The sequence below is a fragment of the Humulus lupulus genome, chromosome 1 (assembly GCF_963169125.1).
Source record: "Humulus lupulus chromosome 1, drHumLupu1.1, whole genome shotgun sequence".
Taxonomy (NCBI): domain Eukaryota; kingdom Viridiplantae; phylum Streptophyta; class Magnoliopsida; order Rosales; family Cannabaceae; genus Humulus; species Humulus lupulus.
In genome coordinates this window covers 270,416,648-270,488,736 of record NC_084793.1, presented here as the reverse complement: position 1 = coordinate 270,488,736, position 72,089 = coordinate 270,416,648, and the positions used below count along the sequence as shown (strand labels likewise).

The window sequence follows — 72,089 nt, the reverse complement described above, 5'->3', positions numbered from 1 at the left end:
TGTGGCTCATTCTCAGCCATGTTCGGAGGAGGAGGTATAGATGGTGTAGCGTCAGTAGCCTGCCCAGTTTCCTTGTTGTTTTTGCCATTAGTGCTTCAACAACCTCGTCTCAAGCTCTCAATGAAAGCACCCAAATGCTGACCCTCATTTTGGTCAACTGACATGGAGTCAAATGCTTGATGTGATAGAAGGTATTGAAGTAGATCTAATGGAAAGAACAGTAAACGACACAACGAAGTTATAGTGGTTCGGCCCCAAGAATTGGTAATTACCTATGTCCACTTAAGCTATTATTGATATTGATTCTCAAAGGAGTGATCAAAGAGCTAGGGTTCTTCGAGTTTCACCAGCCTCAGAGGGATGAATAATACAATCGGAACGTAATAGCTATAATTCTCCTGTAAAGCATAAACTCAAATTAGCCACGAAAAAAAAAGGTCCCCTTCCTTGAGCTATTTTTCTTTATTTATAGGCTCAAGGAAGATTACATAAATTTGTTACAGATATTATTTCCTAATTAATTGGATACTCAGGAATCATGGGAGATAATCTCGGATATGATTATAATTGCACAAGATCTTCTCAAAATATACGGAGTATACGACCAAGCTGGTCGTATATAAAGTCCAAATGTTACGCTAGGGGAATCTCCCTAGTCGATGGTCGAACAGAACCTCTGTCAGGTATCAGCCACGTGTTAAAAATGTTTGCCACATCATCCACGCCTACTCTTTGGATAACATAAGTCCTCCCCGCCTGCTAGTGTATCCTGACCACTACGAGGGTGAACTGCTCAAGAGGTATACCGCTATGGTGGATCATTTCAATGCTCGCCTGGAGAAAGGCTACCTTTCACTCCATGTGATGGGAGACTACATCCATTAGTTTAAGCCTCCAAAGGAGAGGCCTCGTGAACCTCCAATCGGCTAGGCCCAACTGGAAAGTTTGTTCACCAAAAAGCTCGACAATTTTTTTGCTCCACTAGTCGCGGAGCTTTTCCAAGGGGTCAGTTCCACCATGTGTAAGCTGACCGCCCGTAGAATTTCCCAACTGGGAGATGACAATGGAGCCCCCCTCATCTCTTCGTGCCAGCAAGCCACTGTCAAGGTAAACATCCTCTTCCAATATTCGATTCATGTCTTCATTTAGCGCTAGTACTAATTTTGCCTTGTTTTTTAGTCGTCTTTGATGTGCCAGCATCTGGGGAACATCTTGATCGATAAATATTATGAACACCAGCAAGCCAAGGACAAGCTAGCCAAGTTGAATTCGAAGGCCAGCGCCCCTGCCAAGGAGGTGACATAATTCAGGGCGGCTCTCGAGGAGGAGAAGGCCTGTTCTCAATAGCTTGGGGAGGCTTCCACCAAAGCGTTGGAAGAAGCTTAGGCAGCCCAGGAGGAGGCTAGGGCGGCCAAGGAGGAGGATGCAAAAATTTGGGAGGAGGCCACCCAGGCTTGAGAAGAAGCCACTCGTTTTGCAAAGGAGGCCAGGGTAGCCAGGGAGGATGCCCAAATAGCAAACGGAGAGGCTACCAAAGCTAAAAAAAAAAAACAAAAAACAAGCCAAGTCCCTCAAGGAAGCAGTCTCTCAGATCGCAAAGGAGGTCAGCAGCCTTCGAAGAGTGAAGCAAGTTGCAAAGGTCCACAATAGGATTGTGGTCTCCGAGGTTGAGTCCCTCAAAAAAGATATGGATGACATCATCAAAAATGTTTTTTACTTGACGTGTTTCCACAACGAGACATAGATTTGAGCTTCATTAGTGATGCCGATGCCACCTAGGAATTCTTTGAGGAATGCCTTAAGGCTAATTTTCACTTCTACTTCTGGTGGCTGGCCTCCCGAACCTAACCCTGTTGTAGATCTCATCAAGGGGGTTCCTTCTTAGCAAGATTAGACCAGCTTCTTATTTAATTATATTTTATTATTTTCTTTTTGTATAGTAGGCCTACGAGCCATAGTTTTGGGGCACAAACAATTTAAATGTTCAAGCCCCCGAGCAATGTTGTACATATTTACACTTTTCGATGGCTTTTATGATCTACTTGCTTGGCCTTCTTTTCCTTTACTTTCTTACATTTACATACATCATTTGGTATGCATATTGGACTTAAAAAATACAAGATTTATCAATTTCATAATGTAATTTGGTATCATGAAAAAAATTGACTTAGTTTAACCGTTAATTTTATCCGCTTTGTGGACCCAAGTTTTAAAAAAACTCAGGACTTATGAGCCCTTTTCAGTCCTGAGGTACTTAGCTTTGTTTCTCGAGCGTTTGGTCATCAGGAAGTGAGCTAAGTTCTCGGGCTTACTCTTACAATATAGTTAATTTTAAGATAAAGTTAATTTTGAATTAACTGATACTTATTTTGGGATAAATATATTGTCTTAAATATAAATTAAACAAACAAATGAGAAATTTAGGGATAACCCTAATGGTGTGGCTCCACACACAGGGATTTCCTATTCTTGGGATTTGAATTTTGAATTTCAAATAATTTGTTTATTTAATTATTCTTTTTTAAATATGATTTAAATTAAATAATTAAATAGGTTATAAATGATGAATTTTATTTTAAATAAAATAAAGATTAATTAAATTAGTTAATTATATTTATAAAACTGGAAAAAAAAAGCGATACTTTTCAAGAAGTGGTTTTCATTTGACTATCAAACTCCCTCTCTGAAAAGAAAGCGATAGTTTTTCTAAACATGAAAAACTATTCAATACATCTTCTCTCTATCAAACCTCTCTATATCTCATGTGTTGAGTACATCTAGAGAGTCCTAAATCAATCTTTTGAATCATACTTGCCCACACACGTCCTTGTGTGCTTGAAGATTGGTCTGGAAGATCAAGGTGTGAGCTTTCAGAATCTGGATTGGAAGATTGCTGATTTATACAAAAAGATTCATGGATACTTGATAGGCTTCAAGAGGTAATCTCTAATCTATTTGTATGTGGTTTAATATATTTATATATGTATGATCCTAGCTGGTATTAATAATTTTTTTAAAAAATCCATTCAGTTGCGTATCTTTTATTTACACTTTTAATACCAACACGGACTGCAAAGGGTCATGGACTTGTCATATAAGTAAGCTCATTAGGAGGAGCTCGGTGGATGTTAGCGTACCACTATCATTTATCATATCTCTTGACATAATCCATCGAATCATTGTTGATCGTGGGCCAGAAATATCCTTGTCGCAAAATATTTTTGGCAAGTCTTTGCCCACGAGCATGGTCTCTGCAAAAGCCTTCATGCATTTCTCAGAGGATAAGTTTTTCTTCCTATTCAGACACACATCGAAGTAATTGCAGTGAGTATCATCACCTGTATAATTTGGTGCCAAAAATCACATACCAAGGAGCTTTATAGAGTAGCTTTCAAGCCACTTTTAGTCTGGCGATAGTTCTTCAGAGACAAGATATTTTGTTATAGGTGCCATGCAACTGTCTTAAGGCTGGACTATTTCCACTTCCTCAGGCTTTATGATGCATGGAGACGCCAAGTAATCAATTGTGACCACATCAAGCCTCTCCACATCCTTAGTAGTGGCAAGTTTGGCTAGAGCATAGGCGTTGGAGTTTTGTTCAAGTGGAACTTGTCGGATATTGAATTTCTTGAAGCTGTGTAGCATTCCTTGGACTTTGGCCAGGTTAGCAACCATCTTGGTACCACAAGCTTGATACTCTATGAGGACATGGTTCACCACCAGCTGAGAATCATTGTAGATTTCAAGTCTTTCAGCTTTAAGCTCTCGGGCAACTTGTAATCCAGCTAAGAGGGCCTCGTATTCAGCCTCATTATTAAAGGTGTCAAATCCAAATATTAGGGCAATGTGAATCCTATGTCCCTCGACTGATACAAAGATTAGCCCTACTCTGGCCCCGTTCTCATTGGATGATCGATCCACATACAACTTCCATATAGGCCCAACAAACAAGGCTTCCTCAGGCCCTTCGGATATTACAGTGCAATCTGCGATGAATTCAACCAACGCTTGTCTTTTGATGGCAGTCCTCAAGTGGTGTGGTATGTCGAATTGGCTAAGTTCGACTGGCCATTTGAGGAGTCTCTTAGAAGACTCTAGCTTATAGAAGACTTGCCTTAGAGGTTGGTTGGTGAGAACTTTAATGAGGTGTTCCTGGAAATAGGGCCTGACCTACTATGAAGCTATCATCAAACAAAAAGTTAGCTTCTCCATCATATCATATCTAGATTCTACTATGAGGACTCACTTGCTGATATAGTAGACCGGATACTGAGTGCAGCCCTCCTCTTGTATCACTGTTTCACTAATGGCATGCCTTATGACGGCCAGGTAAAGGAGAAATGGTTATCATTCTATCGGGTTTGACAATATTGGAGGATTTTCCAAGTGTGCCTTAAGCTGTCGGAAGTCTTGCTCACATTCTTATGTCCATTCAAACTGCTGACCTCCTCGGAGGGTGTTGAAGAAGGGGATGCACTTATTAGTCGCCTTTGATACAACTTTGCACATGTTTATGCTTCCTAGGGGATGGCATCTGAATCAATGCTTTGATCTTCTCAGGATTCGCTTCTATTCCTCGGGCACTCACAATAATTCCCAGGAATTTCATAGAGGCTACTCCAAATGTGAATTTTTGTGGATTCAACCTCATCTGAATCTGTAGAGGACTCAGAAAGCTTCTACCAAGTCTTTTACATGCTTTGGGGATGTTTTGGACTTTCCCAACATGTCTTCCACACACACCTTCGTGTTCCAACCAAGCTAATTCTTGAACATCTTGTTCACTAGTCTCTGATAGCTGGCCCCTGCATTTTTCAGGCCAAATGACATGATCTTGTAGCAGTAGATGCCTTTATTGTTTGGAAACTACTGTTCTCCTGGTCTACGACATGCATGGAGATCTGGTTGTAACCTGAGTACACATCCATGAATTTCAAGAGTTCATACTTGGAGGTTGCGCCCACTATCTAATCGATTCTTGGCAAGGGAAAATAATCTTTAGGGTAGGTCTTGCTAAGGTCAGTAAAATCAATGCATGTCCTCCAGGTCCCATTACGCTTTGGGACAAGCACCAAATATACTACCCACTTTGGATATTGGGCTTCCTTTAGAAACACGTTCCCAAGAAATTTGTCAACTTCAGCTCTCAGCGCTTTAACCCTTGTCGAGCCAAGCAGTCTTCTTTTTTGTTGAATCAGGGCAACATTTGGATCCACGTTCAAGGCGTGGCAGATGATGTTTGGGTCAATACCCGTCCTGTCCACAAAGGACCAGGCAAAGACATCCTGGTTCTTCATAGAAAGTTCACCACTGCTTCTCGTCCTAGATGGGGTCCTTCTAAGATGGTCCCCACCTTCCATTCACTGAAGTTGGACCTTGAACCATGGGCTGTGGAGAAACAGGTACTTGGCTCTGATTCGAGGGGGGGGTTACTCCTAGGGGAGTCGAAGCAGGGTGAGCACCGCCCCTTCTGTACTGGTGAATGTACCCTAACTTGATGAGATTTTCAATCTCATCGCACAGCTTCCTGCATTCATTGGTATTGTGACCAATGTCATTATGGTATTTGCCAAATTTCCTCCCATCTCCGTTCTCCCTTTCACTTCGGATAGGTTGTGGCCTCTGGTAGTGGACTTGTTGTACCATCACCACATATACATTCTCTCGAGTATCAATTAGCTCAGAGTACTTGGAATACTGGGCTGAATATTTTTCCTCGGAATACTTATTCACTTTCTTGCTCCCTTTGTTCTTGCCCCTGTGTTTACTTCCACTTGGGCCCTCACTAAGCATAATTGATTGGGAGGGAGCAATTACTCCAGTACTGAAAGCAGGCTGAAAAGCATTGAATCCAGTGGGAGCTTCTCTGTACCCAGGGGGCATGACAATGTAGCCGACCAGTGGAATAGTGGGATTGTACTGTGGTGCACTCAATACACTTGTCTGTGCGTAAGTGTAGGGTGAGAAGTGGGAGTTTGGCGTTGTAGTTGTTGAGATGGTAGGACCTGGGATGGAGATGGGTCCTCCAAAAGCACCAATCTAGGCATCTTCCCATTGTATGTATTCTTGGACTTGACGAATAAATTCATCGAGCCGGTGGCATCCGCGTCTTTGCAGGTCATCCCATAATGGAGAACCTAGTCATATACCAGCTTGTAAAGCCATAAGCTATTGACCATCATCGACCCTCTTGGTCCTTGCAACTTCCTCTTTAAAGCACTTGATATACGTTTTGAGGGTCTTAAATTTCCCTTGCTTGATTTTGGCCATGGCGTTGACCTCGAAGTTAACCTTCTGGTAGAGGTGTTCATATAAACTGCAAACTGCAATTTGGAACCTAAATTTCTCTGCATCAAACCGCCAAAAATCGTGACTGTTGAAACTGTTTCTAATGGTTCGATTAAACTGGACCGCTCAACTTTAATGGTTGTGTCATAGTTTCTAACTTTCTAAAACCAATTAAATTGGACAAAACCATGATTCTTTCTAAAAAAATATTTTTTATAAATAAGGGTGCAAAGTTTTGAATCCTTACACTTAAGTTAATATAAAGTCTACCCAACCACCCAAGCCAAGCAATTTAATTATTAAAAACATATTTTTAGTAGTAATTAATAAATGCACAAGTTTCCAAAATTAAGAAAAGATAAATGTAAAGTCTCTCTTTGTATAGAAAGTAAACATTTGAATTTCTTTCTTCTATAAAATGATTAAAAATAAATATACTCATAACAATAATGACACTAAGCTTCTTGTATAATTTTATGGTCATAAAAGTAAAACTAAAATTATTATTATTATTATTATTATTATTATATAAATACAATTTTTTAGTTAATTATTTTATAAAAAAAACAATTTAAATTTTTTATAATTTAGTTATATGGTTATAATCATATCAAACTGCACCAAACTATTTATTTATTGTTTGGTTTTTTATTTTTAATGGTTTGGTTTGGTTTTTCATTTTGAAAAAATTGCATGAGCGATTTGGTTTAAAAATTCTTCTAAACCGTACCAAAATAAACCGTGTACACCCCTACCTTCCGGGCTGCTATGAATTGTTCCGGAGCTTGGAGGACAGTTGTCACTAGGAGTGGATGGAACATGGCTTGTACTTCGTGAATAATTCATTTGTTGCACTTGTCAAGGTTAATGGGAAGAAGTGACATCACGCGTCCTCAAAGACGCAGTGCACGAACATCAATCGGTTGAACTTGGACATATGGTCGGATGGGTCCGTCGTCCCATTGTATGTAGTGATGTCGGCCATTTTGAAGCCTCTGGGCAATGGGGCTTCAACTATGTGCTAGGCACATGGCTCTCCAGCTCTATCGGGAGAGGATCATTATTGGCACTGTGTGCCTGGTATGCCCCATGGTCAGACATTGCTTCTTTCCTCCAAGAATTCAGGTTCTCTCGGAGGTTTGACTAAGGGTATCTTCCGTGGAGCTCCTCAGGCACAACCCTGTTCTTGCGACCATTAAGATTGTCTCGCAAGTCAGGTTGTGTGCAAGTCAGACTCAACATAGTTGTTGTTTATCGAGAAGTTGATATTAGCATCCTCGATCCATAGAGACTCCTCTCTTGTTGGCTCCCTGCCCTGGGTTTCCTTGAGGCCGCTAAGGCGCGAATGGTTTTCTTTCCCGAGGCCTACCATGGTTTGTTGCGGCGCGCCTGGGCAGAATTCCCTAGGCTCCTGGACATTGTGGACCTGAGGCTCTCATCTGACACCGCGAATTGCTTTCGGATAATACACCCTCCTTGGATTGTCGAGAGGCTCGGAAGCTCGTCGAGCTCTCTTCCATTTGTGGGGAGCCTTTGCTCTCTTCCATTTGTGGGGAGCCTTTGCTCTCTCTCCCTCCATATGAGTTGGGTGCACTAGTGGTATTCCATCTTGGTGTACTGGTGGCACTCCAACTGGTTGTTCTTATGCCTTATCAGTGGGTCGTGATGGTGGCACGCCAATTGGCTACACAAGTGACACTTCGACTTGGGGGTCCACTTGTAACCCTTGGGCTGCCAATGTGTCCCTTAAGGCATTCACCACCCCTGCAAGGCTACAATGTTGCTTTTCTGCACCTCCAATTCTCTCTGTTGGGAGGAGATTTGGCTCATAAAAGCCACCATTTCTGGTGGTTGTTCGAGCTGAGATGAGCGTGAAGACTCCCTGTCTCCACCATCTCCATCGTACTCGTTATCCACCACCTCTAGAATGCCCATGAGAGGTGGTCAGACTTGCTCTCCTCCCACTTCAACAGGGAAGTCTTCATCCATGTTTGATCTATTGCGAGTGTTCACCATTGTTGAAACTCTTGTTTTCTTCAAGTTCTCAATGAAAGCACCAAACTGCTGACTAGCTTTTTTGGAACAACTAAAACAAAATAAAACTTAAAGAAAAAGAAATAGAATGTTAGGTTTACGTTGTTCGGGTTATGAAGAACTTGCACAACTCAAGCTCTCTTGTTTTTAGGTAGCATTTGAGCTCACTCTGAAAAAATAGAAATCTGATCCCTTGAAATGTATGCCCTAGCCTTATTTATAGGCAGCTGGGATAATTAAGTTTATTAATTAAAGCTGATTACAATTATCTCTCTTAATGTAGGTTTGTTTTTACATAAATATCCAAGATTGTTATATTCTTAAGTTTGTTGTATTTAATTGTTAGCAACTTAGCATGTATATCGCTTCCCAGTTAGGATATTTACTTAGTTTGTTTGTTAGCTAGGTTCACTTAGTCAAATGTTGTTAGACTTATTTATATATTCTGTTTTATTCGTGTATTATATATACATGTAATCGTTCTCATTATTAAAATAAGATTGATAAAACCTTTTCAATTATTTGTTTTGAACATCAATGTAAATTTGCATAGGTCATTACAGATCTGGGTTTTTTTATAGATGAAATAATATTAATGTAAATTAGATTGATTAAGTATTTGATATTAAGAGGATGATGACACTACTACAAAACTGGACTTTTCTGACACCCAACCACGACAGTCAACTCTATTGACTGTCGTAATTGCTTAACGCGACTTTACATCAATAGTTAAAAATTGTAGGCATAGAAATCAACGCCGACAGTTAACTTGAGACCATTATCGATAGTTAAAAACTGTCGTCGTTGACCCCAACGCCGACAATTAATTTGAGACCAATGCCGATAGTTAAAAACTATCGTCGTTGACTCCAACGGTGATGGTTAATTTGAGACCAATGTCAATAGTTAAAAATTGTCGCTATTGACCCCAACGCCGAGAGTTAATAAAAGCTTAATACCGACAGTTATAAACTGTCGCCAAAATTTAAATAAAGAAAATCTTAAAATTTAATTATTGAATAATATAATTTAAAAAATAAACTAAATTATGTAAATAAATTTTAAAAAATTATGTATTAATTAAAAAAATTTAACAATAGATTTTCTTTTGTTTCTAAATTTTTAATATTACTAATTTTTATATTTATAATAATTTTTATATTAAAATTTAAATTAATTATTATATAAAGAATAATATACTTAAATTTAAATTGTTTAACATATTTATAAAATTATTATTAATTGAAAACAAGTTATTTTATTGTTCGGCTAAATATTGTTCAATAATTTTAAAATTTCTACAAATTTATTAGTTGTAATTTTTTTTTATTATTTTGTATTTTATAAATTGATTATTATGTTGAGATATTAATATTAATTTTTTTAATATATATATTTAAAATATTAATTTTTTTTACAATGTCATCCCTTATTAGACCAATGTTGATATCTATAAGTTGTCGCTATTAGCAAGACATGTCGGCATTGGTAGGGCTGCCCATAAATTACTGTGGGCCGACAACCCAACCCAACCCACACCAAAAATGGGCCGATTTGGGCCGACCCCCTATTAGGCCGAAGTCCATTCGGTGGCATATATGCTAAGCTGAATAACTTCGGCTCGGCCACAAGCCCATACACTGATAGCCCGTTTATAAGGCAACTATTATATATACATATATATATTATATTATTTACTTTTTTTATTATTATACACTGTAAAAATTAAAACCCTACAGAGTAGTATAGTACATATAAAACCTAAATATCTCAATTTCTCTCTCACGGTCTCACCTTCTTCCGCTGCACCCCTCATTCACTCTATCTCAGAGAGTCACTCTAAAATACACCACCATCAAGCATCTACCCCCTCATTCTCTCTCAGTCACTCTTTCTTAGTCTCAACTCTCAAAGCCACCCCATATCTCTGGCAGCTCACAACAGGCCACAGCAGCTCACTCACGGCAACGCCAGCGACGGCACCAGCCACTAGCCACCAGCTCACAGCAGCGTTGGAACCAGCCACCAGCTCCTCACACACGGCAATGATGGCACGGTGTCATTGAGCCTCTCCACTCTCATGTATATATATATACATATTGATCATACAATATATATCTGCTAATATATATCATATAATATATTAAGTAAATATATTTGCTAATACATATATGTAACCAAATGAAAATGAAAAATGAACCATCAACAACTTAAACAACATACAGAAAGAAAGAAAGAAACAAAAGAAAATAAGGACTACATGAACGATTTAATAAAATTACTAGTGCAATGTTTTATATATATGTTGGCAAAGAAGCCTCTCGTGGTGGTATTTATGTATTTATACATAACGAATTATTTGTCTCTCCTTTTTCATTTTATTATTCAATGAACTATTTTTCATGTTGATTGTTAAAGATTCTGTTTTGGAAAAATAAAATAGAGAAAATTACTGAAATTGGTTTTTGACAAGTTGCTTTTGTTTTCTATAACCAAAATCAACACGAGAAAAGTTCAAGAGGTATTCTCATTATTATAACTCTCTATTTATATTTTGTGTGTTGATATACATATGCTCTAATCTCAAAATATATATACGAGTCTATGTTTTCAAATTTAGATGTGATTTCACATATATATATTTACTTATTTGTTTTTGGATTATAAATTATAATTATAAATGTGATTATTTTTTATTCATGGGATTAGTTCACTAACTTTCTTATAAATCTGTTATATTATGCTTAATGTTATAATCAAATTTAGTATCTTGTTTGTTTACTGATTTAGTATTTTAATAACTGTTTGTATTTTTTTTTTAAAATAAATTGAGTAATGTTTGTTTTTCTATCTGTAGACAATCCAATCAAAGAACTCCTCAGCCTCAAAGAACCCACTGTAAGTTTCTGTAACGCCTTAATTTCTCATAGATTATCGAGAACACAGCGTTGAGTCATAATCGTAAATATTGTTCTTTTATTTAATAAAAACTTAAAAATAAATACATGGATCCATAGTTTTATAAAAATAAAATACTTGTCTTTAACATAAAAATGAGCAACATTTAAATAAAACAAACTTTAAAATAAATAAATAATTTGGCCCGCTTGATCTTGCTCGACTATATGGTCCCCAACGAATACATCACGAAGCTTTTAGGTCTCACTTGCCACCGGCCTTTCAATCCTTAATTTCCTGAAATAATAACATCATAAGGAGTGAGCTTCTAAGCCCGGTAAGGAAAATACAAACAAGGGTTAGTCATATAATCAAACATAACATATATTCACCAAAGTCATACAAGCACAACATCTAGATCATATCATATCTTAAGTCATAATTCGAAATCATAATCTAAGCCATAAATCATAAATCATACTCTAAGTCATAAGTCATAGGTCATAAGTCATAGATCATAAATCATAACTATAGGTCATATATCATAATCATAACTAAAAATAACAAATCAGATATAATAAAAAAGATAAGTGCTTATACAGGGGTGGCAATTAAGCCCCGGACAAAAGTCTGTCATACACCGGACATAGGTCCGTCATAAAGTTTTGGCAACCGAGCCTACCGAACATAGTCTGTCATACATCATTGGACACCTTAGGTCCAGACACACTTACCCCTTTATTGTACCTGAAATTTTAGGTCATACAAACATAAACTATATCATACATTACATAAACTAGATCATAATACTAAACTATCTAATTTTCCTTACCAACACTGGGATAATTGAGAACAAATGCGGAACTTGCAACACTCCTAAAACCAGCAATAAAAAATAGTGAGTATTTCTAAAGGACAGAGATGAAAGGAATAGAACTAAACCACTAAGAGGAAACTTGCCGAAAAGACACCTTAAGTTCAAAGAACTTAAAATCCTAACCACAAAACCATAAAAAAAGTTAGAACCTGAATGAAAACAAAAGAAACTAAGGAATCAAAAAGAATGAAACTTAAGAATAAGAGTACCTCAGTTGACCTTATGGATTAGTCTAACTCCAATACCGAAACACTCTAATTTCACTTCCCAAAGTGTTTTATAAAGCTTAAGAATAGAAAAGTTTTTTCCCAACCCAAGTGTTTATCACTCTTATGGTCTCACTAGCACCTTGGAGTCTGATCACAGCTGAAGAGTAAGTGAAAGAGCTGGGTCCTAAGTCCTATTTATAGAGTTCTAGGAATAAAAATCTTCTTTTTGGCTTGAATAAAAATAATGAATTTTATTGAAGATATTTGAATATTTGTCAGTCAAAGGCTTAGGACTTGGTCAAATTGTTCAGAGAGAGGTTTAAGGAGTCAAAGCTTGATTTTTAAAATTAAAAACAAAAATAATAAAAACAAATACAATCTTAACTTCTAACTCCCTAAATCTCGTATCTCTAAACTCACCTGCAGTAAAATCAACATAACTAGAGTTGTAGGACTCCGATTTACACCATCTTTATACCGTTAGAAAGATAATTCAATAATCTACAACTTTCTAGAAATACTATTTTTCAAAATTCATAACATAACCAGGTCAAAAATAGGTCTAAATTTACAATACCCTAAAGTTATGGAAAATCTATTTAATTATCTAAATATCAACCTAATCCATAAATAAATAAAATTGTGACAAATGTCATGCTCCTAACAGATTCTGGTGAAGACTAAGTCTATATTTCCCTTATTTTATCATTAAAATAATAATTCCTTAATAAGCATGCATATGACAAGTGTCATAATCCTATTGGCTCTATCTAAACCTTAGGAATAACCATGCTCATGACAAGTGTCATATTCTTATTGGCTCTATCTAAACCTTAGGTTATAATAATTATCATATTAATAACCAGCAATATTAATCAAACCTTATGTTATAATTAATATTCTTAAACTATAGGTTAAACTTATAAAATTCATAATTATTGATATGAGTTTCCAACTAAGCCCCGCTTTGAACCAAAATCCACGGAATCTAAAATACTACAACTACTACTATCTAGCTAACTTAGTAAAATTCTGGGACGCTACAGTTTCCTTCCCTCTTGAGCATAATATACATACATTTATATATATATGTTGTTTTTGTTTGATTAGAATTGCTTTAATTATGCTTGCTCAAATTTTTTATTTATTAGAATGGGAATTAGACTATTATATTTTAAATCCATAACCTTAAGTGTATGGGCTGGAAACCAGATGTAAGAGGCAGATCTATACAAGTATGCTCTAGACTTGCAACAAATAGTTGATCTGATCTATTAGAAATTTTTCTGTCCTTTCAAGTATAACAAAGCCACACACAACAAGGTTGTTGACTGGTATCATAAAGGTTTTGCTTAGCTGTTATTTTCTTTTTAATTTTGATTGGTTTTATTATGATATTGCTTAGTGAGCTGTTTTTATATGTTGTATGTGGTAAATTATAAATGATAATTGCTCGTATTTTTTTACATGTATAGGAATGATGGATAAGTTTCTTACTCCAACTTCCACCCAATTAGATGAAGTGCTTGATACCACAAACACTACCCCAAACACCACCACAAACACAACTCCTATTGAGCTTAAGTCACCCAAAAAAGAAAGCAATGGTGAACCAACCAAATCTAGGAAAAAGCCAACTAGGAACTCTACTATTTGGGATCACTTTTCAAAAGTGAAGGACGGGAATCCTAAAGACCCTAGATGCACTTGTAATTATTGTGGGAAAGATTATTCTTGTGATAGTAGGAGAGTTGGGACAAGTAGTTTGTGGGTCCATTTAAACAACCAATGCAAGAAGTATCCATATAGGGTAGCTGATAAAAAACAAAAATTGCTTTCATTTCAAAGTGCTAATGATGGAGAGGGAAATTTGTTGGCTATAACATTTAATAAGGAGAGATGTCGAAGAGCCTTCGCTTGGTTTGTTGTGAAGGATGAGCAAGCCTTTAATGTTGTAGAAGGTAAAGGTTTTAGGGAGTTTGTTCAGGAGTTACAACCCAAGTTTCTTGTCTCTAGTAAAATGACTATTACTAGGGATATATACCAGTTATTTTGTGATGAGAAAGTTAAGTTGAAGAAGGAGTTAACCGAGGTTGGGCAAAGATTATGTTTAACAACTGATTGTTGGACATCTTCTACCCAAATGGCTTATATGTGTCTCATTGCACACTATGTTGATAGTGATTGGCATTTGCAAAAAAAATTATAAATTTTTGTCAAATTTCTAATCACAAAGGTGAAACTTTTGGTAAGGTGATAGAAGCTTGTTTGCTTGGTTGGGGAGTAGAAAAGACCTTTGTTGTGACTGTTGATAATGCATCAACTAATGATGTAGCTGTTGGTTATGTAAAGAGGAGGGTTAATGCATGGAATGAGTTTGTTCTTGATGGTGAGTTTATGCATTTGAGGTGTGGTGTTTACATAACAAATCTAATTGTGAATGAGGGGTTGAAAGACATGCATGATTCAATTGCTGCCATTCGCAATTGTGTGAGATATATTTGGTCATCTCCTGCAAGATTGCAAAAATTTAAAGTTTGTGTGGAAATGGAAAGAATTGATTACAAAGGGTGGCTGGTTTTAGATGTCCTTACAAGGTGGAATTCCACTTTTATGATGTTAAATGTGGCTCTTAAATTTGAAAATCCTTTTGCAAGGTATGAGGAGGAAGATGGTAAATTTTTAAGTTTTTTCATAGAAAATGAAAATAGGAAGAAAAGGATTGGACCACCTAGTTCTATAGTGATTGGGAGAGTGCTATGATTTTTGTTAAATTTCTTTCCACTTTTTATGAAGTTGCTCTAAAATTTAGTAGCACCTTTCATGTAACATCCAACAACTTCTACCATGAGATTTGTGAGATTCACACTTAATTGAGTGATTTGGCTGGTAGTAGTGATCCGTTGTTATCGGCTATGGCTGCTAGTATGAAAAAGAAATATGAAAAATATTTGGGCAATTCAGAGAACATCAATCCTTTGTTGTTTTTGGCTGTTGTGCTTGATCCAAGGTATAAGTTGAAGTATTTGAAGTATTGTTTTGAGACTGTTTATGATGCAGAAACATTTGCTAAGATTGTTGTCAAGGTGGAACAAATCCTTCAACGAATGTACATTTGTTATAATGTTGAGGGTGAGAGTGATGGTGATAAGGTTTGTTGCTGATTTTTTTTTTATTTTCATTGGTTTTAATATGTTATTGTTTGTTGAGTTGTTGTTTGTATTTCTTTTTCAGGTTAGCCAAACTGAATCACCACCAAAAAGTGATAGCAAAGAAACTCATAGGAGGAGATTATTGGAAAATTATTTGCAACAACAACAAATGTTTATAACTGAGAAAATGAATGATGTTGACAGATACTTGGCTGAAGAACCAGTCAATCCAATGACTTCCTCATTTGATATCCTACTTTGGTGGAAGGATAATTCTAATATGTATAAGATTGTATCTATGATTGCTAAAGATGTTCTTGCTATCCTTGTGTCTACTGTGGCTTCTGAATCTGCATTTAGTACTAGTGGACATATTTTGGAGTCATTTAGGAGTTCTTTGAGTCCAAAAATGGTGGAGGCACTAGTATGCACTCAAAGTTGGTTGAAGGGGAGTCATGAAGGGATTCAATCAATGGAGTATTTGGATGAAATACAATCTTATGTGTTTCTTAAAGAAGGTAAATAAACTAAATAAATAGACTGATTTGATAATAGTGTTCTTTGTTTTATGCTTATTTATTTTGCAATAAATTATTTAACTTATGTTTTTTTAATGTAGAAGAAAACAAACCCAAGGCCAATGCAACATCAAAGGAGAAGACCAAGACTATTATTGTTAATTGATGGATTCAATTTTTTTTATTTTGGTTGAACTTTTTCGAACTTATGTTATGGATGATTGTAATAACTTTAGGACTTATGTTTGAATGATTGTAATGCTTTGTGTGGTTAGCTTTTAACCACCAAGACTTCATTTTCTTGTTTTTATGTTTTAATTTGATCATCTTTTTTCAAAATTCTGATAAGAATTATTGATTTTGAAAATTAAACTTCATAGGAATTTTAAACTTTTAATATTTAAAAATTATGTATAACCCACCCAAGCCCAACCCATAATGTAAATTGTAGGATTGGGTTATACAATAAAAATATTTTGAATGGGTTATGATTCTCTAAGCTAATGTAATTGGTTTGACTCATTCAAATATCCTCAACCCGGCCAACCCAGCCCATGTGCAACCCTAGGCATTGGTCCAATAAGGCGTGTCGGCTTTACATTTAAAAAATGACTGTTCATTTTAAAAAAAAATTCCCTCGTGCAGAGCCTCTCTCTCTCTCTCTCTCTCGTACGACTGCCAAAGTCGAAGATCTAAGGAAATTTGAGTTAGTATAGACTTTTAAGGACACATCTTGAGCGTCCTAAAGTAGTATTAAGGGCGCAATGCCATATAACTTTTTTTTAGTATTATTAATAATTTGTAATACTAAATTTCTTTTAGTTAAAAATAAGTTATTTAAATAATTTATCCAACTTTTCAATAATTTAATATTAGCTATTAATAAATTATTTATTATATTTGAATATATTTTATATAAATATAAATATTTTTTAATAGAAAACAATAATATATATTATATTTATTAAACTAATAAAAATTAATTACTCAAGTAAAAGCAACACTACTTACTAATTTTTTTTTTAAGAAAATATTTTTAAAAATCAATTTTTTTTTAATTTAAAAACCCTAAAACTTTAACTTACTCTCTTCCTCTCTCTCAATTGTTCTTTCTCACTTTTTTTCTGTGATTGCATGTGTGGCAATGGATTTTTGTTCGGTGGAGTGAGTGCAGTTACCTTAGGCGTGGGTTCGTGGTTGCGGCGGCACCATGCTTGCTAGGTATGCCTCCGTCTCTTTCTCTCCTTCACTTTCTTGCATTTTACAGATAGTTTATTCTTATAAAACTAATAGTGATTCTACTACTACTTGTTTTATTACACTCCCCTTTATGTTAAATATATATATATGTTTATAGTTTCGTGACAAAAAAAATTGAATGTTGTTAGTATTCATGTGTTAATACATTTTTTTGGAATCTACATTTATATTCATTGAACAATAATTAATGCAGAGAATAATCATACAAGTATGAAAGAATTTAAAAAATTTCTATTAAGCATTGATATTGATGAAAGATGCTCTAAACTTGATATAGGGTTCCTGACGGCGGCTTGTTGAAAATGTCAAAACACAAACATAGCTTTTGCATTCTTATATGATATAGCTTTTTGTAAAGATTTAACCTTTAGTTTTAGTTTTGGACTGAATTTTGTTTTAAGCATTAATTTGACTTTTAATTGAGGGGATGTATGTTATATATATATTTATAGTGTGAGAGAAAGTGTGAGAAAGTTCAGTCAGTAATTTCCAAAGTGAAAGTGTTTTGGCCTCTGTTTTTCTCATTGCCTTTTTTTTATCTTAAAATGCATAGTTCTTCTGCTGCGGGAACAATTTTGCTAAGAACTTCTTCTGTGGAAATTGTGAAAGTCCAAAATGGAATCGAACAAATTTTTCTCAAGAATCATCATGGAAGTTTTGCTCGGGTTAGTGATTCATTTTTCTTTTCTTGATTCTTAATTATTAATGGCTGTCTTATTTTTTTAATTTTTGGATTGATTTAGTTTCAACAAGTCGAAATAAATATATATGTCAATTATACAGGGAATTCTAATTCATTATAATTTTCCACACCAACATATTCTTTAACTTCTATAATTTGTAGAAGAAAATGGATTACTCTTTGTTAACCATTTAGTTTGTTTTAGATGCAAAAATTAAGAAATCTCATTTCCAATATATTGTTATCCATCATTTGTTTTTCTATAAGAAATCAGATTAAGAAGTTGTATGTATATACATATACTAATGAATAACAAGTAAAAGAAAACAAAATGAAAAGTTCTACTTTAGGCAATGACACAATTTTACATGTCTTCTAATGGGAATCACATGTGTATCAATGTCTTAGTATATAGTGTTTCTGTTGACCCTCGTTTTGGCCAACGACACGGAGTCAAATAAACGACAGGAAAACAGTACGATACTTGAGAATACAATCTAATGGAAAGTAAAGAACACCAAGTATTATAATGGTTCGGCCCCAGTAATTGGTAATGACCTACGTCCACTTGATACTATTATTAATATTGAGCTTCAAAGGTGTGATCAAAGAACTAGGGATCCTAAGTTTCACAGACCTTAGAAGAAGAAACAATACAGACGATGGATAATAGCAATACAATTCGAAAAAAGATCCAAAGATCCCCCTTGAGCTATTTCTTGTATATTTATAGGCTCAATGAGGGTTACATGAGTCAATTAATCATCTATTTCCTTAATAAACGGATATTCAGGTTATAATGAGGAGATATTCTCGGACATCATTACAACTATACAAATTTATACATAAATAAACGGAGTATACGACCAGGTTGGTCGTGTATAAAACTTGAACTCCGCATATGGAAGTATCTCTGGTCGATAGGCGAGCAGCATCTCTGCCACGTGTCGGCCACGTGTTGAAAATTCTTGCCACGTCATCCACAACTGTTTTTTGGATAATAATTTTCCCCCCAAGTTTATTTATTGCGACCAGCAATAAGTAAACTTAGGAAATTAATCTTTCGTATGCCCCACAAAATCTGTCAGAGTCACTGGTGCGTCCTCGAAAAAGGTGACCTAATCACGTCCAATCATGTCTTTTCAGTTTCCAAGTAATCCTTCTGACAGCTTTTACACTTCCCCATGCCTTGAAAAAGGTAACTCATGATTACCCTTTTTTATCATATCTCAGTTATTATAAATAATCCTCAAATTTACTTTTTCACTTTTTACTCGCCATTTTCTTGCCAAGAACCCTCCAGAATTTTATTTTAGAGCTCAGAAACTTCGAAGATCACCCATCGCTATTCTAAAGATCCTCTGTTTGCACGTCCAAAGTTGCTTCATTTCAGAACCTCCGATCTTCGTCTAGATAAATTTCTTCAACTTTTAAGCCATTTGACATGCCATGCATACTACTGTACGCCTACTTTGAGTTCTGAATTTTTTTGTGTTCTTGGGTAGAAATGCATGAGAATTGTGTTTATACCGATTGATGCTTGATAGGGTAGTGTAATTTTGCTCTATAGGGTAGTGTAATTTTTCTCTGTAGTGTAAATTCGATTTTTAGGCTAGTTGAAAAACTGGGTTTTTCCCGCCCCTTCAAAGTCGAAAAAGCTTTTTTTCCAAAAAAATTTTATTTCCGCTTTTCGTTCTGTTTTCCAAACTGCTCGCATAGAACTTAGTGTTTCTGTTAGAATGATGTTGGTCGTAGACGCGAGCAACGTTATTCCAACTTTCAACATAAGCTCTCAGGCTGTGCGTCTTATCTCCTCCTTTCTCTGTTCGCAGCTTATATTCAAGATCTGTGGGGAGGAGAAAGACCTATCGATGACGACCTATTGGCTCAACTGCTCGAGGACGACGAGCAACCATCATCACTGATACCTGACATTCCATTTTCCCGTGTTACTTCAAACAATTCACCTGCCCTTGCTCAAAATATGGCTCGTGCTAAAACCAAAGCCCAGAAAAAGAAAACCCCCAATCCTTCACATCAGCCTGCTCCTCGGGCTGAAATTCCCTCGACCAGTGGTCGAGGAGAAAATGCTCCTGACCCTAATATCCAAACACACGCTCAGCTCCGACATGCCATTCAACCAGACGTTGAGTGGTATTTAGAACCTGAGAGCCGAGTGATGATCAGGATGATCGCCAACTACATCAGGAAGTATGGTCTCACGGGGGTGACCTTAGTCCGACCTAACCAAGACCAACGGGCGAACCTGCCCGGAGGCACCTTCAGCGCCTGGTCGAGGTTCCACATTGAGGCAGGGGCTACCTTGCCTCTTCATTCATTTTTCCAAGGGGTGGCCAACTATTTCAGAGTTGCCCCTTTTCAAATAACGCCAAATGGATATAGAATGCTCGCAGCACTCTATATCCTGTACAGCCACAAAAAATGGTCTGTGCCAACTCCTCATGAGGTTAACTACTTGTCTGACCTCAAGTCTAACCCCAACCAAGAAGGCACGAGGTTTTTTCATTTCTGTCATCAGGAAACTGGGTGCACCTTCCTGACTGACACCACCCATATATCAAATGTGGGGAGGTAATACCAGGAGTACTTCCTCACGACCGACATGATCATAGACAATCTGGCCTTTGCTCAAGGAGGTAAAACCTTTGTATCACTGGCTGTTGATATTTATTTAGTGTTCCCTTCACTTTTTCTTAAACTTTTAATGCCTTCCAGGCCCATGGTTGCGACCAGACCCAACTCCAGACATGGAGTTGAGATCATCCCTCCTGGCCAGCATGACTGATGTAGAAAAAAGCGTCAAACATCTGGTCACAGAGGCTAACCTTATGCTAGTTGGCCTCTTGGCCCCTCATCAAGACATGAGGGAGTCAACGGCAGGGAGTGCCACTGTCGAGAAGGAACCCGAGCAGCAACCACCAGTGTCACCTCCACAAAGGAGACCAACCGGGGTCACGATTAGGGAACCTACTGGCACACCTCCAGCAGAGAGGCCCTCTGTCCCCTTGGGGAAGGGGAAAAAGAAGGCCACTGAGCCTGTCGAACACTTGGACGAGTCTTCAGACAAGAATGGTACAGTTATTTCACTTTTAGATAGCTTGTCAACTCCCTGTCACCTATTCAACGGGGACGACAATTTTAAATATACTCCAAATTTAGGTCCAGACTTCTTCATGTCAGAGAGTGAGTATAAGACTAGTAGAGTCTATAGTATAGCGACCAGTAATAATAGCTAGGGTATTTGACTTTGCAATCTTTCTTTATTTCTTTTCTTAATGTAATATACTTAGTCATTTATGCTATCTCACTGTTCAACATTTTGCTTCTTTTCCAGACATGGACTCCGTGAACGTGTTCGACATTTACAGCACTCCTGAGACTCCCGCGGCTCCCTCGAGCAAAAAGAAGGCAAGCAAGAGGCACCCTAGGGAAAGTAACAAAACGCCTCAGGCTAAGAAGCCTCGCAATGCAAGCCCCCCGGAGGACGGGCCCTCAGCCAACGCAACTCCACCCTCTCCTCACAAGCAGCAGATTCTCCCTGCTCCAGTCGAATCAACTCCATCTCCAACGGCCCCAACCGACCAGACTCAGCAGGCCGGCCCTGCTTCGACTGGGGGTGACATAACTAGTCGCGCCTTCAGATCAGTGAAGGACAGGGTCATGAAAATTGTAAAGCACGACCACTGCCGAGAGGCGATGGACGTCGACCAGGTCTTAAATCGCACCTTGACCGAGTTCACCAGTGTAAGTCATCTTTTTCTGTGGAGACAACCTTTTTATATTCCTTAGTTAGTCTAACCTTTGCCCTGATCATAGGCAATGCTAACTCTTACTGCTGGCTGCCTTTGCTCGGGTGCTGTTACCAAGCAGGCCAAATCTTTGGAGCAACAGCACGCTGATGAACTCAAAGCTGCCAAAGCGAAATATGCTGAATAGCTTGCAGTGGTGCTCGAGGAGAAGAATAAGCTGGCTAAGGAGTTGAAGGAGAAGAAAAAGTCTCTGGACAAAGCCATCGATCAGAGGGACCAGTTTAAGGAGTCTAACCGCTTCAATTACCGCGCGACTAAACAGGTCGAGGAGGACTTGGCTGCGAGTATGCAGGAGAATAAAACCTTGGAGGGCCGGATTGAGGAGCTTGAGAAAGCCAACGCCAGCAACTTGGAAAGTTATAAGAATGCCACTCTCTGATGCTTCTACGATTTCTGGAAGCACAACCAGGATGCCAACTTCGATTACCTTCCTGAGAATGCAAGAGACGCCGTGCGCGCTCGTTGTGCTGCTCGACTGGCAGAGGAAGAAAGAGCAAGGATTCCTACTTCTCCTGAGATTTCGCTGGCCACTGGGATGGACGGGGCAGACAATGAGGCTGTAGACGTCGTCGATCAGGGCCCTCCTCAAGATCCTCCGGCTCCTTGATCTTTTTCTGTTTTTATTTTCTATCTTTTTTAATTGCACGACCTATGGGTCGTGATGTAAAGACAATACGTTTTTCATTGCTGCATGGGCAGCTACTTCCTTTTAATTAAACAATTACATCCAAGCAATACTGCTCGTGGTGTAAAAGGATTCATTTTTGATATTATAATATGTTTTTATTATAACATCTGTTCGCAGGACCAAACTTAGCATAGTACTTTGGTTTGATTTAACAAAATATAAAATTTTGAAAAATACTCTAAGTACCATAGCATGCTTTCACTTATTTTGCTCATGTGTTTACATACCTTTTAACGACATGCTTTGCTTACTTGTACCTTATATGCCCCCCAAGTGATCGAGGAGCTTTAGGTCCTTGGTCACTTGCCTTGACCAGAACCTGTTCGAACATTACTGTTCGTAGCAATATGACTAGAATTATAATACAGCAAAACAACACACGTAATGAGCAAATACTTGTAATAAATACCATAATGGCAAGAAATGACTGGCTGCGCACAGTCCCTTTTATTTCTCGTAATAAATGGACTAAACATGTCTATACAAGTGATCAATAAGATCTTACACTTATAAGCGATCAATCACATAAAATGACCAACCCTTTTTCAAAACTTGTAAAAACTAAAATTAACACAAGCCAATTCTTTAAGAAGAATTGTTCATTAATAATACTTGCGCAGGTGTTCTCCATTCCAATAGCGAGGAACGAGATCTCCATTTAAGCGTGCAAGTTTATAAGTGCCTGGGTGAAGGACCTCATCAATCTGGTATGGTCCTTCCCAATTAGGTCTATGTACTCCAACAGCCTGGTCGCGGGTGTTTAGAAAAACTCTTCGGAGTACAAGATCTCCAACATTGAATTTTCTTTCTCACACTTTAGAGTTGAAATACCGAGCGACCTTCTACTGGTACGCAGCTACTCGGAGTTGGGCTTTTTCACGCTTCTCATCGATTAAGTCCAGGGATTCCATCAATAGTTGGCTATTAGAGTCTTGGTCATATGTTAATCTGCGGTGTGAGGGTGGATCCAACTCGACAGACAACATAGCTTCATACCCGTATGCAAAGGAAAACGGGGTATGACCTGTTGCTGTTCGGTGGGAAGTTCTGTACGACCAGAGCCCTTCAGGCAATTGTTCCGGCCACGCTCCCTTAGCTTCTTCAAGTCTTTTCTTCAAGGTATCCTTTAGGATTTTATTAACTGCTTCGACCTGCCCATTTGCTTGGGGATGAGCGACTGAAGAAAAGCTTTTGATAATACCATGCCGTTTGCAGAAGTCCGTGAATAGATCACTGTCAAATTGGGTGTCGTTATCCGAGACTATCTTCTTTGGTAATCCATAGCGACAGACGATGTTCTTGACAACAAAGTCAAGCACTTTCTTGGTCGTTATGGTTGCGAGTGGCTCAGCCTCGGCCCATTTGGTGAAGTAATCGACGGCAACCACTGCATACTTTACACCACCTTTCCCTGTAGGTAAGATCCGATTAGATCTATTCCCCAAACTGCGAAGGGCCATGGACTCTGCATTTTCTTTAACTCATTGGGGGCTGTTCGTGGAATTTTGGAAAATCTCTAACACTTGTCACATCTCCGCACGAACTCCATCGAGTCTTCATTCATGGTTGGCCAGAAATATCCTTGCCTTGGGATCTTTTTGACAGACTTTTCCCCCCAGCGTGATCCCCGCAAAAACCTTCGTGCACCTCTTTCATCAACTCTTTGGCTTTCTCCTTTGTAATACATATGAGGAGTGGTAGTGACTATCCCCTTCGCTACAGGATTCCATCAGCCAGGATATACTGAGCAGCTTGCCGCTGAAGGGTCCTGGCCTTGTTTCTGTCCGTTGGTAGCACGCCGCTTGACAGATACTCTACATATGGTGCCATCCACGTATCAACCATTTGGATTGCCAGAGTGGTTTCTGCTGCTTGGATGCTTGGTACTGATAGTCATTCGATTGGAACTATGTTCAAAGTATCAGCATCCTTTGCACTTGCCAATTTTGCCAAAGCGTCTGCGTTGGAATTCTGATTGCGAGGTACCAGCTGGAGACTGTATTTGTCGATCTGGGCTAACAGATCATTTGTTTTGTTCAGATAGGCAACCATCTTCAAGCCTCGCACCTGGTATTCTCCCAGGACCTGATTCACCACTAGCTGAGAATCATTATAGATGTCAAGCACTTTTATGTTCATATCCTTTACTAACCGCAATCCAGTGAGTAGTGCTTCATATTCGGCCTCATTGTTAGAAGCAGTGAAGTCAAATCTGATTGCGCAGTGAAATCGATGCCCTTCCGGCGTTATCAATATCACTCCCACTCCTGCGTGGGATTCATTGGATGAACCATCTGTGAACAATTTCCATGATGGTGCTTGGATTTGACACTCAGGCTCGCTGGGTTCTTCAGTCTGCTCGCCACCCGCGAGCTCTGTGAATTCAGCGATGAAATCAGCCAAGGCTTGTCCTTTTATCACTACTCACGGCAAGTAAGATATGTCAAACTGCCCGAGTTCGACTGCTCACTTTAGCAATCTACCTGCATCCTCTAGCTTTTGTAGGACTTGTCGAAGAGGCTGGTCGGTGAAGACCGTAATTGGATGAGCTTGGAAGTAAGGCCGCAGCTTCCTAGAGGCCAAAACTAAATGATAGGCTAACCTTTCGATGGGGTGATACCTCAACTCTGCTCTGATCATCCTTTTGCTTACACAATAGACAACCTTCTACACACCTTCTTCTTCTCTTACTAGAACAGCACTAGCAGCGTAATCCGTGATTGCCAAGTAGATGAACAAAGTTTCTTTATCGACCGGCTTTGACAGGATGGGTGGTTGCGGCATATGCGTTTTTAGTGCTTGAAAGGCATGTTCGCATTCATCTGTCCATTCAAATTTCTTATTGCCTCTTAGTAGATTGAAAAATGAAACACACTTGTCTGTCGATTTCGAAATGAATCTATTGAGGGCAGTAATCCTCACGGTCAGGCTTTGAACATCTTTAATCTTTACTTGCAATTTCATCTCGATCAGGGCTTTAATCTTCTCGAGATTGGCTTCAATTCCTCTTGAGTTAACTATAATTCCCAAGAACTTCCCTGATCCTACTCCGAATGAGTATTTAAGGGGATTTAACTTCATTCGATATTTATTCAGGACGTTGAAGCATTCTTGCAAATCCCTTATATGTCCTTCTGCTTTCTTTGACTTAACCAGCATGTCGTCGACATAAACCTCCATGTTTGTGCCGATTAGCTCCTTGAACATGTGGTTGACGAGTCTCTGGTAAGTCGCACCAGCGTTTTTCAAACTGAAGGGCATCACCTTGTAACAGTAGAGCTCTGTATCAGTTCAAAAGCTAGTGTGATCCTCATCAGGGGGATGCATACTGATTTGATTATACCCGGAGTATGCATCTATGAATGAGAGGATCTCATGCCCTGCAGTGGCATCGACCAGCTGGTCGATCCTCGGAAGTGGGAAACAGTCTTTGGGGCAGACTTTATTTAGGTCTGTAAAATCCACGCATGTACGCCACTTGCCATTTGGATTGGGCACTAGTATGGGATTAGAGACCCACAATGGATAAAATGCCACCCTAATGAACCCATTCTCCTTCAGCTTCTCGACTTCCTCTTTCAAGGCCTTTGATCTATCTTGTCGAGCAGCCTTCTTTTTTGTTGCACTGGAGGAAAGCTCTTGTCGATGTTCAGGACATGGCTGATGACTGTAGGATCTATCCCGACCATGTCTTTGTGCGACCAGGCCAAGACCTCCTGGTTCCTCCTCAAGAACTCCACCAGTGCTTGTTTTGTTGTTGTCTCCAAGTTTTTACCGACTTTCACAACTCTGGTCGGATTTTCGTCATCGAGTTGGACCTCTTCAAGGTCCTCGATGGGCCCCACTTCTTCTTCAAAATCCCCAAAGCGAGGATCTAAGTCCATATCCTCACTTTGGGCAACGCCCTATTTGGTGAGATTATCACCCGAGCGGGCCTGAACATCAGTCGCCATTTGCAACTCTTTCTCGGTGGCATCTCTCGATACACCCTTCTTTGCCTTGGTGATCGAGGCATTGTAGCACGCCCTCGCTTCCCTCTGGTTTCCCAGCACGCATCCTACCCATGCGTCCGTTGGGAAGTTTATAGCGAGGTGTCGTATAGAGGTGACGGCTTGCAGGTCGACCAGAATTGGTCTCCCTATCACAGCGTTGTACGCCGAAGGACAATCAACTACTATAAAAGTAGTGAGTAATGTCCTGTTAGCAGGTGCAGTGCCTGCTGTGACTGGGAGTCTAATCGACCCTGTTGGGGCGAGCCCTTCTCCAGAAAAACCATAAATGGTTTGGTTGCATGACTCCAGGTCTTTTACGGACAACTTCATCATTTCCAGCGAAGACTTATATAGGATGTTGACCGAACTTCCTGTATCGACCAACACCCTTTTTACCATCATGTTTGCGATCTGTACGTCCACGACCAGCAGATCGGAGTGTGGGAATCGCACGTGCTGGGCATCGTCTTCGTCGTCGTCGGAGAAGGTGATCAGTTCCTCCTCTGTACGAGCCTTTTTTGGTGCTCGATCCTCGACACTCATCATCTCGATGTCCTGGTCGTGGTGTAGGGTTCGAGCATATCGTTCCCTTGCTTTTCCATTATCTCCTGCAAGATGTGGGCCTCCGCAGATGGTGAGTAGGGTACCTGCCACAGGAGCTGGCTGTAAAGGTGGCGAGCGTTGGCGTGCAGGCATTGACTCATTGCCACCTTGAGCCTCTCACTGAGAACCTCCCGCGGCTCGTACATATCTTCTTAAATGTCCTTGTCTTATCAGGAACTCAATTTCGTCCTTCAGCTGGTTACACTCGTTAGTGTTGGGCCCGTAGTTTTTGTGAAAACGACTGAACTTTGTTGCATCTCTCTTGGAGATATATTTTCTTATAGGTGCGGGTCGTTTGTAGGGTACACTTGAGCTAGTCGCCTGGTAGACCTCGGCTCGGCTTTCAACAAGGGCAGTGTAGTTGGTGAATCTCGGTTCATACCGATTACCTTTGGGCCCGCTTTCCACCATTATCACCATTTCCATTCCCGTTGCCTTTTCCGTTGCCATTGGGCTCTGACTCGTTGACAGCTTTGGCGGGTTCTTCCTTGGGCCCCTTGTCTTTTGCTGGAAATTTCCCTTCGTTGGCAATCGCGTCCTTGAGCTTTATGTACCGATCAGCTCGATCTAAGAACTCCCGGGTACTTTTAACCCCATGCTTTATGAGGCTACTCCAGAGGGGTGAATGGCGCCTAACCCCAGCAGTTAGGGCCATCATCTTACCTTCATCGCCCACAGTCTTGGCTCCAGCTGCAACTCGCATGAAGCGTTGAACGTATTCCTTCAAGGGCTCTCCCTCTTTCTGGCGTATCTCGACCAGTTGGTTCGCCTCAGTGGGGTGCACACGACCCGCATAGAACTGTCCGTAAAACTCCTTCACGAACATCTCCCAAGATACTATAGTCGCAGGAGGGAACTTAAAGAACCATTCCTGGGCGGCATCAGAAAGTGTTGCTGGGAAGATTCTGCAGCTAGCGTCTTCAGAGACTTTCTTAATATCCATTTATATCTCAAACTTGTTGACATGAGATACTGGGTCTCCATACCCGTCAAAATTTGGCAGTTTTTGCATCTTGAACTTACTAGGGGTTTTAGCCACAGAAATCCTCTGTACGAAGGGGGTGCCTCTCCTCTGATCGTACTCAATGTGGGATGTTCGCCCCCCGACCAGCTGCTGCACAGCCTGGTTCAGGGCATCAATTTGAGCATGAACAGCTTCTGGGATTACTGGGGCCTCTGGTGCCGGGAGAATGTACTCATCATGCCTTTCTCGGCGGTCGTTAAGTACATCCCTCAAATCATCGTCTCTTTGCCGTTGTTCGTTGGCTCTGAGCTGACTAAAGACGTTATTCTGCCTAGGCTGCACCCTAGAGTTATGACCTGCAGGTCGGTCTTCTCTAGGTAGGGGGCTCCTACCTCCACCTCTCTCTTCATTCCTCCGACCAGCATTACCTCTGCCAGAGTCGGCTTCGTTGTGGCCGTGGCCATCTCTGAATCGTGGCTGGCTATGGTGCGACCGACTATTCCCTCTATTGTCTCCTTGGGCTGGAATTTCCCGAGCGTTAGGGGGAGGCCTGCGCTGGTCGGTGGGTCCCCGTGCATTGTTATGCCATGGGGGGCCCCTGACCGCAAAGCCTGTCTCTGAGTTTCTCCTGTTGGCAGAAGGACGCTGCCCCCTGCTCGGTGGATGCGGCTCTTCATCCCCTGGGCGTCTAGGGCTGCGGGGCAGTTGCCTGGCCCTATATTTCCTCGGGCGCGAGGGATTGCCTCGACCAGCCTGAGATGGAGGTTGCTGCTCAGGTAGGCATGGCAAAATGGGGTGGTGAGGCAGGGCGGGGCGGGGCTGCAACCCGATGGGGCATCTTTGCCCCGGTAAAAACGGGGCAGAATTCAGGGCAGGGTGCCGCCCCGCCCCGCTATGAATTCAAGCGGGGCGAGGCAGCCCCGCCCCCCTCGAATTTTTTTTTTCTATACTGAAACCTAATTCTCTCATGCTACTTATATACATAGTACGTAAAATTGACATTTTATATGTAGTTTAGAATATTTTTAATTCTATATAGACTAGAAAGAATTATAAATATTGAAAAATATGTTTTATATAATTCATCCTTATTTTTGTATTTATTTTGTAAATTTTAAAATAAAAAAATATATATAATATAATATTTGATGGTGTAGTTGATACCACCAAGTGTAAAATATAAATATTACAATAAAAAAATAATATTTAGGCTTAGGAAAAATTCTAAAATTATAATTTAATATTTCTAAAAAAAAGTTAAATGGGGCAAATGGGGCGGGGGAGACCCGCCCCGATTAAGCCGGGGCGGGGTGGGGCAAAATGTTTGCGGGGCGGGGCGGGGCAGACCCGCCCCATTTACATGCCTATGCTCAGGATCTCTAGGTGGGACATCATCCTAAGGCATAGGTGGCTGCTCCGGCCTCTGAGGGTTTACTGGCTGGAGCGAAGGACTAGGATTGGGACCCCTTTGAGGTGGCCCGTTTGGTGGTTGGTCTGGCTGGGAGGCTGGCGCAGCCTGATTCCTAGCCAGCTGGATGGCTGCTTCAAGGGTGGCCATGGCATCCCTCTGGCGACGATCCATCTCAGCCTGCCGCTCGCTCAGCTCCTAACGCTGGCATTCTATCTCCCTTTGCTGCGACGCCATTATATCGGCATCATTCTCTTGATTGGCCCTCAGAATGGCCAACTCATCCTGCAACACCCCAGTATTGCCTTCAGGGTTTTAGAATCTAACTCCTCCTCATCAAACTCCAAATGAGGTCCGTCCTCAGCCACATTTGGTGGAGGAGGCTGGGATGATGCAGCGGCAGCAGCCTGTCCAGTCTTCTTGGTAGTTTTTGCCATTATATTTTTTCACAACCTCTCAATGAAAGCACTAGAATATTGACCCTCGTTTTGGCCAACGACACGGAGTCAAATAAACGATAGGAAAATAGTACGATACTTGAGAATACAATCTAATGGAAAGTAAAGAACACCAAGAATTATAATGGTTCGGCCCCAGTGATTGGTAATGGCCTACGTCCACTTGATACTATTATTAATATTGAGCTTCAAAGGTGTGATCAAAGAACTAGGGTTCCTGAGTTTCACAGACCTTAAAAGGAGAAACAATACAGACGATGGATAATAGCAATACAAATCGAAAAAAGATCCAAAGATCCTAAAAAGATCCCCCCTTGAGCTATTTCTTGTATATTTATAGGCTCAAGGAGGGTTACATGAGTCAATTAATCATCTCTTTCCTTAATAAACGAATATTTAAGTTATAATGAGGAGATATTCTCGAACATCATTACAACTATACAAATTTATACATAAATAAACGGAGTATACGACCAGGCTGGTCGTGTATAAAACTTGAACTCTGCATATGGAAGTATCTCTGGTCGATAGGCGAGGTGGCAGAAATGCTAAGGATTAGTGTCTATGTATAGTTTTCGTTAATGGTCCAAAGTCTAGAGTAGTTGGGTCTTTACAATTTTAGACCATTAATAAAAGTGTACTTTTAGATTTATGACATTGAATGAATTTTTGGTTTGAAATTTATATTATGGTTGGAATGTTATGTTTTGGTATTCTCTCATTTGAGTCAATAGTTATGTAATTTTTAAAATATACATAACACGAGTGACATTTTAAAGTAATTTTTTAATTTTTCAATATATTTTTTAGCGACTAATTCTCGTTGTAGAGAGCAACAGTGATAGTTTTAAATTGTCGGCGTAGTCAGCAATAGTGATAGCTTTTAACTATCGGCATAGACAATAATATTTTTTAACTGCAATTGTAGCCAGCAATGGCGACATATAGGCAAATGCGATAGTTAGCCGACTGTCGTCGTTGCTCAATAACAACACTTAAAAACTTTCAGGAAAGCCCGGTTTTGTAGTAGTGTGAAAAATGATGAACTGTTATATGCAATAACTGAAAAAATTTAATGGATGAATTTGTTATTAGATTAGGTTTATGTTCTGGCCATTACTGCTCCAAAAATTATTTCGCATGTGAACAATGATGAATTTACACAAGCAATGCCCACTACTGTTTGATTTTGCTCGACTTGGGATTTTTAGGGCATTAGAGATTGGTCTGGCTATTGATGAGGAAAATGTATATGGTGTTCATATATAATAATGGAAGTATTTAGTTTGATTTTTTTAAATTAATTTAGATTTGGAGATAAATTTTAGGGTTTAATTTGTTTTATTTATGTTTAGGATTTAATTTTTTATTTGTTTTGATTCAGTTTTTTAAATGTTTTTTATTTTAAAATCAATTTAAATTCATTTTCTAAAATATTTATGAGTTGGACCAATCATGAAATGACATGTGTTGGTTCAGTCAGCGCCTAGCGGAGATCAATGGATAGAGACTGACGAAATTACTATTTTACTAACTTTGGGTACTTTTCCTACTAAAAAAAAATTGGGTCCGTGCCGCATACAAACCTCAAACTTTGGGTAGTTTTGCCGCAAATACCCCTTTAAAATATTACGTAATACATATAGAATGACTTCTAAGCACTAGGGGTGTTTATTGGATCACATATAATATTTTTAGGTCTATTTGATCTGATCCAATTATGCATTGGATGTTAGATTTTACAATTGATCCAATCCAATTAACTTTTCGCAACCGATTCGATCTAATTATTTATATGATTGGATCGGTTTTATCCATTGGATGTGTCCCTCCGCTTATATATTTGATTAAATTGGATCCATCCAATATTTTTTAGCTTTTATTTAGCTAAATTTGTTCAAATAATTCATAATATTATAAATATATAGAAAGACTAATTTGTTCAAAATGATACAATACTATACAAATACAACATATATTATAAGCATAATCATAAATAAATAAATAAATATATCTTAAAAATATTTATGTATATATACAATTGGATCAGTTTGGTTGTATTAGTTTTTTGCATATATCATACAACAACCTATCTGATCTAATTTAGATCATCAATATTTGATTTGATCTGATCCAATCATAATTAGAAATCCAAATTTTGGCGATCAGTTCAAATTTTGTTTTATTTTAATCTATGTAAAAATTGAATAAAAACAAAATCAATTTATTATAAAAACAATAAGGATAAAATTGAAATAAATTTATCTTATATGTAATATTTAATGATGTATAAAAAGTTTGGGGAAAATTTTCAAATTAGGAGAACTAGTATGGAGTAAAACAAGATTAATTTTATTATTTAGGACGTATTTGAACACGATTTAAAAAAGAGTAATGATATGTGCACCTAAAATATGTATCTAAATATTACACACAGTGACATGCATGACAATTTAACCTAGCAAATCACATTTACTAAAACTGACATCTACTGTTTTAAAAAATAGTATAATATTTGAGATCATATTGTGTGCAAAACACATGGGCTCCTTGGCAAAATAATCTATTTTTATAATGCAATTTGCATTTTGGCCTACTTTAAATAGTTTTTAGTTAAATTACCTCTTTTATTAATGAATATTTTATATTACCCATTTTACTCTTAAAATAAAGTAATAATAAACTAAAACAAAAATCCTAAACTACTATCATCTTCTTCCTCACTCCTCTCACTCATCCACAATTAGACACCCTTATCACACCGTCGCTGCCACTACCCATCACAGACTTGCACTCACGTCTCTCTACAAATATGATCACCACTCACATTCTCAAATATTTAAAAGATTCTTTTATATAGGTTTTTATTAAAAATGAGATTTGATATTATTTTTTTGTAGATTAAAAATGTAAAATAATTTTATTTTAGGGTTTCGTTTTATTTTAGTGTTATTTTATTTTAAGAACAAAATATGTAATAATAAAGTTTCATTAATAAAAAATGTGTCATTTAGCTAAATATATATATATATATAGAAAGTAAACAAAAATGCAAATTGCAATATAAAATTAAGTTATTTTAGCCAATTATTCCAAAAAAAAATCTACCGTCCGGGACTGCAGATTTTTTTTCGGCAAACACAAGCGCAAATTGAGTAATTGTTCTAACTTTTACTTAATGCTAAGCCAATGCGTCAGCCATGACGTCAGCACAGGCTAAATAGCACATGATATTGTACGCTGTAATCCTTCTGTTACGTACTCCATTTCCTATAAAATATATAAGCACTCATTACCACAATGGCCAAGCAATTATAGTATTGTTCTTTTTCTCTCTCTTCTATTAATTGTAACAGTCATCTTTCTCCTTTAGTATTCCTCATTATTTGTAATCTTCTTTACATAGTCACTCAGTACTTGCTTTTTCTCAGAAAGAAACCAAACAAACATACAATAGAAGAAGCTTGATCGAACTAAAATGGCCAAGTCCTACGAAGAAGAGCACCCCAAGAAGGCTTTTGGTTGGGCTGCTAGAGATTCATCTGGAGTCCTCTCTCCCTTCCATTTCTCAAGAAGGTTTTCTTTTGTTTTATTTTAAGTTTTATTCGTTTGTGGGCACTTTTCTAGATCTCTAGTAGTAGTCATAACACAAGAAAATAGTTAGATAAAGCTGTGTGTAATTGTGTGTTTGCCTGCAGAGAAAACGGAGAGAAAGATGTTACGTTTAAAGTGATGTACTGTGGGATATGCCACTCCGACTTGCATATGCTCAAGAATGAATGGGGCGTTTCCACATATCCTCTCGTGCCTGGGTATGTCTCTAGACGCATATGATCTATATATATGTATAGATATAGATATAGATATATATATTTCTATATGATTTTTTTTATAAAAAGAAAATTCATGACTAGTATTTATTTGTTATAGCATTCCCAAGATCTACTCTATCTTTTAAAATTTAAAACACTACTTTTTTTTTATTTTACCAACAATTTTTACATATCATGACCATAAAGCTTCTCTAAATTTTCTATACATTATTTATATATTGTATTTTTTAATACTTTTTATCAATTAAAATAAGAAAAAATAATGAAAAGTAAGAAAATAATAATAAAACAAATGACGGAGAGATAAAGGAAGAAAAAGAAAAAATATATATATTTGAAGAAGCACTAAAAACTTGAAAAGTCTCTCTGCATTTAGCTAAAGAAATTAGGTGAAATAGATTAAAGGTAAAATACATATACATTTAGCTCATTTTATGAAAGGTGCTTAATTGATGATTTCTTAAAAAAATATAGCTAAATAGCTATTTTACATCCACTGCTGGAATGCTCTTAAGGATATGAACCTTTAACTTTTTGTTTGGACATTTGATTTTAAGAGAATTTTTTTTTAAAAGAATTTTATTTTATCATGTTTGTATTTAAAATAAAAATTAAAAACAATCTAGAAAAATTAATATTTTTGTTTACATAAGAAAAATCAAAACTGTAGTATAATTTTTGCTTTGTGTAATGTTCAATCAGGACTTGAAGTTATGGGGGGAAAATTGTGTAGTATCTTCATCTTATTTTTTGTTTTGTTATTATTTTTAATATTTTTTTCTTTGAAGTAATTTGTGGTCGGCTTTGGTTGGGTAAAATGGCTCTTGCTTTGCTCATCATTAAAATGATGCTATATTCAGGCAATATTATTGTGTTTCCTTTAGTTGTTTCAAATAAATAAAAAATCCAGCAAACTCAGTTGCTTCGAGGATATCGACCCATGGTAACTTGTGACAACAAGGAGTAGTTATTATTATTTTTTAACTAAAGTTGTGTTTGAAAATTAATGTGTAATTAGAATAGGACTCTAAACTTCACTGGTTGCTTAAAATGCCTAAATCATCTAAAAATATCTCTCATCCAAAATTATAATAGGGGCTACCACATTGGTTGTTGAAATATCCAAATCATTCCAAAATATAATTTTTTTATTTTCTCTTTCATCTATATTACTTTTTGGTAATTTTTTCCATAAAAATAATTGAATACTAAGTCACTACAAAAGTTGTCAATTATAGTCCCACATATTATTATTTAATATATTATTTTGTAATTATAAATATTATCATACTAAATTTTTTAAATTCATATATTAATATAAATAAATATTACATGAAATTTAAATTAGAAGAAATTTAAAAGAGCTTATAAAATGACATAATCATAATTAATTAATATAACATAATTAAAAAAAGCTAATTAAAAATATTTTCCAAATTTTGACCATATGTGTTCTACCAAATCTGTTTGAAGATTGCGATGAATGTTTCTGTCACGAATATCAACATTTCTTTAAAGCATTGTTGGGAAGTCAGAAATAGGTTCATGCAATACTTTAGTTGCATTGAGAATATTGAAAAATTGGATTTTGGAAATTACTAGAGGGAGTATTTTAAAAATTTTGATTGAAATGAGAATATTAAAAATTTGGATTTGGTATGCGGAGAAAATAATGAATTTTTGAAAAATTTGAGAATATTAAAAATTTGGATTTTGGGAGTTGGTATTTGGAGAATTTTAGGAATCCATTGGTAAGAAAAGAAATTTTGTGATATTGATAATTTGGAAGAAGAATGTATGTAATAGTATCAAAATTGAATGAAATAAATTAGTATTTATAAAAAAAAAAAAAAAATTATGTATCAAACGATTATAAATATACTGTAATAAATTAAAATATTTTGTTATATATGTGAAAAGTTATATTTATATATAAGTATTGTTGCCTCACAGAGGCAGCAATGCCTTAATTTTGTTGTGACAACAAGCCTAAAATTTTTATTTTCTTTAATATATTATACCAATTCTCATATCCTCTTAAGAATCAGAAAAAGATAATTGAGATTTTTCAATTATCCTCCAATTATATAATTGTAATGTAATTATTTATATTATAAGATAAGCGTTTGACTTAATAAATATATATGTAAGTCTTATTAGTGGGGCTCTCAGTGTTCTTGACCCGTAAATAGTTTTCGGTGCGATTTTTTTTTATAATCGTGTATATTGTAACTATTTAGAGCATCTTGTAAATTTTCAGAAAATTCTGAATAGTTTACAGTACTTAAAATTAAGTTCAAACATGTTGCTTTCTACGTGCATAAAAAAATTTAGTTACGCGTGCAACAACATGTTTGAACTTAATTTTCGGTACTGTAAATTATTCATAATTTTTTGAAAATTTGCAGGAAGTTCTAAATAGCTACAATATACACAGTCATAAAAAAATTGTACTGAAAACTGTTCAAGAATCGAGTACCCTGAAAGTTCTCCTAGTAAGACTTAAACCGAAGACACATAATATTAAAAGCAATTTAGATCTAGAACATATTGGTTGAGTGTAACTCTGATAGAATGGTGAAATGAAAAGGTGTCATCTTTTTATTTGTTGGAGAGAACTCATTTTTGGTGAGTAGGGAATATCTAGGCTGTTAAAGAGAGACATGATTAATTGTGTGGTCATCTTTTCCAGTAAAAGCATACGAACGACACCATAAAATTAAAAGACAGTGAATTATATCTCTTCTTGGTAAAAAAATACTAAAATTCAGCTCCAACAGAAAATATAAAATAAAATACATATGCACTATTCCTTAGCTACACGTATATTTTACATATGTATTTTTTTTATTAATTTCTCACTCTTTTTTTTATATTATATATTTTTATTTTTATGAATAAAAATTATTAAAAATATAATATTTAATTGAGGTAAAAAAATTGTTTTATGGTGTAATGTAAATATTAAAGAAAAAATAAAAAAAATGTATTGGTGAAATATTTGAAAAGATAGTAGAATATTTTTAACAAAAAATAATAAATAAACAAAAATAAAATTAAAAGTAAATGCTTTTTATTTCCTTATTCATTTTCATACAGTCTTATCAACTACAGATATAACAACTCGTATTGATTAATTGATAAATATCCTTTTTTTTAATAATTAAAAATTGTGATAAGAATTGGGTATTTTGAATCACGATAAAAAAATAAACAAACATGATTGCAGGCACGAGATAGTTGGAATGGTAACAGAGGTGGGAAGCAAAGTGCAGAAATTCAAAGTTGGTGACAAAGTTGGCGTGGGGTGCATGGTGGGCTCCTGTGGCTCATGCGATAGTTGTGCTAATGATCTAGAGAATTACTGCCCAAAGATGATCCTCACATATGCCGCCAAATACCACGACGGAACCACCACCTACGGAGGCTACTCCGATATCATGGTGGCCGACGAGCATTTCATCGTTCGCATTCCCGATAGCCTACCTCTTGACGCTGCTGCTCCTCTCCTCTGCGCTGGGATTACAGTCTACAGTCCCTTGAAATACTATGGACTCGATAAGCCTGGTCTTCATGTGGGGATCGTTGGTCTAGGTGGGCTGGGCCATGTCGCTGTGAAATTTGCCAAGGCTCTTGGGACTAAGGTCACAGTCATCAGTACCTCTCCGAACAAGAAGCAAGAAGCTATTGAACACCTTGGTGCCGACTCATTTTTGGTCAGCCGTGACCAAGAACAGGTCCAGGTATGAGTAATTGTTTATTACATTTAAGGGTAATGTAATTTTGTGCTATAGGTTTCTGATCATTAAAATGTATGTGTTGTTCTTGTTTGGATTGAGAAGGCTGCCAATGGAACCATGGATGGTATTATTGACACAGTTTCTGCTGTTCATCCTCTATTGCCTTTAATTGGTCTTTTGAAGCCTCATGGAAAGCTCGTTATGGTTGGTGCTCCGGAGAAACCACTTGAACTGCCAGCTTTTTCTTTGATATTGGGTGAGTTTATCTATGCCATTTTTATTTAATAATGTTTTGCCTATCTTTTTGTGTACTAAACAACATTATTGATATGTTGTAATTGAATAGGAAGAAAGATAGTAGGTGGAAGTTCCATTGGAGGGATGAAAGAAACACAAGAAATGATTGACGTTGCAGCCAAGCACAACATAACAGCTGATATTGAGGTTATTCCTATTGATTACGTGAACACAGCAACGGAACGCCTTTTAAAAGCAGATGTCAGATACCGATTTGTGATCGACATTGCAAACACAATGAAGCCAACTAGCTCTTATGATTAATATTTATATATATTTGTTTCGATTTCTATAATATACAGTGCTCAATGCTCAATTATGTGTGCGAATCATTGAAACAAAAGCTAGTTTATGTAAGGTGCCGTCATTTTGGTTTTTGGAACTTTTCTTGGTATTTCGATAAACATAGAATAAAACTGTACATTTTGGGTAAGTTTGTTATCCATTATTATCTCTTATTGTATTATAATTAATTGTGTTTTATATAGAATATATTTATATAGTAATATATTTGGTATTGACTTTTACTAAAATATTATGTATTTATAAGTAAATACAAGTCAATACCAAATATTTTACTGTATAAAAATATACTATAAAACATAATTTATTATAATACAATACAACCTAATACAACACATCATACAGATGGACACTACTATTTCTGTAACGTCCCAAAATTCTTAATAAGGCATAGTACCTAGATTAGGGGCCAAGAGGGCATTATTGGAATATTATGTATTTATATATGAATTAATTGAATATTTATGTGATTATGTGAATTGCATGGGTTATATCATTATATGATTGATTAAGTATGTTTACGTGTATTAAATGTGTGAAACAGACCCGCTTTTATTTAAAGGGACATATTTTGTAATTTTGACTCACTGAGGGTAAGGTGATTAAATGATATTATATAATTGAGACTATATTATTATGTAAATATATTTGAGATATTCGGCAAGAGTCGGCCATTTTGAGCATGATAGTGGTTTAGTCACAACGGAGGATTTTACCTGGCTCGGGGTGAGCAAATGGGTATTTTGGCAATTCAGTGAGTTAACGGGATTCATTAGAGTATGGGTCGCATTTTGGAAAAAATAGTGAAATTCTGATTTTTGCGGAATTAATTGGGAATATAAGTATAATGTGAGACGAGAGTGTAAATGATGATTTTTCCCTTGAGGGGCGTTGAGAGGAAAGGGTTGCCTTAGGGGCGTTTTGGTTATTTGGACCCTTGACTTAAGTGAGCCCAGTTGAGTTTATCAACTCAGAACCACACAATCTCTCTCTCTCTCTCTCTCTCTCTCTCTCTCTCTCTCTTTGTATTTTGAAGAGAATTTTTTATTCCAAAGCTTGGGAGAAACTTGCTAAGGGATTTAGGAGATTTTGGGGAAAGTTTGGAAGCTCTAAAGCTTAGGGAAACAGTTGGGATTCAAATTTTATCAAAGGCAATTACAAATTTTGAGTTTTAGTTTTTGGTTTTTATAATTTTTGAATTTTTATTGAGATTCTAAGTTTAAGGGAGTTATGATTGAGTTTTAAGGTTGGTTTTGATATTACTGAGGTGTTGAGATCATTATTATGGTCGAAATTGGTTAAAATCGTGTGTTCGGGACGATTTTGGATAGGTTTGCGATTCTTAAAATCGTTGGTTTTCTGGGTTCGCAATTCGCGTCGCGACCCTCATGAATTGAGTGAGACAGGGAGATGCCTCAAAGCGCCTTAGCATTACGATCCTAGGTAGGTTGCGCCACGACGCGTGCTCTGTGGTTTTGAGCTCGGGGCTTTCTGACTTGTTGCGTCGCGACCCTTAGTGGGGGCCGTCGCAGCTCTGATTAGGAAAAAAAATTAGAAATTAGGTTTCGTGTTATGGGAACCCAAACCTAAGGGCTCGAGAATGGTTATACTACTCAGGTTTATAGAATTCTGGGTCCTGGATGCTAGGACTCAGTCCAGAAGCATTTATTAGTTCGTTTCTTGAGAGTTATTCCTTGTTATGGTTGTGACTAGGGTGATTAGTTAGGCTCAGGAGGAAAGGACCGTACTCGAGGTCATCATGTGTTATTCACTCAGGACCTGAGGTAAGAAAATTGCACCAAGACTGTAGTTAGGTCTTGGGCCCCAGTTATTGAACATGGATGTAATCGTGCTTAGAATGTTTTGTTAAACATGTTTATTGCGTTGTGCATACCAGTGTTAAATGATGACTGTCCATCTGATATATCTAATTGAAAGGCTCAACTTATAATTCAAGGGCGACAACAACATGTTGAATGCACGGCGATGTCGTTATCTATCATATCTGATTGAAAAGCTCATCTTATAAGTCGAGGGCAGCAACAACATGATGAACGCAAGGCGATGTCATTATCTGTCATATCTGATTGAAAGGCTCGACTTATAAGTCGAGGGCAACAACAACGTGCTAAATGCAAGCCGATGTCATTATCTGTTATATCTGATTAAAAGGCTCTGCTTATAAGTTAATGATTTATCTATTGTATCTTATTAAATGCTCGGCTAATTAGTCGAGGGTATATCTGGTTAAAAGGCTCGACTTATAAGTCGAGGGTTTCCAAGGCTCAGTTTATAAGTCGAGGGTTTAAAGGCTCGGATTATGTATCGAGGGCAGCAATTGCGTGCAGATTGCCGATCGATGTAGTGAAGCTAACCTAGAAGAGTGATATACGCTTGAATAGCCCTATGGCCGCCTGAAATATAAAGCGCTAGGTATGCTTGGCCAGTCCTAAGGCTGGTTATACAGAGAATTGGGCAATGGACCCTGATGTGTCTCTATAGTCACTTATTTTGATTGAATGCATGTGTGAGTAGGGTTATTACTACTAGGCGTGCTAATTATGATTTTGTGATTTGATGATTTATTGCTTACGAGCATGATTATATTTTCTTCCTGGGCCTCGGCTCACGAGTGCCAAATGGTGCTTGTAAATGAAAAGAAATTATGGACCAACCATTAGTTGGAGAGCTTCAGTGGCAGGGTGTACATATGTGACTTGCTTGACCGCTACGAATGAGGGTATCCATTGGAACTAGGGCTGGACCCTTATTTTTCCACTTAGGTCGGCATTTGTATTCATTTGGAGTCTGTAACAATTTTAAACTTTGTTGGGATCCTATGTATCGAACTCAACCTCTTTTTTAATGGAATGGTTGACTTTTGACCAAAATGTTTAGTACCTAAACCTAGTGTTAGTTTCAATTACATGTTTTAAGTCCAAATGACTTGTTTAGCAAGTTAAGTATTATTTTAATTACACAGTGTAATAGTCTTGGATTAGGAGGACGTTACAAATTGGTATTGGGCATGTCACTACAACAATTAATGTTAGTTGCGGCGTAGCTATTAGCGGCGGGTACAGTCCGCCGCTATTATACAGGGTATTAGCGGCAGACTAGGGGGTCCGCCGCTAATTAGGTGTGATTATTTAAAAGATATATAATAATATGTATTAGCGGCGGACTGCCCATTATTAGTGACGGGTAGTCCGCCGCTAATACAACAGATGAAAATGCCCCGGAAACAAACGGTTTATTTTTTTAAAGTGTTATTAGCGGCGGATAATCACCTTTTTTTAGAGGCGGATATCCGCCGCTAATAGTATTAGCGATGGAGAATCTCATTTATTAGCGGCGGAGTATCCGCCGCTAATACCATTATTAGCGACGGGCTATAGTAATAGCGGCGGTCCCCCGCCGCTAATGATTATGTAGAGGTTAAAAATTGCACCGCACCTTTCTTCTTCGCGTATGTTCTCTTCTCTTGCCTTCTCCGTCTTCTCCTGCCTTCGCACAGCTTCTCCGCATCGCACCGAGCAGGTTCGTACCAGATCTCTCTCACTTTCTCTATTCCGCCTCTTAAACGCTACATTGAGAGTATTCTAACAATCTATTTCGTTGCAGACCGAGAAGGCGTTTCTTAAGCAACCCAAGGTGTTTCTAAGGTATATTGTAGAACAAAAAGAAACATTTTTTGTCTATATTTATGTATTCAAGTTTGTACATTTATATTTTAGTTTTTTTTTTTTTATATAATCAATATTTCAGCTCCAAGAAATCTTCCAAGGGGAAGAGACCTGGAAAGGGAGGGAATCGTTTCTGGAAGAGCGTTGGATTGGGTTTTAAGACCCCAGGGAAGCCATTGATGGTATTCTTTCTCTGTACACATTTATAATTAAATATGTAAATGCACTTACTTGTTTTTCTTTCGGCATATATTTTGTTTAAATCTGTATTTAGTGTTTACTTTTTTTTCCGTCGGCATATATAAGCTTAAATGTTATTCTCTTTATGTATATTCCCTTTTATAATTTGTCTAAATAGTGCAAGTTGTAAAATGGTTTGGCAGTGACTTTTGTATTCTCTGTTTTGGCAGTGACTTTGGTTTTGGTTTTGTCAGTGAATTTTGTGATTAGTCTTGGTGGCTATCATTTTCGGATTACACTTGGTGTCATTTTCAGAGGTATTTTTCTATGATATATGTTGATATCGATATTTTGGACTACTCTCATTGATGTATTTTGATTTTAGATTTTATATTTGGTACTTTGTTGCTGAATTGTTGTTACTTGTTAGTATTTTTTAATGATGAATCTGTCATTTTGCATTGTGTGGACAATTCTCTGTTTTGGCTTTGTGTTCCTAGTCTCTCTTTAATTGAAATAGTTTTTTTAATGTTCATAATGCTCTATGTTTGTTTGGATTTATTGAAAATTTAGAAGGCTTCTTTACAAAAACAATATCACATATTTCTAAAACATTTTTTTTTAATTTGGTATTTTATTTACCTCATTTTAAAATCGAAAAAAATTTATGTCACATTTCTTGTGGTTAATGTTTAAAGTCCATCATTATTAAAAAAAAAAAATTTGCTTTTGAAATAAAAACTTTAGCAAAAAGACTAATATTTGGGAGGATTGACACAAAGATTTTAGATTTTGTCCCCTACTACCTGAAAAAAAAAAAACTCTTGCATTGAACATGTTTCACAAAAATAGAACAATAATTCATTTGTAAAAATTGAACAAAAAAATTAATTAGTAGTTAATTAGAAGTTAATTTATTTTCTCTATCCCGGTATGCTTGTGATTGATGGTTGTTGACTACAACCATCAATTACCGGGATATTGGCACAGAAATGATAAGTTTAAAATATTATTAATAAAATATTGAATGATAAATATTAATAAAATTTATCTAATTATTTAAAAAAATAAATTAGTCTAAAAGTCAAATAATAATTAATTTGTAAAATTATTATTATTATAACAAATTAAAAAAATTATGAATAAATAATAATTTATTTTTAATTATTTTTTATTAATTTAATTAATTAAATAATAAAAGTTTGATATAATATTATCAAATTAAATAATTTAATTTAATTTATTCATTGAATAACATTATCTAATATTAAATAGTTATAAATTACATGAATATAGAAATTGATAATTATATTTAATAAAAATTTAAAAAATTAAGAATAAATAATTATATAAATAATAATTTATTTGTTGACTAATTTTTAATAATTTATTTAATTAAATAATAAAAGTTTGACATAATATTATCTAATTAAATAATTTAATTTAATTTGTTTATTGAATAACATTATCTAATATTAAATAGTTATAAATTACATGAATATATAAATTGATAATTATATTTAATAAAAGTTTAAAAAATTAAGAATAAATAATTATATAAAGAATAATTTATTTTTTGACTAATTTTTAATAATTTAATTAATTAAATAATAAAATTTTGAAATAATATTATCTAATGAAATAATTTAATTTAATTTGTTTATTGAATAACATTATCTAATATTAAATAGTTATAAATTACATGAATATAGAAATTGATAATTATATTTAATAAAAGTTTAAAAAATTAAGAATAAATAATTATATAAATAATAATTTATTTTTTGACTAATTTTTAATAATTTAATTAATTAAATAACATTATCTAATAAAACATCATAAAATAGCATAAGATATTATAATATTGCATAAGATTTCAAAAATGATAACAAATCTTCTTTGTTATCCATTTCCATTTACATTACTAAAACTCACACTCTTATAACACTTTAGATGGCGATTGACAAGACTTGGACAACATTGAGAAATCGTGGTTGTCAAGAATATTGGAATGGTCTGCAAGCTTTTTTGAGGATGGCGTCGAAACATAAAGATTCTGATGGAAGAATTAGGTGCTCGTGTGTGAGATGCAATAATAATAGATTTGAATCTTTAGATGTAGTTCGGGCACACGTATTTGATAGGGGTTTTCATCAAGCTTATGATAAGTGGATTTTTCATGGTGAGGTGGAAGAAATTATTGCTGATGAGGTGGTTGATGAGATGATTCATGTTGTGGAAGACTTCCTTTTACCGACAACTGAAGAAGTAGAAAGGGATCCCAGTGGGAGTCAGTATTATGACGAGTTATTTGAGGAGATTGAAGCGGAGTTGTATCCTGGATGTGATTGGATTTCATCCCTGAACTTTTTAGCAAAGTTATTGCATCTAAAAGTTAGAGGGAAGATGCCTAACAACATATTTGATGAATTGCTGAAGTTGTTAAAGCTTGCATTTCCTAAGGAAAACAAAATCCCCGGATCGTACTACGAGGCGAAAAAGAGATTGAAAAAATTAGGGTTAGGATACGAGTCCATTCATGTGTGTCAGTATGATTGCTGCTTATTTTACAATGAGCATGCATCTAAAGAGACATGTCCAGTATGCGAAAGTAGTAGATGGATTACTTCCGAAATGACGAAAGGAAAAAAAGTGCCACACAAGGTGATGCGTTACTTTCCGTTTACCCCTCGGTTGAAAAGATTATACAGTTCAAGGATTACAGCAAAACACATGATATGGCATCACGCCGGGAAATCAAAAGATGAAGGGGTGATGCGACACCCGGTGGACGGCTCTGTGTGGAAGGATTTTGATGCCAAGCATCCTGATTTTTCAAGGGATCCCAGAAATGTTCGTCTGGGCTTAGCTGCTAATGGATTTAATCCATTTGGCAACATGAACCTTGCATACAGCATGTGGCTTGTGGTGTTGGCAAACTATAATCTGCCACCTTGGTTGTGCATGAAAGACAATTATTTCATGTTGACCCTCCTTATTCCTGAGCCAAAATCACCCGGTAAGGACATGGATGTATTTCTGAGACCATTGGTGGATGAGTTGAAGGATCTGTGGGTTAACGGAGTTGATACAAGAGATAGTACGACCAACAGGATGTTCAAGATGCGGGCAGCCCTTTTGTGGACAGTGAACGATTTTCCAGCTCGCAGTAGTTTGTCTGGATGGAGTGGTCAGGGATCAAAGCTTGACCTACGTGTAATGAGGACACAACTTCCATCCGAGTGATCGGTAAGACATCTTACGTTGGTCATAGAAGATTCTTGCCAAGTACTCATTGAATGAGAAGAGACAAAGAGTTCGATGGAGAAGTTGAGAGAAGACGTCCTCCGAGACGGTTTACCTGTGAGGATATACTAGAACAAGTTAATGCTCTTGCAGCGCAAGTTCCAGGAAAACATGTCCAGTTTGGGGGTGTGAAACGTAAAAGAGGAGTAGATGAAGGTAATTGGAGGAAAAAAAGTATTTTTTACGAGCTTGAGTATTGGTGTACAAACAAATTAAAACACAATATAGATGTCATGCATGTTGAGAAGAATGTGTGTGATAGTCTCCTTGGCACCATCTTAGACAATAATAAATCTAAAGACACCACTAATGCCAGACATGATTTGAAAAAGATGGGTGTGAGAGAATCATTGTAGAATTATGAAGATGAGAATGGGAAGCTGATGAAGCCGCACGCTCCTTATGTGTTAACTCTGGCGCAGAGGCAACAGTTTTGTCAGTTTATAAAAGGAGTTAGATTTCCAGATGGCTTTTGTTCAAATTTGAAGAAGAAAGTGTCCGAGAATGATACAAATATTCTTGGGTTGAAGTCACACGATTGTCATGTGATAATGCAACGATTACTTTCTCTTGGTGTTCGCAAGTTTCTTCCAAAATCTATATCGACCACTATTGCAGAATTGTGCAATTTCTTCAGGAAAATATGTTCGAGAACTTTAAATGTTAAAGATATGGAGGAAGCACAAAATGGTCTTATTTAGATATTGTGCAAGATGGAGTTAATTTTTCCTCCAGCTTTTTTTGACATAATTATTCATTTGGTATTACATTTGCCAGAAGAAGCAATATTGGGTGGCCCGGTATTTATGAGGTGGATGTATCCTTTTGAAAGATACATGAAAAAATTAAAGAATTATGTGGGAAATAAAGCTCGCCCTGAAGGGTCGATCGCCGAAGGCTATGTTGCAGATGAGGCTTTGACCTTTTGTTCAATGTATTTCAAAGACATTGAAACAAGATTTAACCATCTTGATCGAAATGAAGATGCAACTTATATCCCACGAAATCTTACAGTTTTCCAATCTCAATGTCGTCCACTCACAAAGGGAACTTTGAAGACTCTCGATCATAATACTCGTGAAATAGCTGAGTGGTTCATACTTGAGAATTCTCCTGAAATTGAGCCTTATTTAGAGTAAGTTTATTCTCTTATAAATTAGAACATGTGTGGTTATTATTAGTTTTTTGTTATCAAGAATCGTAACACTATTCTAATTAACAGCGAACACCTACAAGAGATTAAACAAAAATACCCAGATGGTGATCATGATCGTTTGCATAGGAAAAATTTTCGTTTGTGGTTTCATAAAAAGGTAGCTTTGAACTTTGAACAATGATTTTATTAATGGTATATTTTGTGAATCTAATATCATTTTATGTATTTAGATATATGACTTGCGCAAGCTTGGGTCTTTGGAAAATGGTGATGAACTGTTAGCTTTAGCATCTGGATCAGATCATTTGTCAACCTTTTACCAAGGTTGTATAGTCAATGGTGTTCGATTTATTGCACACGATCGAGACAAAAAGCGCACCACACAGAATAGTGGAGTGTCTGTTGCCAGAACATAAGGTTTTAATTATTACGGCACGCTTGAACAAGTAGTGATACTTTCTTTCACTGGTGCATATTCAGTGGCATTATTTCAGTGCAAATGGTTTAATACAAATCCAAGAATGAAGAAAACAGTCATTGAAAATAATATCACCAGCATAAACGTCAATGGTGAATGGTACAAAGATGAGTCGTACATACTTGCTACTCAAGCTAAGCAAGTTTTCTATCTCAATGATTTACTTAGAGGTCGTGATTGGAAAGTTGTAGAAGATGTGAATCATCGACAGATTTGGGACATTAAGGACAATTCTGATGAGGTTAATGATGTTATTGATATTGTACATGAAACAAGTTCATCAAATTTTGTGTTGACTGTGGACCTCGGAGAGTTGATTATGCAATCTGATCAACCTGCTGCATATGTTGGAGCTGTTGAAGAGGGTGACGACGAAGCTGATATGTCAGAACATGAGGACGTTGCAGATGCAGAAGATGAATTGTTTGTTGAGCTTTGTGAAGATGAAAATGTGTCTCCGATTACTGATGGAAATGATAGTGATTACTCTGTTTAGTTTTTTCTATTTGTGTAACAGAACTATGTATTTAAATATAATGAAGTTTTTTTTTTTGTAATTATAATATAAGATATTTGAGCTTTGTGAAGATGAAAATGTGTCTCCGATTACTGATGGAAATGATAGTGATTACTCTGTTTAGTTTTTTCTATTTGTGTAACAGAACTATGTATTTAAATATAATAAAGTTTTTTTTTGTAATTATAATATAAGATATTTGAGCTTTGTGAAGATGAAAATGTGTCTCTGATTACTGATGGAAATGATAGTGATTACTCTGTTTAGTTTTTTCTATTTGTGTAACATAACTATATATTTAAATATAATGAAGTTTTTTTTTTGTAATTATTATTATTATGAATTCAATGTGATATACTTCTACGTTAATGCTAATTACTAACTAATAAATTTTAAACTGAACTATAATGTCAGCTGATATAGCTACTTATCATGGCGGAGATGGTGGGGGTCAAGATCCGCCAGATCCTTCTAGGGTACCATCATCTTGCGAGTCAGGTTAAATATTGCATATCAAAATTATTTTTAGAAATTATATTGTTAGATAAATATTACATCAATACTAATACTGATTATTGTTAATAAATTTTAAAGCCCCGCCGACGAGAAGAAAAGGTCGTGGCCTTACTAGTAATAATGTTCTTGAAGAACAAAGGAAAAAAGCTGGGAAACCATTGAATCTAGAGCTTGATCCTGTGACCAACAAAGTGGTTGGGCAGGAGGATCAAGCTTTTATTCGCATGTTGGGCACTCTAGTTTCCATTTTGTGTCCGGGCCATTATTTGGATTTTGCTGATGTACCTCAACAATTTAAGGATCAAGTGCTTGATCATATGAGGGTAAAAAAATTACAAATCTTGTACTTTTCATTATTTAATTCCATTATTTACAAAGTTATCTAATATTTTTTTTCTTAATGCAGTATTACTATAATATAGACGGTCATCCACAATGTGAGTCAGTTCTCGCAACTGTCAACAAGGAGATGGGGGAAATATATCGCGAGAGAAAGAACTATAGACATAGACACTTCAAAAATCATTATGCTGGACCAGAAGATTTGGAGAATGTCCTCTCTAAGTCACCTGACCATTGCACTAAAGAGGCTTGGCAGCTTATTTGTGAAATGTTTTTTAGCGAAAGATTTTTGGCTCGTTCCGCTAAAAATCAAGCAAACAGAAGACAAATGAAGTATGTAACAACACAAGGCACAAAGTCGTTGGCAGCTAAGCGTCACCAATATGTAAGTGAAGATGTTAATTTAATTTTATAAAATAACACATTCTGAAACATTTTGTTTACATTTGTATAGGAGAACCCGGATGCGCATGTTGTTGATACTTGGAGGGATGCTCATATGAGAAAATCGACAAAATCTTTTGTCAATGAGGCAGCTCAACAAAATTATGTAAGTGAATAGTATTGTTTTCTTGTTTCTAATGTTTATAATGTTATCTTTATACAGGAAAAAATGGCAGCAGAGGTTCAGAGGACACAGCTTGAGAGGCAAAGTCAACAGCAGAGTGAGGCATCTCTAAATGTATCTAGCGTTGATTCGTCCCCGGTCGATCAATACGAGATACTAAGTAAAGTACTCGGGGAGAGATCTGACTACCAAAGAGGAGTGGGTTATAGGGCGAAAGGGAAGGCAAAAAAGACATCCTCTAGCTCTACAGATCAAAGTCAGTCCCAAGCAAATACTGCTACTACGCCTAATGAAGATATGAAAATTATGGCTATGATGATGAAGGAAATTCGTGAGACGTTTGAGACTGTGGTACCTGAGCATCCCAGTAAACTGTATGACCCAATGTTTGACAGTTTTATGCAGAGGCATTTGCCACCACAATCCGAAGGTGGTTCGTCTTCTCAAAGTAACACTGCCAATCCTGACCTTCATACACCGCCACAACAGCAGCACCAGCCTCCTTCACAGCAGCAGTATCAGCCTCCTTCACAGTAGTATCAGCCTCCTTCACAGCAGCAGTTCCAGCCTCCTGCACAGTATCCGCCACAGCAGCTGTACCAGCCTCACCCAATGTATCTGCCACATGTGTCGTGGCAACAACCTCCTCAGTATCAAAACCAATACACTTTTGGACCCTCTTCCCAATCTCCTCCACTATATTTTAGCTTTACCGATTTTCCAGGAGGATCGATGCAGCCTCCTCTACCTAATGTTAGATATGGGGACGTTGGAGGCGGGTCGCAGCCACAGCCACAACCTCGAGATCAGTTTGGGGACCTCACGCTCGAACGATCATCACACCCATCTTATATTCCTTCACCCTCACCGCCACAGCCACTGCCACCGCCACAGCCATCGTCCTCACAGCCAAACAAGAATGTTGAAGATGAGGAAAATTTCAATATTAATCTTAATGATTTTATTTAGTTACTAGTTTCTATATTTGGACTGAATTAATACTTTATTTATTTTTAATGACAATAGCGATATTTACTAGGTTGATAAATATTAAAACTATTTATATTAATTTTAATGTTAGTTATGTTTAAATTAATTAAATGTTTATTTTTGTTAAATTATTTTTAAAAATAATTAAATTTAATAAATATTAATTTATTAATTTATTTTAAAAAATATTATAAAAAGAATATTAGCGGCAAACCCCGCGGCTAATAATAATGCCTCTGACAAAGTTATTAGCGGCGGGCTCCGCCGTTAATACCCGCCACTAATAAATGATTATTAGCGGAGGGTGTGTCAGTCCGCCACTAATAATCATTATTAGCGACAAATATTTAGGCGCGGCGTATTAGTAGCGGATTTAGACCTTATTAGCGGCGGAGTCCCCCGCCGCTAATACATGAAATTCTTGTAATGTGTACACTCGCCACTGAAGATAAGCTCAACTCAGGGTTCGGTAACTATTAATGTGAATATGTGTTTACCTGCCTATTTGATATATGAATGCCTTATTTGCATGCTTGAATATGCAGCATGAGTAATATTGATAGGGCCTGGCCCTTGACTGCTATGTGGATGATAAAAGAGGTGCTTATTAGAACTATTGCTGGTATGAATATTGAAGGAATGCTTATTAGTTCTGATAGACTTGGAAGTATGCTTCCAGGGCAATCAACTGAACCAGCCGATGCTGAAATTCAGATCAGAGATAATGATCAGGGCCAGATCCCTCTGTTAGCTCCTGAGAAATGGCAACAGGTTCTTGCTGACATGCAAGCTAGATTACATAGGCAGAAGGAAGAGATCCTCCTACTTAGACACCAGTAGGTTCCAGTAGGGAACGCTGCACTAGTTGTTCTGCCTGTTGTGGCACCAGTCTTACAACAACAGCCAGGGGCTGTGTAACGACCCAAAATTACTAATAAGGCTTAAGGGCCTTGATTAGTGTGTCGGGAAGGCATAACTGGATTATGTGTGATTTAAATGATTAAATGCATGATTATGTGATAAGCATGCTTATATGATTATTTGGATATATGAGATGCATGATGATGAGTATTAGTATGCATGTAGGCCCTGATTAGATTAAAAGTGCATATTCGTAATTTTGGCCCGTTGAGGGCATAAATATAATTATTTGTGATAAATTGTTGAGACCACATTATTATGTGGATATATTTGCAGCTTGTGACTCGAGGCAATCCTAGTGAGCGGTTTAGCAAAAAAAGTCACGGTGGGGATTTATACCCGGCTCGGGGGAGCCTGGGGGTATTTCTGGGAATTCGGGAAATATATTGGAGACTATTTGACATTGAGGAAAATAATTGGTGATTAGTTAGGTGTCATGATTTATGCGATAATTATTAGGGATACTCGAGGAATTAGTGTGAATTGGGAACAAATGACCAAAATGCCCTTAAAATATTTTAAGGCTTAGGTTTTAATGGGAGGGCAAAATGGTCTTTTAGGTGGCTTAAAGAGGATAAGTAATATTCTTCCTTTATAGACTTAGTGGAATTTTTAGAAATTTGTAGAAACTGAAAGAAAAGAAAAGAAGAAGGAAAAACAGAACATTGAGCTTACCTCTTTCTCTCTCACTTGGTTTCCTCTTCCTTCACCATCTCTTGAGGATTTTTGAAGTCGTAACTCAGAGGAAGCTTAGGCTGGAGCTTGGGGCTAGGGTCCTTGGTGAAGCTAGAGGATTTAGCAGGAATGAGCTACTCAATTGAGGTAAGATTTAAAGGTTTTGATGAGTTTTCTGAGTTTTTTTAGAATTGATTTCTGAACTTGGGTTTTGGGTGGAGATTAAGGGAATTAAACTTTGGGAACTGAGGAGTTAAAGGCTGGAAAGGCTTAGAGGACAACCTAGGGTCGAATTCCCCATCAAAGGTAAGGAATTCTGAGCTTGATCAACTGAGTTGCTGGGTTATTTCTGGTTTTTTTTATGAGTTCTTGAGTTTTAAGTTTAAATCTTGTTTTGCTATGTTTGATGGCGCATGTGGCCAACTTTGATGTTATTGGGCCATGTGGAATGAGATGTAGTGTATAGTAGGCTTATTTCGAAGTGTGGTTGAAGTTTGGAGGGGTTTTAGGGAGGTTTGGCTTGGGGAAATTCGAAGGAAAATTCAGGGGGTTTTCTGGTGCTGAGAGTAGCGCTGTAGCGCTAGCTTTAGGGTGCTACAGTGCTAGGCCTAGTTTTCCTGGGCAATTTTTTCTCTGCTTGTAGCGCCCACTTTGTGGCGCTGTAGTGCTACCCTATCTTCAGGAATGGATTTTTGGGTATTTTCTTAGGGTTTTTGCCCGGGGGCTCAGGGTTTGATTCCACCACCCCGTTTGGTAGAATTAGGGCTTCCCGAGGGCTCAGGTTTGATCTCGAGGTTAGGTTACGGAATTGAATTTTAGTGATGGTTCTAATTTATGGCTATGACTAGGCGTACGCTAGGGCTCGGACAAGATCGTGCTTGAAGGTCGATTTCACTAATCAAAGCTATCAGAATCAAAGGTAAGAAACTGCACCCGATTATGTGAATATGTCGGGTCTAAGAGTTTCCTATATTTGTATGTGATGTCATGAGATGGTATTATGCCATGGGGACATGTGATAAACGACCTAAGAGTGCCAGAATCAATATTTCCACACAGGGTGCGGCTCGGCCACTAGCAGCTGAGGTTAAGTACATAATCACTGAGCTCAGCCTAAGTGAGTCAGAGTCAGTGGGTTAATCAGAGGATGCGGCCTAAGGGCGCCAACCCTGGATTTTGGCGTGATATGTTTAATGTTGTTTAAACTGATGGTTGTGGCGAGTATGTTATCTAAATAACTGATTATTGGCTTGTAGATTGATATCACTGTTTATATGAGCAATATGACCTGTTTGTGTATGTTTGATAATTCATGAAATATCTGACTGTTGTTTACCGTTTATACTCTGTGTTGTGGCTTTCTTGCTGGGCCTCGGTTCACGGGTGCTTCGTGGTGCAGGTAAAGGCAAGAGCAAGGTGGACCAGTCCTGAGTTGGAGAGCTTTGAGGCTGAATGTACATAGTTAACTAATCGGCCGCCACAGCTGAGGAGTGGTACAGGACAGGAGAAGCCTAAATGTCTGTTTTTCCCTTAGAGTGGCTAGTACTTGTTTACAACCTGGAATTTTTGTAAACTATTTTTTAAACTCTATTTCTTTTGGGATCCCATGTACGAAATGTTTGTCTAAATGAAATGTATCTTTTATGACCAAAATCTTTTAACCCTAGTTCAATTATGGTTTCAGTAACACATTTCTAAGTAAATGACTTGATTAGCAAGTCTTGCACCTTTATAAACACACAGTGTAATGGTCTTGGCTACCCAAGGCGTTACAGCCTGAGAACAGGTGGGAGCCTCTTTATGAGCACTTTAGGAAGCAGCACCCTCCTACCTTTTAGGGAGGGCCAAATCCACGACGAGTTGAGCAGTGGATGGGTATGACCACCTTCATCTTGGACTTTAAGGGGGTGGCAGGTAATGAGAGAGTGGCATGCACCACGTTTATGTTTCGGGAGGACGCCCGAATCTGATGGGAAGTAGTATCCCAGACCAGAGATTTGAAGGCTCTGAGTTGGGGAAGAGTTCAGAGATTTGTTTAATGAGAAGTACTATAATGATGCAGTCAGATTTGTAAAGGTAGATGAGTTCTGTAATCTAGTGCAGGGCACCATGACTGTGACAGAGTACACTCTGAAATTTGATAGTTTGACCGAATTCGTGTCAAACTTGGTGCCAACAAATGCGATAAGAAATGAGAGATTTGTTAGAGGGCTAAATGTTATGATAGCCTGGGATGTTAAAATTATTTCGGTACCTGGAGTGACGACTTATGCTCAGGTAGTGGAGAAGACCCTTACTGTTGAGTGTAATGCCCTACTTCCTTAGATTCGTTACTAAGTGAGTTTAAAACGTGCCATTGGCTCGCTAATCGAGGCTTTAGGTTAAAAGTGTAGCTAAATTGGAATAAAAAGTCATTTAGAGACATTTTATGTAAAAATGTGGTCATTCATTGAAATCATAAAGAGTTAAACATTTGGGATCCCAAAATACTGTTTAGAAAATACTTTACATCTCAAAATACATATAAGGTCAACTTAGGCGAAAAATCTATACCAATACATTACATCTTCCAAAAATAACCCTGGTCGTGGTAGCTAGGTAGGCCGAACATGTACCCTTCGCTCCACGCACTCCGTACTCATCGTTGGTCGACCTTTCCTTTGCCCTTTCCTGCACCATAGAGCACCCGTGAGCTGAAGCCCAACAAGAAAACTCAACACAAAACAAATAATGTATGCATATCTAACAACAACATATAACAAAGCAGCCAACAGGCTAAACACATAGCGTTCATGCCGTCCCGGGCGCTTTACCAGGCCCTGGGTTCACAGTCTTCACTGAGAGGATGACTTCAGCATCCTAGGAGGGTCTTGCCCTAATGGCCTACACTCCATGTGCTCAACACCATTCCCGGCCCCTTGCTGTACTCAGTTTTGCACTTTGCGTGCTCAACTTCGTTCTCGGCCCCTTGCCGTACTCGACTTCCTATCGTTCTTGGCCTTTGTCGCTCATTCACAAATATGCACTACATAGCATAATATGAAAAAAATATTTAAACCAATACTAAACATAAATAATAGGGCTACTCTCGGCAATTCAATCAATAGGGCCATGCCCAACAATACAAGCAATAGGGCCACACCCTGCTCTACGGGTACAACAGTTTTCTTACCTGTGTCCCAACCTATCTGAGCACCACAATCTCGAGCACAGTCCTCTAACACAAGCCTTGTTGAAAACCTCTGTTACAGATTCGGCCTGAGTAATTCCTATACACTTCAAGCCCTTAATCCTTCAGTCCCTTAGCCTAAAATCCACAAGACTTCCTCCAAAATCCTCAAACACCATAAGAGAGAGAGAGAGAGAACCAAAACTGAGTTTCCTTCTATTTGATTTTCCCTTCTAACCCCTTAGCAGTCAAAGAAATCTAAGCATATCCCTTGCCAAAAGTCTAAAATACCCCTTAAGCTTATCCTAAATCCTTAAGTGACCCAAGGGCAATTCTGTCATTTGCCTTATCCCGCTAATTCCTCGAGCATTCTCATAAATCCTTATTTGACCCTAACATGTCCAAATCATTACCAAATTAATACCCGTTACTCAATAAATCCTGAACACATGTTACGTTCCCAAAATACCCCTAGGCTCCTCCCGAACCGGGTATTTGACCTGTTGTGATTTTTTAGCTAAACTGCTCCCTAGGACCATCTCGGATCGTGCATCACAAATATATCACCACTCACTCGTGGTATCAATCACAATATACACAAATATTGCATTTATGCCTTCAACGGGCTAAAATAACAAATATGCCCCTAATAACCAAATGGAGCCCACATGCATATTTAATTCACCTAAACATGCACTTCTAATCACATAATCATCAAATTCACATATTAACGTAATAAAATCAATTATTGCCCTCCCGATACGCTAATCAAGGCCCTAAGCCTTATTAGCAAATTTGGGACGCTACACTAAGGGTGCAGAGAACAAGATCTGGCGCGAGAACGCAACCAGAAAGGACTCAAGGAGCGTGGGACCTCATTTTTCCTGGATTTGGCAGGGGCAGATTCCCTAGAGACCAGAAGAGGAAGACCCCAGACACTTTTATAGTTTCAGGCCCAGACAGGAGGTGACGGGGTATACAGGTTGGCCGCCAGGGCGGCAATGAGAGCTGGAGGACTTATCCAAAATGTGTCAGATGCAAGAGACGTCATATGGGAGAGTATCGGGCGAAGGCCTGCTTTTCATGTGGTATAGTTGAGCACCTTAAGAAAGATGCCCAAGAGTGAAGAAGGAAGAACCAAAGAAGGCAGACAGCTTGGCGCAGCCCGAGTGTTTGCATTGACGTAGTCAAAGGCTGAGGCTCATCCCTCAGTAGTGACAGGTTAGCTCTCTAGTGCTGGCACTTCTTATATTGTTTTGATTGATTTTGGGGCTACAGATTCCTTTGTATCTAGTAGAGTGATTTATAGGTTGTGTAGACCATGTGAGTATCATGCAGTGGGATTTGGGACTTTATTGCCTACTGGGGATCTGGTAGTCTCTAGGAGATGGGTCAGATCATTACCGATAAATGTGAATAGTAGAGAGTTATCAGTAGATCTGATTGAGTTGGTCATGGATGACTTTGATATGATTCTGGGTATGGATTGGCTAGCCAAGTATAGGGCAACCATATACTATAAGAAAAAGATGGTAACCTTTTAACTTGAGGGTGAGGACCCATTCGTATTTGTGGGAACTATGCACGGTCCCCGTATTCCTATGATATCAGTATTGAAGGCTAGAGACCTATTGTGAGGTGGTTGCATAGGATTCCTAGCTTGTGTGGTGGATACCACTAGGGTTGTGCTAGTTGGACCTGAGGAGACTAGGTTAGTTTGTGAGTTTCTGGATGTATTCACAGAAGAGTTACCATGGTTGTCGCCCCACAGAGAGTTAGAATTTGTTATCGAATTGGCAACGGGGATAGGACCAGTGTCTAGAGTACCATACAGAACGACTCTAGTAGAATTGAAGGTTTAGTTGCAGGAGTTAATGGACTTAGGGTTTATCATACCCAATTTCTGACCATGGGGTGCACCAGTTTTAAGAAGAAAGATGGTTCTCTGAGGATGTGTATTGATTACAGAGAACTGAACAAGCTGACTATTAAGAACAAGTATCCACTATCGAGAATTGATGATTTGTTTGATCAACTACAGGGCAAGACAATGTTCTCAAAGATTGATCTTCGATCTGGTTATCGCCAGCTGCAGATCAAAGAGGAAGACATACCAAAGATAGCCTTTCGTACCAGATATGGGCATTATGAGTTCTTAATCATGTCATTTGGATTGACTAATGCCCCGACAACCTTTATGGATTCGATGAACCGAATGTTCAAGGATTACCTGGATTGTTTTGTGATCTTCTTCATTGATGATATATTAGTTTATTCTCAGTCAAAGACAGAGCATAAGCAGTACCTTTGGTTGGTATTGCAGAGGTTGAAGGAGCACATATTGTATGCAAAGTTCCAGAAGTGTGAGTTCTGGTTATCTCAGGTAATGTTCCTTGGTCACATAGTCAGTCGAGATAGAATTAAGGTAGATCCGACCAAGATTGTGGCAATCAGGGATTGGCCAAGGCTAAGGAGTGCTTCAGAGATTAGAAGTTTCCTTGGATTCGCATGGTATTATCGGCGTTTTGTGGAAGGGTTCTCAAGGATTGTGACAACACTGACGAAGCTAACACATAAGAACCTGAAATTTGTATGGTCAAATAGATGTTAGAACAACTTCCAGGAGTTGAAGCGGTGGTTGATCGCTGCTCTGGTTCTGAGTCTTCCCTAAGACCAGGAGAAGTTTGTGGTCTACTATGATGCATCAAATCAAGGATTAGGTTGTGTCCTTATGCAGGCTGGAAAGGTGATTACCTATGCATCACAACAATTAAAGGATTATGAACAGTGGTACCCTACACATGATCTGGAGTTGGAAGCGATGGTATTTGCATAGAAGGTATATCTTTGTGGGGAGAAGTGTGAGATATACACTAACCACAAGAGCTTGAAGTATTTCTTTACCGAGAGAGACCTGAATATGAGACAGAGGCGTTGGCTGGAATTGGTGAAAGATTGTGATTGTGAGATTCTTTACCACCCAAGGAAATCCAACGTGGTGGCAAATGTCTTGAGTCAGAGAGGTCTAGGAAAATATTTAGTTTGAAACATATATCAAAGGAGTTGGCATAAGAGATGACTAGAGCAGGTATAGAGTTGGTGGTGGGACAGTTAGCTAACATCCCCTTGCAATCTACTCTTCTAGAGAGAGATAGGGAAGGAGAGATGAATGACCCTCAATTTATGAGGCACAGAGAAGATGTCCTAACTGGAGTGGCTCGAGATTACACCATTTTAGATATGGGTGTACTGTTATATTATTTTATAATATAATGTAAAATTATATGATATTATAATATAATGTTTTGGATTAAATAAATGTGACAAAGTGTGTCACATATTGTAACATATAATAGAGAGTTACAATATTTAGATATATGAGATATATCCAAATAATGTAACATATTTGGTGTTACAAATTTGTAACTTCCAAATATTACCCTTTTATTGTGAAAAATTGTTGTTACACAATATTGAGATGAATTTCATAAAGCCATATGTGATATGGCTGTTAGAGATATGATTTTAACCCCAATAAGACACAACTTTTCTATCCACTAGAGCACTTGGCTATAAACACCTTGAGGCTTGATAATTCCATAAAGCTTTTCCAATATCTGAGAGAGAGATCCCTTAGTGCTTGAGTTAGGGGGAAATAAGCTTTTGGACAAAGGTTTTAAACCTTGTTCAAGTTGGTGATCCCCAATCCTCTTCACTTAGGTTGTGTAAGTGAGAGTTTGATTGTGTTTCTGTTCTTCTTTTTATTCTATTGTTTTTCTTCTTATTCTCTTGTTCTATTTACTTGTATATTTTGTTTAAGAGTTGTAATCTTTTCATTTGGTCTAAACACTTTATTTTACTTGTAATCTTTTGCTTAGAGTTGTATTCTCACTATTCTCTTCTTCATCATCATCTTCTTCCTTTCTTTAGTTTATTTGTATTTTCAGTTATAGAGTTGTAACCTTATTTAATCAATCTATATTTACTTGTAATATTATTGCATAGAGTTGTAATATTATAATCATTTCCATTGACTCAAAACAATATTTTTCCTAACATGTACTGAGATACTTGAGGCAGATCTGTGTTCTGATAGACTCTGCTATCAAACGAGAGATTTTTGATTAATCTCATACCACGTCGTACTCGCTCCATCTAGGCACCACGAAGATGTATCAGGATTTGAAATTGATATATTGATGGCGTAGGATGAAGAAAGATGTAATAGAATATGTAGCAAAGTGTCGAACGTGTCAGCAAGCGAAAGATGAACACAAGATACAACCAGGGCTATTACAACCTTTGGGTATCCCTGAGTGGAAATGGGAGGACATTACTATGGACTTTGTAGTGGGATTACCCAGAACCGTGGGTTAGTATGATTCAATTTCGGAAATTTTGGATCGATATACCTAATCAGCCCATTTTTTTGCCAGTAAAGACGAACTTCATAGTGGATCAGTACACCGATCTCTACGTGAAAAAGATAGTATGCCTTCATGGGACTCCTAGGTCCATTGTGTCAGATCGGGAGCCCATCTTTTCTTCCAAGTTTTGGGGAAGTCTGCAGAATGCCATGGGTACACAGATGACGTTTAGTACTGCCTATCATCCTCAAATAGATGGACAATCTGAGAGGACGATACATATATTAGAGGACATGCTTCGAGCATGTGTGTTGAAATTTGAAGGGTCTTGGATTAAGTACTTGCAATTGATTTAGTTTTCCTATAACAACAGCTATCAGTCAACTATTGGATTGGATCCTTATGAGATGTTGTATGGTAGGAAATGTAGATCACCCATCCATTGGGATGAAATGGGTGAGAGGAAATATCTGGGTCCTAAAGCAGTTTAGAGAACCAATGAGGCTATTGAAAAGATTAGAGCTCAGATTCTCGCTTCGCAAAGTAGACAGAAGAGCTAAGATGATCCCAAGCGTAGAGACATAGAGTTGCAGGCTGGGGACTATGTTTTCCTCCGTGTTTCATCGTCACCACAACAAATTTGACTAAATATTACATTAAAATATAACATTATTTTAAAAGCGTTATTGTTGATTAGCGTAAAAAACACGGAGAAAGAGTAAAAAATCGCCAAATGAATTTTTTTGTTAAAACATCCAGCCTTTAACTTTTTCCCCACTCTTAACTCACTTTTTCATTCTCTAAAATCATAAAACAAAAAAAAAAACTCTCCTGAAATGGGTTATCTCTCGCCTCACTCGGTCTTTCTTTCTCTCTATCCCTTCTCTCTCTCTCTCTCTCTCTCTCTTTCTCTTGCATGGCCGACGGATGAATGGAAGGGTACAGGGGCTTCCATTTCTCAGCGATGGGCTTCGGGCAAGGACTGTTTGCCTTCCCCTTGTGTTGTTTCTTAGTCACAATAACTTTTTTCCACGGTATATATCTCTCGCTCTCTACTTCCAATTGCAGAGACGATGTGTGGGATTTGAGCACGCGATGGGCTCCTGAGGTTAGTAGAGATCTTGTGATGATTCTTTGTTCTTAATCTTATTGTGGTAATAATTTTTGTTTTCAAGTTCTCTAAAATAATTTTATCTACTCTCTGGGACTAATAACGTAGAGAGCTAGAAGAAACCGTAGCGAGAGGTTGAAGATGATCATCCCTGTTCGTTGTTTCACTTGCGGCAAGGTATTTCTCTCTTCTATTCTATAGCCCCTTCGTACTGATCTCACTTTCTTCTTTACCATATTTTTTATAGGGTTTATGTTCTTTTTGCATATTCCGTTTGGGTTCCAATACTTAAGATGGTCGTATTCTTTTTTCTTGTCAAAATGCTCTGTTAAACCATGGTTGATCAAACCTGAATTATTTGTGGGAAGATTTTTCATAGCATATGGTTAATCTATTTTTGGTTTATTGAAATGATTCGTGTAGGTTATTGGGAACAAATGGGACACTTACCTTGATCTTCTTCAGGTAGATTATTCTGAAGGGTGAGTAGAATTCGAATTTAATAGTTTGATGGGCTTTCTTGTGTTCTTATACGGTAGTTTAGGTCTTTAATTGCCCTAATGTGATATGTCTCTTAATGTAATATGTCATGATTTTTAGGCTAGTCCATCCGGCCTTGGGAAGTTGGCATTTGTTGTGATGGCGAACAAGGTAGGTGTTGATGGTGGAAACAGTCGGGTTGTAAGTTCTTTTATCCTATTTGTATTTCTACCACAATCTGTTGCTGCTATGTTTTCTTGTTTAGAACAAAAAAATGGTGATTTTGTTCTTCTAGAATGTGCCCGTGCAGTTGTTTCTTATGGTGTATCGAATTAGTTTTAATCTTCCTTCGCTAGGTATTCCCCTCCAATCTGGTCTGTATTTATATATATGTACATATATGTTTATTGTATCTTTATTTGCTAAAAGTGATGTGGTGAGGCTTAAAATTTTCGTGTTTATTGTAATCATCTTGAAAATTATATTGGCAGCTAGCTTATTAAGTTTTTGTTCATTTGTTTCTATTTCATAAGATTTCATGCATACATATATAAGTTCTATTTTTTAGTATTGGACAGTCCATAATTTTGTCTATAACTTGCTTTGTTTTTGGGTATGTTTCATTTGTTTGCCATGAAACTCTTTGATTAATTTACTGAAAGAAATATTTTTGGGTGATATTTCTACTAAAGACCATAAGAATGCCAACTCGTGGTGTGAACAGAATTGAACTGTCCTTGAAGTTACTATAAGTATGCATGATTTAGAAATAGTTTTAAACGTGTTTTTGTGTCCGTATTTTGAGATTTCCTTGTTATTTTTTTATGTGTTAATGCCTTCCATCTTTTATGTTTAATAACAAGTTTTTTATGTGTTTTCTAGTTTGGGTATTTTTTTTCTATTTCTTTTTTTATTTCCTGAGGATACTATAAAATTTAGTAGTCATGACTTGAGAGTTTATCATGATATAGGGCTCTTCATTTGACGTTTTCTTTGTTGTTGTGGTCATATATATTTATGCTTTGATATATATTTTTGCTAGTAATTCTTTATGCTTTGATATAATTACTATATCCACTTGCAACTTTATGCTTTGATACTTCATTATAGGTATGCAAAAATTATAGTATAGCATTCATTCATTGGCTTGTGACAATAGATGCCATGGGATCTCAACTTGTCATCATATTATAATTTGTATTACATGATGAAGATGATACAAAATTTCTTTGTTCAAACTGTCTGGTAATTGTTTTCCTTTGAGTTTTTTATTTTTTTGGTACAATTACCATGCCATGAAGGTACCTGGAATTGATATCTCTTCCTGTTATGCTCCATTTATTTCATCCCATAAATAGACAGTAGGAAAGTTACTCCAATTTTTACTAACAAAAGAAATAAAACAAAATCACAAATAGACTTCCGGTCATAGTATCTTTTTTTATCATCAATATCTAGTCAAAGGCAATAACTACAACTGTTCTTATACATATCATGCTTTTAATTATGGAAACTTTACTTGGGTTTATTTTTTTTAACATCACGTGTTTTTTGCATTTATTAGTTATATCCCTTCTTGTTTTATGGTTTTTAAGTATAATATTCAGCATTATGTTTTTCCTTATATATTTCTTGTGATTGAGAATTTATTTTGTCTGTTAAGTTATATAATTTGGGGATTTTTATTTATGTTTTAGGATTTAGGTTTATGGTTCTGCTTTGTAAATCATGTGCTTTGACCCTTAGTTATGTATTAGTGTTAGTATTTTGTTTGTTTGTTTCTTTAACTTTTTGTTTTGCTTTTTTGATTTATTCAGATTTTTCTTTCAAAGATCCATTTTCCCTTTCCTCTGTTTTTTCATTTCCTTCTATTTTTTTTTTCTTTCGATTGTTTTTTATTTTTTTCTTTAACATCTTTGGTGCATTTTGCTACTGGTTTAATGGCATAGAATATGTATTTTGCTATTGGCTTTGGTGTATTTTGTTACTGGTTTGTGTCATTTTTTTACTGCTACTGTTGCTCTATTTTGCTGCTACTGCTGGTCTATTTTTTAAAATTTGGTAATTTAATCATGCCACAATTACATAGGTCCAATTACTTTAACAATTTCCTTGTTTCCTAGTAGTGCATACAATGGAATAATACCAAATTCTGATTATATTACTAAGTTTTTGGGAATTCAGTAGGAATATGCTTGCTCTTATAAACTCTAGTTAAGATTAAGTTGCATTGATTTGTATTTTCCTGTTTTAATATCAGTAAAGGACATATAGCTGTTTTTTGTATTATTTGAAAAAAAAAACTTTGCTTGATTATGTTTGTAATGTATCAAGCCTTTGCCTTGCTTTATGAAGAAAGTTGTGAAACACTTTATGTCTTCATTGCTCCCTACTATCTGAAAAGCTAATGTCTTAATGGCAGCAAGTTGTTTGACAAGTTTGATTTTATTTGCACTGTATTCTCTTTTCTTATTTATAGCTTTGGTAAGTTATAGTTTATATGATAGTTATGGGATTGGCTTTGCATTCACTTGTTATATTTTTTATTTATTTTAGTTTTCAATAGGCCTGTTGGAACAAGAAAAATTTCTGGGCAATCATCTACTTTGTCACGTTTGGTGTTATTTATGAGAAAATTTATAACTAATATGAAATTGGGTTTTATTTGTTTCGTTTAAATAAGACTCAACCCAAAAGTGTACACTACTCAGTGCTTAGTTTGTATTTGTTAATTACTTTAATTTAAATATGTCTAGAAAGTAAAGATTTAAAACTGTCATATAATATGATGAGTTTAATTCATTAGCAACCTAGATTGGTTTAGTTATGTCACTAAATGTTCCACTCACATTCCATGGATTGTAAACAATACTTGATTTCATTTCTGTAAGATGTATTAGTATGAGAAATAACTTCAATCCTTAATTTCATTCCTAAATTTGGTAGTAAACTCGAAGCCAGTCGGGCTCCGTGTGAGGTCGAGTTTGGAAAATGAGAGCAGTGGCATTGAGGATTCTGGTCACTCATCATCAAAACCTCTGAAGGTAAGGGCTTCATGCATTTTGGTATCTAGCTAATTATCTCTGATTATATTGTTTATTGTCTTTTACTTGCAAATCACTTATGTTTTCTTAAGAACATGGTCTTAGTAGCTAGCATCGGGACATGTTATTGTGCTATTTTGGGCAATTTTCATGTTGTTTAAACTTCATGATAAAATTTACTTTTGATGTTCTGTCTTCTTTGTAAGATGGTGTAGATTTTCTTTCTCATGGTCATGAGTTATTCTCACTGCTGTCTGGTGTTGTGTTTCTGGTTTGCTGGTGTAGTTTTCCTTTTAACAGGGGTATGCATTATTGTAGGCATTGTGAACACCAATATAGAAAATTATTGAGGTGGGGTCTTCTTAATGTTTGTTTTCCAATTGAACAGTTCAATCTTCATATGTTTGTTATCCCCAAAAATTGGAGATCAATGACGTGGCAATAAAGGTGACAAGTAGCAGTGCATGGTCAGTAAAAGACAGATTAATAGTCAATAAATACATTGATTCCTCAGAGTTGTGATAAAGTGACCCGGTAGACTGGTGAAGAGTTTGGACTGCTTGAAAGATATCATAACCAAGCTAAGTGCATCCTAGGAGATCCCAAGGATGTGGTCTGAGGAGAGCACAAGGGACTTTGGTCCGAGGAGAACCAAGAGAGTGGTCCTAGGTGACCCCAAGAGAGTGGTCCTAGGAGACCCCAAGGTGTGGTCCGAGGAGAGCCCAAGAATTTGGTCTTTATACATATCCAGCAAGTGCATGGTTGCCCAAATAAAGAGTGCCATGTTAGAGGAGATATATGACATGTTAGAGGAGAGGAGTGCATATCCTACCACCATGCACTTGTCTGACCCACAAAAACATGTCCTACCACCATGCACATGTCCGACCAGCACTTGCATGGGTGGTCAGTAGGAGGTGGATCAACTAGCTAGAGGAGGACTAAGTCAAGATTCCCATAAACAACTTCAACAAGATATGCGGGTATCTCTCATTCTTCCCACAAATGGGGGGTTTGTTACATTTTGAATTTTGAATGTTTTTTGTAATTTAAATGTAATAAATATAATAAAATATCCCGATTCTAGAGGATACCGTATGTATGAACCTAAGCCTATAAATAAAGGGCTTATGGGATTAAAGAGGGGCTTCTTCTGCTTCTTCTTTCTAGAGAGAGAAAGTGTTGGTATTTGAAAGGATCCTTGTATTTTTGCAATCTGTACTGAAGAAACTCAGTTGGCTCAGTCCATCTGATCTTGAGTACAGATCTATAATCACAACTCTAAGTGGATTAGGCTATTAGCGACTGATCGGGGCTGAACCACTATAAAAATCTTGTGTGTTATTTACTTTTCTTGTTTGAACTGTCTGTGTTATTTAAATTCCCTTGAAGGTTTGTCGTATTTGACGTTCTCACGTCGTTGGCTAAAAACACAGTCAACAATGTTTAATTTTGTTTGAGTTATGTGTTGCATATTTAGAGTGCTTTTCTAGTAAAATGAACTGTACTGAACTTGGAGACAAAAAATTTGGTATAGGTGCTGCTTAGTGTAGATAAAATCAGATTATCACCCCCACTTAGTTAGCATGATAATGTTTTCCAGAATTTTAGATCCTTCTCTGGCAAGCGACATGCATTGGGTGTGAAATTGGAAGTACAAACTAGAATTTGAACACTAAACTCTAAATGTGAACTTGTTGTAGTTTTAATAGATCTTTATGCTACTTAAACTCTAATTATTATTGATATAATTAGATTTTTTCCCTTCAAACTATAGTCTGATATACATCAGGTTTTGCCCCATTATAGCACTTCAAACTAATGGGGCCTAACTAGCAGTGTTTGGTGAAGTGCTATAAGAGATTTTTGATATTTTGATGACCTCCCAAGTTACATTACTAAACAATTATGTATTTTGGAAGTTGTAGTCTCTTCCAATGCATTAAGAAGTTTCCATGCAAATGATTTTTTTTTATATTTTGCCATATCTTTATCTTTTATGAAAACGAAAATTCCAACTTTTTTCTGTTGATTCACCTTCATCTTTTGACAGTTTTTCTTTTAAGAATTCAAACTTCATTGATGGTTCTAGTTTTAGTTTTATTTTTCTTTCAAAATAAATTATCCAAACTATATTTTAAATGCTATTGGTATTTTCCTTTCTATATTTGGAAGCAAAATGTACAAGTTATTCCAACTGAACTCATAGCAAGAATTTTTTTTCCTAAATACTTTTGTGATGGTGTTTTAACATTTAGTGTTGTATTTATTATTATTATTTTATATAAAGTAGTTACCAAGGCATTAGTAAAGTAGTGCTTCTTTCCTGTGGACATATTTTTGAATCTAGAAGAGTGAAGCATATAACAAAATTTGGGGACTGGTACTGAGTATACCTTTTCCTTTTACTTGGTGTTCAGTAAATTACAATATTTATAAAAAAAATTGTGTATATTGGCTAATATTTTGACCTGTACAAAAAATCTAGAATTGAATTATAGTAGAATTTGGATTTCTGAATTCTGTTTTGTTCATGTTGATTATAGTCAGCAATGATTTGGATACACACAACTGTAGTTGCTGATATATTAATTAAGATGTGGATTCCCTTGTAATTATTTTTGGGATTAAGATATGGATGAATATGAATCATATGGCATTTTTTGCTGTTAGTTAGTCCAGTGGTGGCTAATGTTTATTTTGCTGTACAGGTTAGTTAGCTTGGTGCTACAGCTCAAAAATATCAAACAACTACTCAAAAAATCTCAAGCTCCCTTGGGTATATTACTTAATTCTGTAGTAGGATTATTTATTTTGACATATTTAGGTCTTAATGTGATGTAATCTTGTTGCTTTCTTTATCTTCAGTCTCTGTGTTGGATAATTTTCACACCAATAAGGGTCACATATTTGTTTGGATCATTGGTGTTCAATTTGTTACGACTCCTATGCATTATGACTTTATTGATTTGACTTGACTTTAAATGTCTTGACTGGATTTAAATGGGGCTAATTGTATGTTAGGTTTGTGGCATCAGCTTGCCAATTGGCGAAAACTTTGGAGGTGCCGTTGGTGAATGATTTAGGCTATACGAAGAGATACGTACGTTGCTTGCAGGTAATTTTTTCATTAAAGGAAAATGTATATCATTAGTGTTTCAGTTTTTGTTTGAGTATGACATTTAATTATTTGTGGGTGTGTTTTGGGAATCTGCTATTGTATTCTCTCAATGTCTTTTAACAACTTGAGCCAACCAAGTTCGTTCAGTTATTGGATTAGATTTCTTATGAGAATAGTTTCATTCTTGTTAGCATGCAGTTTTATATTTGCTGCTTATCTTTCTCTATTTATTTTTCAGAGATGTTAATGTAAGATGTTAATGATCTTGGGTATTATGGTCTTGCAGCTAAGCTTCTATGGAGGGGTGCTGAGTGTTGGAATGAGTGTTTAAAGCTTTTGGGCGTTGCTGAAGCAGCAGAAGCATCAATGGATTCTGACCAGTTAAGCTCTGGAATTTCAGATTTTGATACTCACTTTCAAGGCCTCATAGTTCAGAAAAGGTCTCTTTCTCTCTCTCTCTCTCTCTCTCTCTATATATATATATTTATATAACTGCAATTGTCTCAACTTATTTCTATATTCTATTCCATATTTGTCATTTGTGAAATGTTCTGTTTTAACTAGTGTGAAGTATATGGTTGTTGTTGATGAATGGAATGCACTAGTACATAATGGAAAACTAGGCGAATAATGCATTTACAATAATGGAAAACATTAATCTAATATATTTTAAATTCTTTTGAAGTTTTATAAGGTGTTTATATCATTGAGCTAAATAATGAACAAATTATAGACAGATTATGTGTGCATAAATATATTCTATGCAGTGATTATCATTGCTGTTGAGCTTTGATCCTGATGGTTTTTAAATTTGAATGCTCTGTAGGGCTACTATTTTTCCATTATCATTATATTTATTTTCTAAACCCCAAGTTTTTATCTTTCTGTTTTCATTCTGTGTTTTAGAACTACCACAAAAAACCGTCTTTTATTAAGTTTGAAATATTTTTGTTTTATTCCTAGGGCAGGACCTTTTTGGAAAGATAAGTTATATTTTCCTAGGGCAGGACCTTTTTGGAAAGATGTCTAAAGATGGTTGTCACAGTCCTCTATTATTCTCACATATTCTTCTGATATAATCTTAATGCGCTTTGGTATATTATCTTGGTTTTATGCTGTTGTTAGTAATAAAAGTATTTTCTGATGCAGGCAAAACTCAGAGCTGAAGAAGCAAATAGGGCTGCAATGGAAGCTCAGAGAAGAGAAGCAAAAGAGGCTGCTGAAAGGGAGACCAATGAAGCGTCAAGCCAGGCTGCTGTTCAGAAGGAAGCTTTAGGATTGCAAACTAAAGCCAAAACCAAGGAATCTGAATTTGAAAAACCAATAAATTCAGCATCAGCAGGTAATTTGGCTACCAGGAAAATATAGCAACCTTGTACTGATCTATAGATATAATCATTTTCCCTTTTATCTAAAAATCTAGTTTAGCCCTAGTTTTCACAAAGACCAGCTAGGTTTTGGCAATAGTTCATTTTTGACACTCCACTGTATTCCCCTCTGTTTTTTTCAGTTTACTCATGTTCTCTGTACTCTTTTAAGAATTTTTCTGTTATCTGATGTGTGAAAGGGGCTATTGGTGGTAGGTGACATTACTAAAGCTGCAGAAGCTGCACTAAAGTTGGAGCGTGAAAGATTAAAAAAGTTGGAAGACTTGGATGAAGGAAACAAGGCATTAGGATTGAATGTAAATAAAGTTTGCTCTCTCTATATTGTAATTCATATTTATTTGAAAATTGTTAATCTCTATTTGGTAACTAGAAACTAGTATTTTTGTTTGGGATTTTCTTGCAGCATTCTTATAGAGTTTAATTGTTTAAGTATATTAAGCTTTAGTTTATCTTGACAGGAGGTTTCTACTGGTGTGAAAAAGTTATTGAGGGAATCGTCTGGCCAGTACAGTGACTTCAGTATTCTTTTCACTTTAAATTCTCAGGTAAATCATGTCACTAACTGTTTGTTTAGTAGGATATATGTTTTTATATATATCTATAATATTTTAGGTGAAAATTTATGATCTTTAAGAAAGTGTTAGATGGCACTAGATGCATTAGATCAATCCATATGTGTTGTTTTAGGTTCAGATCACTTCCAGGACTTGTCAACCAGACCCAAAGGGATATCATAGAGTGTGAGAACTCTGTCTTCCTAAGAGTTTGTGGCTGTTTAACTAGTGAAATAAGAATTGAAAGTTCTTATCATTGATACATTCTGTCTCTAGATGGAAACCAATCAAACCACACTTGCATAAATGAGATCACTTGAATGTGCTGTCAGTTCTTCGTCGAGGGTTCTATATTTCTCTACTGAGAGTGTGGATGCACGTGTTGGGTCTTTAAAGATTATTTTGCATGTTTTAGAGGTAAACTTATATTACTAACTTTTTAAAGTTAGCCTTTTATTAGCCTATAAATGTAATGTCTGCTTTTATTAGCCTTTTCATTCTTCCTTTTTATACACATTACTGTATTGAAGTCATAGGTTGTCTATGATTTTTCATGCTTACGTTTGACACTTCTATCAGATAATAGTACATATTCTTTGATTGCTTGATTGATGCTTTGGAAAGTATAATACAGATATATTTAATAAGAGCTAATAATTTCATTAATGCAACATGGATGACTATAGCTACCACTTTAATAAGTTCTAATCTTCTAGTTTTATCAGATACTATATTGTGCAGTGACATAATATATCAAGTGACCGATTACACACATGCATAGGCACACACTGACACCTATACTTGGATTGACTGATAAAATCTTATAATTTCATTACTTCCAACATAGAAACCTAGAATTACAACTTTCATGCATTTTTAATTAATACAAGGCAATTTGGTTATGTTCTTTTTTATAAAAGCCCTAGAATTACCACTTTAAGTAATTGCTGGTGTGATTCCATTATTACACTCGAATATTACAGGTGTGTAGATGTGATTGGAGCTTACAGTGCTCTAAAGACAGAGCTTAACATAAGCTTGACAGCAATAGGCCTTTTGTGGACTACAACTGACTTTATTGCAAAGGGGATTACACATGGACCTGTGGAAGAAAGGGAAACAGGTATATGACAAGTGCACAAAGGATGATGAATTGAAGGATGGAGCAAGTTTCATGCATGGTTTACTTTTGTGTATCTTGTAATTTTTTGTTTTTCATTTTTGAAGTAAAAAATGTTCAAGATTATAAAACTTTATTATGTTATGCTTTCAAACTTAAGTTAGAACTAAGATCTCATGAAATAGACACATTCAGAGTTTGAATTAGTTATTGTTTAATGTAATACTTATGGTTTATCAATCTATTGAGAATTATATTTTATGATTAATTTTGATTTTTTTTTTATCAAAATACAATAATGAAAATCTTTTAATTAAAAAAAAACTTATAAGTACCATTATCACAATAAAAAACCTTAATATGTTATGATTTAGAAACATATTATAAGCGTAATAAATTGTTATGATTTATATAATATAACAAACTAAAAATGCTATCAAAATAATCAAATGTAACAGTTGAAAAGTGTTATGCAAAAAGTATAAGATTAAACTTCAAATTTATAACCAAATACTCTAACTAAATGTTATTATTTGAATATTATAGCAACTAAAAGTGTGTTATTGAATAGTTTAAGATAACATCGAACATAACATTCGAATACTGTTATAGAAAAGACATGACTTTTAATAACAGGAGCTATGTTAGCATTTTCAGAAGCGTTATCAATACTCCAGGTTAGCAATTTTTAAGTGTTATGAATACTGTTTTTTCTTGTAGTGCGTTGAGAGGGGTGAAGCGGTTTGGGAAGAAGGGCAAGTTTAGCCCTAGGTTCATTGGACCTTTTGAGATCCTGGAGAGGAATTTTCAGGTAGCCTATAGATTGGCTTTACCTCCATCGCTATCAGGGGTTCATAACATATTCCATATTTCGATGCTTCAAAAATATGTTCCAGATGTAACTCGTGTAATGAGTTATGTTGATCTGGAGCTACAGACATATGTGCCTATGAAGAGCGACCAATTTAGCTCTTAGATAGGAAGGAAAAAGTATTGAGAAATAAAATCATACGTTTTGTTAAGGTATTATGGAGGAACAACAAGGACGAGGAAGGGACCTAGGAATAGAGTTTGACATGCGGGATCAATATCCTAAACTGTTCATGTAAATTTTGAGAGCGAAATTTCTATAAGGAGGGGATAGTTGTAACGTCCCAAAATTCCTAATAAGGCTTAGTGCCTTGAATAAGGGCCTAATAGAGAATTATTGGAATACTATTTTTATGTGAATTAATTGAATATTTATGTGATTATGTGAGTTGCATGGGTTATATGATTATATGACTGATTAAGCATGTTCAAGTGTATTAAACGTGCGAAACATGTCCGCTTTTATTTAAAGGGGCATATTTCTAATTTTGACCTGCTGGGGGTATAATGGTGATTATATGATATTATATGATTATACCACATTATTATGTGGATATATTTGAGAAATTTGGCAATAGTTGATCATTTTGAGCAAGAATTTTGGGAAACTTTAGATAATGAGAATGACTTACTAGTAGCCATTAGATATTATTTTCTTATACTTACGTTTACCTATAGGTTTGAGACTCAATTTACCAATGAACAAAAGAATAATATCCTAATGAATATTCCCCGTGGAAGATTCGAGGCTTATGATACTGATGATTATGAGGAAATATCTTATGATATTCTAGATGAAGGGTCAGATGTAGAAGATCCTGATTTTTAGAAATTTTACCCCTGTTATTATTAGTATTGTTTCTTTATTTTGAATTATTATTGTATTAAATGAATTTTTTTCCAATGAATAAAATTATTATTACTCTTTGTTTTTAGTATGTATGAAATTTGCATTTTTTTAAATCATAATTAATTTAGAATAAATTCAATAAATAATAGCTGAGCTCGGTGAGGGTGGATACAAGTCAATGAACCAGGTTTTGTATTGAGAGTTTAGGGGGCCATAGTAGTGGGAAATTTTTTACTGATCCCAGCCCTCCCTCAATATGGTTAACTTTGGAACAACGACAAGTTTCGAACCTGAGAATTAAGTCATATAAGGTGGTTAGAAACAAACTTAGAAAATAATAAAGATGGCCTAATAGCCTAAGTATAGAAACACACCTAAGTATAGCCTAAGTATAGAAAATAATAAAGGCGGCGGCGGCGGCAGCATCAGCTAGATAGATAGATAGATAGATAGTAGTAGTAGTAGTAGTAGTAGTAGTAGTAGTAGTAGTAGCAGTAGCAGCAGCAGCTAGATAGTAGTAGTAGTAGTAGTAGTAGTAGTAGCAGTAGCAGCAGCAGCTAGATAGATAGATAGATAGTAGTAGTAGTAGTAGTAGTAGTAGTAGCAGCAGCAGCAGCAGCTAGATAGATAGATAGATAGATAG

At 36.5% G+C, this 72,089-nt stretch overlaps 1 protein-coding gene across 1 annotated transcript; it reads left to right on the top strand.

The window, feature by feature from the left end:
* Window positions 1–33,193: 33,193 nt before the first annotated feature.
* LOC133806656 (probable mannitol dehydrogenase) lies at window positions 33,194–38,516 on the top strand. The gene is made up of 5 exons (XM_062244752.1): window positions 33,194–33,440; window positions 33,563–33,676; window positions 36,927–37,440; window positions 37,540–37,693; window positions 37,784–38,516. The coding sequence occupies exons 1-5, from the start codon at window positions 33,343–33,345 to the stop codon at window positions 37,996–37,998; spliced, it is 1,095 nt and encodes a 364-aa protein (XP_062100736.1). The 5' UTR covers window positions 33,194–33,342; the 3' UTR covers window positions 37,999–38,516.
* The last annotated feature ends 33,573 nt before the right edge of the window (window positions 38,517–72,089 follow it).

Coding starts and splice junctions, on each gene's coding strand:
- LOC133806656 (XM_062244752.1), top strand. CDS start 33,343: ATGGCCAAGTCCTACGAAGAAGAGCACCCCAAGAAGGCTTTTGGTTGG. Junction 33,441..33,562: donor CCCTTCCATTTCTCAAGAAG/GTTTTCTTTTGT, acceptor GTTTGCCTGCAG/AGAAAACGGAGAGAAAGATG. Junction 37,441..37,539: donor GTGACCAAGAACAGGTCCAG/GTATGAGTAATT, acceptor TGGATTGAGAAG/GCTGCCAATGGAACCATGGA.